The 70,549-nt window shown below is 35.4% G+C and overlaps 6 protein-coding genes, 2 non-coding genes and 1 pseudogene across 12 annotated transcripts; 5 read left to right on the forward strand and 4 right to left on the reverse strand.

Annotated features, from left to right (window-relative positions):
* Nucleotides 1-3,350: 3,350 nt before the first annotated feature.
* Nucleotides 3,351-3,546, reverse strand: LOC133867512 (U2 spliceosomal RNA). The gene has a single exon (XR_009900071.1). It is a non-coding gene; the product is annotated as a U2 spliceosomal RNA (small nuclear RNA).
* A 1,143-nt stretch (nt 3,547-4,689) lies between these two features.
* LOC133866871 (uncharacterized) lies at nt 4,690-6,579 on the reverse strand. The gene is made up of 2 exons (XM_062303526.1): nt 5,610-6,579; nt 4,690-4,980 (listed from the first exon to the last, which is right to left on the reverse strand). Exons 1-2 carry the CDS (start codon nt 6,518-6,520, stop codon nt 4,911-4,913), a joined length of 981 nt encoding a protein of 326 aa, XP_062159510.1. The 5' UTR covers nt 6,521-6,579; the 3' UTR covers nt 4,690-4,910.
* Nucleotides 6,580-15,221: 8,642 nt separating this feature from the next.
* On the forward strand, nt 15,222-18,508 carry LOC133866808 (pentatricopeptide repeat-containing protein At3g26540). 2 transcript variants are annotated; one of them, XM_062303456.1, is made up of 2 exons: nt 15,222-17,506; nt 18,443-18,508. In XM_062303456.1, exon 1 carries the CDS (start codon nt 15,303-15,305, stop codon nt 17,424-17,426), a length of 2,124 nt encoding a protein of 707 aa, XP_062159440.1. In that variant the 5' UTR covers nt 15,222-15,302; the 3' UTR covers nt 17,427-17,506; nt 18,443-18,508. The 2 variants fall into 2 exon arrangements, with proteins under 2 accessions (XP_062159440.1, XP_062159441.1); XM_062303457.1 differs by lacking the exon at nt 18,443-18,508 and adding an exon at nt 17,767-18,161.
* A 329-nt stretch (nt 18,509-18,837) lies between these two features.
* Nucleotides 18,838-18,908, reverse strand: TRNAG-GCC (transfer RNA glycine (anticodon GCC)). The gene has a single exon. It is a non-coding gene; the product is annotated as a tRNA-Gly (tRNA).
* A 93-nt stretch (nt 18,909-19,001) lies between these two features.
* Nucleotides 19,002-21,456, forward strand: LOC133866863 (putative pentatricopeptide repeat-containing protein At1g77010, mitochondrial). The gene has a single exon (XM_062303519.1). The coding sequence runs from the start codon at nt 19,032-19,034 to the stop codon at nt 21,075-21,077; it is 2,046 nt and encodes a 681-aa protein (XP_062159503.1). The 5' UTR covers nt 19,002-19,031; the 3' UTR covers nt 21,078-21,456.
* Nucleotides 21,457-28,286: 6,830 nt separating this feature from the next.
* LOC133866969 (2-oxoisovalerate dehydrogenase subunit alpha 2, mitochondrial-like) lies at nt 28,287-32,905 on the forward strand. Of its 2 annotated transcripts, XM_062303639.1 has the most exons (10): nt 28,510-28,652; nt 29,487-29,552; nt 30,127-30,264; nt 30,550-30,732; nt 31,401-31,558; nt 31,634-31,733; nt 31,817-31,928; nt 32,015-32,154; nt 32,270-32,455; nt 32,547-32,905. In XM_062303639.1, the coding sequence occupies exons 3-10, from the start codon at nt 30,169-30,171 to the stop codon at nt 32,712-32,714; spliced, it is 1,143 nt and encodes a 380-aa protein (XP_062159623.1). In that variant the 5' UTR covers nt 28,510-28,652; nt 29,487-29,552; nt 30,127-30,168; the 3' UTR covers nt 32,715-32,905. The 2 variants fall into 2 exon arrangements, with proteins under 2 accessions (XP_062159622.1, XP_062159623.1); XM_062303638.1 differs by lacking the exon at nt 29,487-29,552 and having other exon boundaries at nt 28,287-28,652.
* A 130-nt stretch (nt 32,906-33,035) lies between these two features.
* Nucleotides 33,036-44,607, forward strand: LOC133866968 (probable serine/threonine-protein kinase PBL8). 3 transcript variants are annotated; one of them, XM_062303635.1, is made up of 10 exons: nt 33,036-33,695; nt 35,873-36,009; nt 37,729-37,826; nt 38,826-39,175; nt 40,596-41,048; nt 41,188-41,348; nt 42,231-42,304; nt 42,411-42,558; nt 42,946-43,095; nt 43,894-44,607. In XM_062303635.1, exons 1-10 carry the CDS (start codon nt 33,518-33,520, stop codon nt 43,969-43,971), a joined length of 1,827 nt encoding a protein of 608 aa, XP_062159619.1. In that variant the 5' UTR covers nt 33,036-33,517; the 3' UTR covers nt 43,972-44,607. The 3 variants fall into 3 exon arrangements, with proteins under 3 accessions (XP_062159619.1, XP_062159620.1, XP_062159621.1); XM_062303636.1 differs by having other exon boundaries at nt 37,729-37,818; nt 38,818-39,175; XM_062303637.1 differs by lacking the exon at nt 43,894-44,607 and having other exon boundaries at nt 42,950-43,089.
* Nucleotides 44,608-46,748: 2,141 nt separating this feature from the next.
* LOC133865892 (putative wall-associated receptor kinase-like 16) lies at nt 46,749-53,606 on the reverse strand. The gene is made up of 3 exons (XM_062302405.1): nt 52,676-53,606; nt 52,244-52,414; nt 46,749-49,094 (listed from the first exon to the last, which is right to left on the reverse strand). The coding sequence occupies exons 1-3, from the start codon at nt 53,568-53,570 to the stop codon at nt 47,869-47,871; spliced, it is 2,292 nt and encodes a 763-aa protein (XP_062158389.1). The 5' UTR covers nt 53,571-53,606; the 3' UTR covers nt 46,749-47,868.
* A 3,979-nt stretch (nt 53,607-57,585) lies between these two features.
* LOC133866046 (UDP-glucose flavonoid 3-O-glucosyltransferase 7-like) lies at nt 57,586-59,117 on the forward strand (annotated as a pseudogene).
* Nucleotides 59,118-70,549: the final 11,432 nt, after the last annotated feature.

Here is a 70,549-nt window from a genome sequence, read left to right on the forward strand (position 1 = left end):
TTTTAAAATGCACACTCCATCCGATTATCTATTCTTAACTCTATATTCTTATTTTATTATTTTTCTCTCTTTCCTACTTTTTATCATTTTACTTTACCAACCAACTCCCAACTAACTTTTTATACCTTTGTCTTTATGTTCATAAAATTATTGAATGACCATTTAAATGGTTGGCTTGAATTAGTGAAGATGACAAAATTTTCAACTGAAAAGATGACATCCTTTTTCTAAAAGAGCTGCATTAATCTCCAGTGGAGTAAATTTTGTTGCATTAAAAGGAAAAATTCTCAAGAAACTGTGACAATAAGCAATACATCACCAGATCAGAAATCGAAATATATATTCAAAATGTATTCCAAAAAGAAATAACAAGCACACAGCCAACTGGCAGAAAATTAACAAATAAACAAACGTAAAACCAATTATATAAACTATAGGGTTAAATACCCTATTGGTACCTAAGTTTTATGTGATTTTAAATTTAGTACCTCAGTTTTGTTTTGTATCATAGGTGGTACCTGAATTAAGGGTAAAAACCCATTTGGTACCTCTGTTAGATTTTCCGTCCGAATTTTAACGTCTTGCCACGTGTCAACCGCTGAGGTTGACACGTGGCACTACATAAAAAAAAATTTTAAAATTAAAAATTGAAATCTTTAAAAAATGATAAAAAATAATAAAATTTTAAAAAATAAAATTAAAAAAAGAAAAAAGAAGAGGGGTGGCTGAGCCACCCCCCTTGGCCACCATGGGGGTGGCCGGCCACCCCCATTTTGGCCAAGGCGGTGGCCCAGCCACCCCCTTGGCTGGTCTGGCCAGTCTAGGGTGGCCGAACCACCCCATAGGGGGTGGTTCGGCCACCCCATGGTAGAAAAAAAGAAAAAAAATTATGCGTTTTGGCCCTTGGGGGTGGCCGAACCACCCCCATGGGCCACGGGGGTGGTTTGGCCACCCCATGGCCCTAGAGGGTGGTTCGACCACTCCCAAGGGCAAACCCTCAATTTTTTTTTTGATGGGTTTTGGCCCTTGGGGGTGGCCGAACCACCCCCTAGGGCCATGGGGGTGGTTCGGCCACCCCCAGACCGGCCGGACTAGGGGTGGCCGATCCACCCCTATGGCCCTAGGGGGTGGTTCAGCCACCCCCAAGGGCCAAAACCCATAATTTTTTTTTCTTTTTTTTCTTTTTTTTTCTACCATGGGGTGGCTCCATGGGGGGTGGTTCGGCCACCCCAGACTGGCCAGACCGGCCAAGGGGGTGGCTGGGCCACCTCCTTGGCCAAAATGGGGGTGGCCAGCCACCCCTATGGTGGCCAAGGGGGGTGGCTCAGCCACCCCTCTTCTTTTTTCCTTTTTAAAATTTTCTTATTTTTAATCATTTTTTAAAGATTTTAATTTTTTTTTTTTTTTTTTTTTTTTTTTTTTTTTTATGTATTGCCATGTGTCAACCTCAGCGGTTGACACGTGGCGAGACGTTAAAATTCAGACGGAAAATCTAACAGAGGTACTAAATGGGTTTTTACCCTTAATTCAGGTACCACCTATGATACAAAACAAAACTGAGGTACTAAATTTAAAATCACGTAAAACTCAGGTACCAATAGGGTATTTAACCCTAAACTATAAACTCCCTTTCAAGTAAAAAAAAAAAAAGTTGTTAATTAAAATGAAAAACAGAGGCAAAGATAGAAAAGCAGAACACCCACTCTGCTTATACTTGCTTGTGTTTCAACCAAAAAAAAAATTGCACCCAGATGGGCATAATCTTTAGCAAATAAACACCCAAGAACTTAAACTATCCTTTGCGTCCTTTTATCCGTTCTTTCTTCCCCGAACTTTCTCAGGAACCAAACGGTCTAATACAACAAAGCAGTGAAGAAAACGAAATAGCAACAAACCTGAAAGAGTGAAAAACAGCACGAGCAATCGAATGAGAGAGCAGCATGCCATTACTAATCCTATCTTGGGGTTCTTCAATCAACCAAGAGCCCCTTCAGACGCAAGGACGCAAAACTTACCTATCTCCTCTCACGACGGTAAACCAATATGAACTAATTCGGTGCATTTTTGTATTCCTTTTCTAAAACCAGGCCAATATTTTTCATACTCAGCTCTCTTTTTCACAAAATTCTCTATGACATACTATCAAACAGATAACAGGCCTCTTTGATCTCTTTGTATCGACCATTTAATATACCATCATTTATTCGCAATGAAACTAAAATTCATACGCAACTTTTCTGTTATTTTCCATCACATTTCCTCAGCAAAGCAAATAAGCATCGAAGTAGTACCCAGAATAAAAATTATATGCTTGTTGGTAAATAGATCAAAAATAAGCCAAAAAAGAAATGGACTAATCTTAAAAAAGAAAACATTTATCACAAAAACTTACATGAGATGCAAACGAACAAAGAGGGGTTGAAACTCCTTTCACCTTCTTCTTCTTCTTCTTCTCAGACTCTTGGCTCTCTCTCCCTCTCTCTCTCTCTGGTGCGACGGGAAGCAGGGGCCGGGAAGGGGATGGGTAATACGGCTAAAAACTAGGTTCACTCTCTGCGACCAACATGATTTTGACAAAACTCAGCTGATTTTGACGATTTCCTCACGAGTCTTGGATGAAAACAGAGAAGAGAGACCATAATGCGAGAGAGAGAGAGAGAGAGAGAGAGAGAGAAGACCTTGAGAGATAGAGAGAAGATGAGGGAAAGAGCAGACCTTGAGAGACAGAGAGACGCAGAGACGAGAGAAGAGAGGGAAAAGGCAAAGGGAAAAGGAGAGAAGAGAGGGAAAAGACGCAGAGACGAGAGAAGAGCGGGAGAGAAGAGAGCGAAAGGAAAAGGCAGAGGGAAAAGGAAAAAAAAAAAAGAGAAAGAAAAAGAAGCAACTTGGCACCGGAAATAACAATAAAAAAAAGATAGATGGGTGAACAGTATAACGCTACAGATAGCGTTGTACTGTTCACCAATGCAGCCTCAATCTATCCTAGTGTGCAGATGGGTAATCCGATGGAGCATCATTTTTTGAGTCCTATTAGCTATTATAGATTCACAATGGGTTATACATAACCCACTGTGAATGCTCTTAAGTACCTTAAGCATTTAAAAAAAAAAAAAAAAAAAAAAAAAAAAACACTAATGGGACAAATCAGCCTAGCCCAGATGTAGCACTACTCTAATCTTGGAGAAAAAGACCATTGGGCCCTCCTGCGGGTTTATACATTCAGCTCAATTAGCCAAGGCCTTTTAGCTATGAATTTCTGAATGCACCTTAACCACCAACATATTCAACATTACTAAAACCTCTCCAAGTAGGAGAGAAGATTGCAAAGTACAAACGTTGACTTGATTTGGGTGGGGTGCGCCAGGCCCGTGCTGCAGTGCAACGCATGGGCGACGCTCGAGCTGCCCAGTAGCGAGCTAGTGTGGTGGGCTCTCCCCCTAAAAAACTAAATTTAATATCATGTGGCCCAATGGGCCACGTATCAGATATTAAACTGATAAGAACAGATACTACACTTGATCTTAGCCAAAAGGCCGAGAAAGATATGCTTGACCCAACCCTTTGTTTTGCTTTACATACTTCTGTTTCGCTTTTCCTTCTTCTCGCTTTCACCATGTGGGACTCCAGACTTGAGAGTCAAGACCAACTACAACGGCTCCCTGAATTTCCTAGCATTGAACCGCGGAGACTTATGCAAAAGTGCCCTTCCCATGAGGGCACATGGATATCCCTTTTGTTTAGAGAGAGAAGCTGTTTGCAAGTAGGCTTGAGGAATAGTTATTTCGGTCATGGTGGCGCAACCAAATAACATAATAGCTATTCTATTCTTAGATCTATTTCTGCGTGCCAAACGTGTCATCGGGTACGTATTTGATCGTTATGATAAATAATGAAGGTTTAATTTGAAAACAATGGTTGATAGTTAGAAATATCTACAAGATAGAATACTCTAGAAATCTAAAAAATCTTAATCCATTGATCGTTCTAAACGTATCTTCAAATTTATCAAAAGCTCTATCCTTTAAAAATGATTAGACAAAAGTGTAGAAGAAAGACAATGGCTTGCTTTGCCTTCTTGATCAGGTAGGTTACCAGAAGGAATGGATTTATTTTCATGTTCATTGTTGTGGATCGGGATCCCATTTCAAATGGGAGGATGTCATGTTAATGTCAATGACGTTAACTCCTCTTCAAACTCTGGCTCTCTCTTTCTCTGTTTTGGTTCAACCAAGCCAAACTGTAAAATCTTTCATACAAAGACCATGAACCCTAACTAGAATCCATCTTCATACAAGGCCATGTCAGCACAACCTGTGAATAAAATCTTCTATTTGCAGGTTCTTCAAACTCTAAAAGGTGCTGTTATTTTTTTTTTTTTTGGAGTTTTATCAAACAAGACCATGTAAAAGCTTTCTTTTCATACAAAGAGAGATTCTCAATCAGACTCTGTGAATAAAATTACTTTGATTTTTAGCAAGAAAATTCTTATGGGTTTTTGGTCATTAATTTTGACAATGGGTTGTTTTCTTTATGGCCGGGTGGGCGTAGCCAAAACAAGTGTCATTGGTTATTTGGTTGGACTCTTTCTTTAGCCAAGAGGACAACAATATGGGGTGGATCTTAAAAATATCAGCCCTAAATAACTATTTGAACTCATCGGAGACAGTGATCAAGAACAAAGGAGCCCTGTAACCAAAACCAACACTCATCGATCTATTCGCTTCACAATATAGGAAACTGAAAAAGGAGAAAAAGATACACACTTTGAAAACCTGTTAAGAATATAATTATACTAAGTTGCAAACTTCTGTTGTGATAATCTTGTATACTCCCTCCACTGTACCTAGACATTATTGCAGTGACAATTACATGAAAATTCATATTGTACTCCTGTTTTTCTTCCATGCAGCTCATTTACTCCGCGTCTGGATTTTGCTTTTCTTGGTGCAAAAAAACGACAAGCAACCACCATTATCATGCCTGCATATTACATTCAAAAACTTAAATGTCAGCTTTTAGGTCTAGTGGTGTCTCGATATGTTATAATATGATCTAATTAAAAAAACCCTTTAACAAATAAATCTCCCCGACAGATATAACTCCTACAGTCCTACTACCTACCTGAGTTTTCAAATTAAACCAAACCCGACAAGCTTTATTAGCTTTGAATGCTTTACCGACTTAATCATCATCCCTGAACCTTATCTATGGTCTGAATTATTGCCAACGGCAAAATCTTCCACATTATAAATTTGTTCATTCGGTGAGCAAATCAGAGCAATGGGTTTGGCCAGAGCAGGATCTAACCGATTGATCACAGTTACAAGTTGTACAAGCAGAACTAATTTGACCCATGTTCTACCATATGACATGGAATTCTCTTGAAAATATTTTCATCTAAACCAGAATTTGCAAAAGCATAAGCAATTGATCAATGAGATATATAAAAACAGGATTCCTCTGCTCTTCTCTAAGATCCAAAATTCAAAGCCTTCGATTGAAGCATTTTTGGGGTCATCTATTCGAAAATCATATTAATTATAGAAATTTATGAGTAGTAGATGTTACTGGAAGATAAATTAGTGTCAAATTTGTGAGTTGTAATATACCTGCTGCTGCTGCTTCTGCTTCTGATGCTGCTGCTTCTGCTGCTGCTGCTGCCACTGCTTTTCATGCTTCCATTGCTACTAGACCCACCACTTTCACTCTCTCCGGATACCGAAAACGTCTTCTTCCACCACTCCTTATCTACACCCTTTACAGATCCATCCGTTACCGGAGGCTTGGGAGAAACTTTTGCACTTGTATTTGTCGCAGACGACGACTCATTTTTCTGCTTATTCTTCCAAGACCCTAAAGACAACGGAAAGCTCATCTTAAGGTAAAGCCCTCCACCATCTATGCCTCCAGTACTTCTTCTCCCCTGTGTTCTCTTATCATTCATCTTCTTACTACTCTCCCTCCTATACAAAGCCCTCTCTTCCGGCACGCTTTCCTGTCGAGCTTGATCAACGAAAGGCTGCTCGACAAGATCCTTCAACGAAAGCTCGTAGCACGCCTCCGGCATGTTCCGCACCATTTCCATGAGCTCCTTCTGGCCTCTGACAATGGCTTGGGTCCTTGACGCTGGAGAGAGGCTACGGTAGTGGTTTGCCCGGTGCTGCGGGCTTCTCGGCGGACTTCTCGGCGGGCTTGTTGTCCACAAAGGCGGCGAACAAATACCGGAGTCATCGGCCGCCTTCACTTCTGGTACAAATCGCACTTCCATGCCATTCCCATTCCAGCTATTATATTTAGCGTAGTTTTGGGCGGTTTTTCGAGCCCGGGAACCATAACTGTCGACATAACTGTCACTTCCTTGTCCTATATGATTCGAGGAACTAGTACGATTTTGTAGTAGTTTTGTGCCAGGATCAAGCATGGCTTTTTCTGGGAGGAAGAAATGGGAGAGGGGGAGAGAGAGAGAAGGGTGTGTGTTTCTGGTTTCTGTGGGAAGAGGTTGGTTGAGGGGCATTATCATCACCGACCCTTATGGTCTTCATGTCATTTTCTTGGCAACCAAGCTTTTAATCAGGCCCTCACAGTCACGGGGGGTGTTTAGGCTCATAAAGTCAAGATGTTCTAGATGAAGCAGATGGAGATGGACGGCCAGCTCTTTCTCAATTATTTTTTTTTTTCTTCCCTTTTTTCCTGTCTTTTGAGGAATGACGAGCTTTGGCTTTTGTCTTCTTTTTATGTGGAAGCAAAAGGCTAGCATGTCCCCCTCCACGTTGCGACTTTTCTGCAAAGCGCAAAATATCTTGTAACGTATCCGACGGGGGTGGTTGCTTAATGCTTAATTAATTGTTAAGCATGGAAAGATAATACAAAAGTTTGTGGGATTTTGGGATCCCATGATGGTTAATTATATTGTCTGATTTTTACTTGCCGCTTTCCAAAACTTTATAGTCAAGCGATAACTTTTTTTGTTTCCAAAAAAATAAATTGACTGGAATTATTACCCCATAGGAAGCATTAAGAAATGAATAAGGTTCCCTTCCATCATTTAGCATATGACTCGGGTAACAATCAGCGTCGGCTCGATAAATTTAGAGACTTAAGGTAACAAGTTATTTTTTTATATTTAAATATTGATTAAATTAAATTTATTTTAATATTTATATTATGTATATTTTTTATTTAATATGTTAATTAGAGCGCTTTCTTTTATTTGTAAAATGTATTTTAAAACTTTTTTTATTTTATAACTTATATTAGATATAGAATGACTTATCACTTTATTTAAAGACATGAAATAAGAAGATTTTTTTTAAAAAAAAAATAAGGAGAAAAATGAAAATAAGTTATATAACGATTGATTTGTAATAGAATATAATGCGAAAAAAAATTGTTGGACGTTGAAGACTCATCGGGGGTGTAATTCTCTCTATTATACACAATGCAAACAATGAAAATTTATATGCTTTGAAGACTTTTCATATTTTTCTAAACATTCAATTCAAATAAACGTTGGAGAAAAAATTATGCACGATGGACTAATTTCATGAATGTAAAAATGAAGCTTTTAAAAATAATAAATAAGTGAGACTTTTTCAGAATTTATTAATTTTTTTTTAGACTTTCAATTTATAATTACTTTTATCATGATTTAGTGCCTTAATTAGAGTCTTAAAATGTGTTTTGTAAAATAACATTTATTGTACAATTATTAAGCGGGAGTCTAAATTAAAGATTTTTTTAAGCCTTAATTTTATTTTTTTTTTAAAAAAAAACATATTTATTATATAATTATTAATTAGAGGCTTATAAACGACCACCTAAATCGGCTAAGACTCTAGCCGCTTATGGTGACAATCAATGGTTGGGTTGCCGTCGCTATTACGAAATCAGGAGTTTATGAGCACTGCCTTTAAGAGGATAACGACACACTGTTAAAACTAGTGGTGGAAAAAGCAAACCCACTGCTATAGGAACCGTACTGATAGTCTGAAAGTAAAGTGCAGTTACTGATTTAGACTTGGTTGAATTAGAAGTGAAGTTCAGCGTGCATGGTCCACCCTGTCTTTGAAGTGGGTTGCTTCATTATTTGATTGTTGTAGCCAATGATATCCAGATGCAACCTGTAGTTTTAGCCAAGAAATAAATATGTACAAGAAAGCCACAAGTGTGAGTCACACTTGAAGCAATGGCTCCAGTTTGGGACTGAATAATTAAAGATGAGTCCACCTAAGCTATTGCTGGATTCGGCCCCATAAAAACATAATAGTAAAAAGTTGGTGAGTAATGATTAATGGGTATGAGTCTCGTCCTCTTTGCTGCACCACCGGCCTCTTCGCTGCACCGCCACACTCAATCTCCCATCACCACCGTCACTATGGGTGTCGGCCACCCTTTGATTACTTTGAGGGTGTTTGAGATATCCCAATTAAAACTTAGAAGTAGTTGAACCATCTCTTTTAGTCACGACTCGGCCACCCCAAATTCCAGTTAAGGATGCCAAGTTATACACAGAGCAACTGTAAGGTGCATGTGTGCGTGGGAGAGCGATTGCTGTACTCCAATAATGGTGGTGATGGAAGACTAGTAGTGGCATTGCACGCGGGTAAAGATAACAATAAAGTTGATAAGGTTGGTGAGGAGCGTAGAAAAGATAAAGTTCTAACTTTTAAATAACTTGATATGATTTTAACAGTTCATTTTAAACGATTGGTTGAGAGTTAAATTTTAAGAGTACTGAAAATGGTGCAATACCTTATCTTGATCCTTTAAGAAACTTTGCAACAAGACATGACATTTGTCTCTTAGGAGGACTCGGAAAAAATCCAAAAACAAAAGCACTAAAATTGATCAATTACATGCTTTTGTAAAGTGGAATCATTCAATTTATCAGTGGATTTCGATCCAATTATTTGTGGGGTTGCGGGGTAAAGATCGTTTTACTGAACGATATCTTTTTTCTTTCTTTTCCAATCATAATAGACTAGGGTTTGGTTTTAATTAGCTTTTATTTAATTTATTTATTGGGTCCCCCGTACCTTTCAACACATCATTTCCTGTATTATTCAAGCTGTCTTTCCTAATTAAACAAAATAAACTGCAAGTTCTGCCAATATTGTATTTTGGAGATATTCATAATAAAATATATCAATAGTTGGGGTATCACCCTCACGGAAACAAGGTTCTATCTATAGATGGATTATTTTATAATTGAAATTTTATTTTGTTTGTTTAATGGTATACATATGATGTAATAACATATTTATTATACGATAACAATACCTTATTAAGAGTTCGTTTGAGTTTGCGATTTAAAAATAACGATTTTAAAAGATGCAATTTGTTTTTAAAATTATGCGTTTTCAAAAAAACATAAATTTCCTTGTGATTTTAAAAAGTAGTCTTTTACGTTTTCGAATTATAATTTTTTAAAAACGCAATTCACAAACGATTCATTTTTTGCATTGGTTTAAAATAGTATTTTTGTCTATGAAATCGCAATCTCAAACTCACCATAAATTTATAAAATCTAATTAAGATCATAAAATAGTTGAATCTTAATCTCATATGCACGGGAATAAATTGTGATATAGGAGTAGTTGATTTATTATTTGGGACCTAACGAATACCAAATAAGGATCAACTTGAAATAGCGATGAGTTATTTATTGGTCTAAATTAAATTTTATAAATTTAAGGGATAAATGCATTATTGGTCTATGTGGTTTACCATAATTATTTTTCACTCCTTATGGTTCAAAAAGTTCATGGGATGTCCTCGTGGTAAGCAAGAATTATAAATCGATCCCTGAAGTCAAATTTTGTTAAAAAATTTGATAGATTTAAATGTCATGTCAGCACCACGTCAAACCAATAAGACAGTGACACGTGTCCATATGGTTTTTTTTTTTTAATGGTGAATATGGTTTTTTTTTTTTCTAAACGAAAGATCGGAATATTTCATTGATCCAAGATCATGAGCATAAAAGCTCTTATTTCACAAAGCATGAAACTTTATAAAATCAAAGCCACATGCTACGAGATTACATAATCATAGATACAAATAAAATTCTTACAATAAAGTGATATCTATGACTTTCATCTTTCGCTAACCCATGTGCACAAATAGTTAAAGAGCAGATCTGCTTCGAGCAAATTAGATCTAAGACAAGGGTAGCCAAATATTCTAAAAATTTATTTAAACCGGCCGTGAGAGATACTTCTCACACCAAACTATCCAGGCCATGAGAGCTAACCTCTTGCACTTGACTAACCTTCATCCCATGGGCAGGTTTAAAGAGAAGAAAATTTTTATTCAATGCAAAAACACAACTAGCAAACAGTAGCAATGACCAGGGAGGAGATGAACGGCATAACAAGGAAGTAAATGGACGGATGCATAACAGAACGGCAAAAATTGCTGATTTAGTCGGAAAATACCTACAAACAAATAATAATAATAATAAAAAACCAAAATGAAAATGGGAGGGTAGGTGCCGTGAGTAGAAAGAGAAAGGAAGAGAATGGAGCATGTCTGTTCACTCTTCCTCTCATATTTTTTTTCTTGATGAATATGTTGACATGTTATTGATTATTATTTTTTAAATAATATAACATTGTGTACATTATATATATATATATATATATATATATATATATCATTAAATGCAGCAATATAAAATTTAAATCATAAAATGATTCTTTCTCATTATACTTGAAAAGAAGGGTATCCTTATCCTTTTGGACAAAAGGCTAACCAATAACCATGATTATTTAATTTGGATACAAAAACTTGCGTGGGGATTTTAATTAAAGGTTCAAAGTATCATACTTAAAGAAGGCTCTTCAAGAGTTCAAATAATATCCATATATTTATTTATAGACATAATTTTTTTATAAATTAATTAATTTGTACGAAAACTCAGACAAATTAACTTTAAAAGCGACATGTGTCCTTTAATCTATTAAAAAAAATGCAAAAAACATATAAAATTAAAAAATATATATATATATGTTTCTCTTATGCAAAAAAAAAAAAAAAAACATACGTCACTAATAAAAATTAATTTGTAATTTATAAGAAATTTATGTCATTTATTTAGCACCCTCATATCTAAAATTCAAGTAACTACGTCAGCCTGATAAAAGATGTGGGGGCAACAATACGTGCAGCGAATATCTTTGAAGTATTTTATGGTGTGGGATGGTCTACAAGAACAAGACCTCCTCTTTCAACTCAAAATTAATTAGATTAGTTTACCATACGTCAAGGAGACCAGCCAGCAGGATTCGAAAAGTCAAGGAGAACAGTGTATCTGTTAGGTGTCAAATTCCTGTCGCATACAGGTGCATGCTCCACATGAAATATATTTATCTAGAAGAGTATGGCCAAAGAAAAGTTGAGATAGATACAAAAATAAAAAAAAAGTCATGATAAATGATAATGCTTGGAGCAATGACCTACAGGTAACGGCTCTTTAGTCCTGGTCAACATCGTGGCAATAAAAATAATAATAATAATAGGAGGAGGAGGAAACAAAAAAAGAAAAAAAAGATTTTCTTTGGAGCAATAATTTAGAATGGATCTTTAGTCCTTGTCCAACATCCTTTTCCATTATAAATTGATAGCCAGATTAGAGTCATTTCTATTGGACATTAATTTTCTAAGAGATCGTAAATGGTCTAGATTTCTTCAAATATTTTATTATTGGGTTTTGTCAAATCCAATCCATATTTTATTGAGTTGTTCAACTACAGGTCTAGCATTAACCATCTTGTAGATTATATATTTAGAGGCAAAATATTCTTTACTTGTCCCGTCTTCTAACATATACTTAGCTTCGAGGGCATGCCAGAAGTCTTTGACCATTAGTTTACTCTTGTATATGTCAAATGAGTAATGCTATTTTTTTACCTCCTATCCATCTTTATCTATATTTTGTTTTTCAAATTTACCATTAAATTTGAAAATGAGATGAATCGAAGATGAATGAGAAATAGATGAGTAGCGTGTCTTTATATCAAATAGAGAGTTGACCATTGCATTGTAGATGTGACATTTACAGATGTAATCGTCGAGTAATGTTACATATCACCCTTATATCCACCTTTTGTCCTCTCGTAATTGATGTGGCTCTTAAAATCACCATTGGATCAAAATCCATTAGTGGTTTATCATAAATTCAATGGTGATTTTAAAAGCTACATCAATTATGAGAGGACAAAAGGTGGACACAAGGGTGATATGTAGCATAACTCGTAATCGTCCTACTTCCGCATCATTCTTGTTCGAGTCTCGACAAGGTTTCATTGTCATATGCAGCCGGTTTGTGTGGTTAACGCATAGGCCGCCTTGAGATCAGGAAGAAGGAAATGCATATTGTTCTGTCATGTTTTGAAAGACAACGAACCTCTCGAGTTTGATGAAGTTACCAACAATGTTCTTTCAGATCGTCGTGCCATAGATACATAAATAACTTCTTAAGATTGTTAGTTCAGAGATCTAAAACAAGAAAAATAAATGATCTTATGGTGCATTAGAAAGTTGCTTTCCTGAAAAAAAATGTTTTTCCTCACCAATTTTGACCAATTGGTGTGCATTAGGTTAAATAAAACACTTCTACACGATACAATAAAGCCCAAAAAACCTCTCAAGTTTAATTGTGTTTTGCACAAAAACGAAATTAAATTAGAATACCTTCAAAGTTTCTATTATAACAAGGAGATAAACAATAATTTTTAGAACTACAGAAGGATTTTGAGAAACATAAAAGAGGAGAAAATATCAGTGTGTTTAAAAACTATTATGAAGTGGGCTATAAATGTGTCAATTTAGGGTTCAGGGTTTTAGGGTTTAGAGTTTATGGTTAGGGTTTTAAGGTTTAGGGGCTGATAGGAGTGTAAATTCGGACTGGTTATAACCGGCCAGAAAACCGAAAAATCGAAAAATCGAGTTGGTACCTAGAGCCCGAGCCGAGTATTGATTTTCAAAAAATTCGGTTATAACCGAATAACCGGCTCAGGGGCTATTAATTTATTAAAAAAAATAATTTACTCCATACCCTTTTTGCTAGTCATTGGACAATAAACTTGGAAGCTTCGGGTTGAGATGGCCAAGTCAAGTCCTCGGTAAATTTCAGGATCCGACAAACTATTTTCAACACAAAATCATACTTATAAAAAGCTGGTGGGTAAACGGTGTGTAGTTTTTGTTTTTTGGATGAATAAATGGTGGGTAATTTAGTGTAAGAAAGAAGAAAATAGCAGAAATTATGATTAATACACGATTTACAATTTTATAATATGAATTCTGTTCTTGTTTGTGTCTGCTCACTGGTGCATCTTCAAACAGAGGAAGTTGAGATGAATTAAAGGTAGAAGAAACAATACACATACACATACAGAAACAGTTTGTAACATCATAGGGATGGACTTGGGTTTTTCTGTCAGGACTATACTATACACCCTCTAGCTTTGTAAGTGCCAAAGTTCTTTGTATTAAGCTGTCGTATTTTTGTGAATTCAGCTATAAGTTTCTGGTTTGATACTTGTGCAAAATTTTCAGTCTTTTTCATTTAGTTTAGTGTTTAAAATCAGCTTCGGGTTTACACTCCTAAAGGCTGAGGGTTTAAGATTTTAGGGTTTAGGGTTGATGATTTAGGGTTTTTTAATGTATGTTCTTTAACAAACATGTATTTTTGAAATAGGATTAGGGTTTAGATTTTGTTTCTAGATTCCTGAGAGCATACATGCCACACAAACCAAACCTTTCTCTCCAATTGTGTTTCTTTTTCTTCTTTTTTTTTTTTTAAAAAAAAAAAAATGAAAAGAAAAAACCAAAATCTATCCAAACAAAAGAAGACCCCTTTTGTCGACATTTGAACCACGAAGCAGTGAAGAAGTATGTAGGTCTTCGCATCTTACAGGAGAGGAAAAACATTTGGCGGATGGCACCGAATGTTGGCGTGTGATGGAGGCAACGGCAGCGCTTAGGAGAGATCGACGGAGGCGCGTGCAGTGGGCTGTCGGTGGCAATTGAAAGGACAGTGGTGTTATGGGTCTGGCGTAGAGTGGAGTTGGGTTGCTTGACAATGGCCATGAAGTGCGAGAGAGTACAAGAAGATAGTAGAAGATTCGAGAAGACCATGAGATGGCACCCGGCCACCACTCGCGTTTTATGTGAAGATGTTATGCGTTTTGCTTTTCAATTAAGTATGCGTTTTATGTTATAGGTTTAGGCGTTTTGGTATCTTGTACAGTATGCGTCCATGCTACGTTTTCTTCTGTAATTTCTGCATTCCAGAAGGAATCAAATGAGCTGTATAATTCTGTTAGAATATTTATAACAGAATCAGGTATTTAGGGTAGGAAGGCAAGAAAATAATATCAGAGTTGAAACGTATCTTGGAGAGTTGAGACTTGCGAAACCATCTTCTTCATTGCATTGCATTTTTTATGCACCACAAACAAGAAGAAATTTGGTAATTTGCTGGCGTTTTTGTTGACCTCGAAGGGTATATTGACAATGTTTTAGTAATTTGAAAGGGAATTGTTCCAATTAAAAGTTTGGAAGACATTATCCATTGATTGGTAGTTTGGAGAGGGCATATAGACTTTTCAAAAAATATTAATATAACGAAGGGGTAAATACAATTCACCTCCCGAAGTTGTCAACCAAACCGAATTTTGATCATGTGCGTGTCACGTGATTTTTTTTAGGCAAATTTGTTCGTTTTGGAGTGGCTGCCCAATCGGGAGCCGCCCCTTAGTATTTTCTTTTTTTTTTTTTTTAAAAAAATACAAATATGTTTGTTTTATTTATTTTTATTAGATTTTTTATATATATATATATTTTAATGGACACGTGTTGGCTTCTTATTGAGTATCTCCAAAATGGTAAAACAATGTCTTTTTTGAGTGGTTAAAATTCCGTTTGGTTTGACAGTCAAACCAGATGGAATGTCTGAATTAAAATTTTTTAAAATTTTGAAAGAATACTTTACAAATTTTTAAACTTTGGTAGTCAAATTGAGAATACTTCGAGGGTGAATTGTATTTAATCTTATAACAAAACTTAAAGAAAATAGTTGTGATTTGGAAAAATTTACATGATAGAAGTTCTTTTAGTAGAATTCCATGTAAGAACAGCTAGATCAGTCGCATCATGCACCGTCAAAGTTGAATAAAAACTGAAGCAATGCGTTAACACTAAAGGGCCAAGACCCACTCAATCTTTCTACCCTCAACTATATAATGTTCCAGCATTTGAATGTTTGAATTTCCAGCCATTTCTTTTTTAACTGTTACATGGGTGTGAGTGCAGCCTCTGTACTCAACCGTCTTCTGAACAGTAGAACCCAGAAGGTCCAAACTCAACCCGGCAGCGCCAAGGCCTTAACCAAAACAATCATCACTCACCTTGAAGCGGGTCGTCTCCGAGAAGCCGTTTCGGTTCTCTTTGCTGCCCCAGTACCACTCTCTTATCCCCTTTACGCGCATCTCTTCCGAATCTGTTCTATAAATCAAGCCATCGTCGAGGTCCGGAAGGTCGAATCCCATTTGGTCACGTTCTCGCCCACGGCGCCGGTCTTTCTCTTGAACCGGGCAATCGAGGCTTATGGCAAATGTGGATGTTTGGTGGATGCAAGGGGGCTGTTTGAGGAAATGCCTCAAAGAGATGGTGGGTCTTGGAATGCTATGATTACAGCGTACGCGCAAGGTGGGTGCCCTGAGAAGGCCTTGTCATTGTTTTCAGAGATGAATAGATCGGGAGTATTTGCGAGTGAGGTCACGTTCGCCAGTGTTCTTGGGTCTTGTGGTGCGGTTTTGGCACTTTTTCTTTTGAGACAAATTCATGGGCTTATTATAAAATATGGGTTTTCTGGGAATGTAATTTTGGAGAGTTCACTTGTTGATGTATATGGGAAATGTCAATTTATTAATGACGCACGCAGAATGTTTGATGAGATCAAGAATCCAACTGCTGTTTCTTGGAATGTGATTGTGAGGCGGTACCTGGAAATGGGTGATGGAAAAGAGGCTGTTTTAATGTTTTTCCGTATGTTTCGGTCCGCTGTTCGGCCTTTGAATTTTACATTCTCTAATGCAGTTATTGCTTGTTCAAGTATATCTGCACTAGAGGAGGGGATGCAAATTCATGCAGTTGCAATTAAAATGGGTTTTGAAAATGATGAGGTTGTTTCAAGCTCTCTTATGGATATGTATGTCAAGTGTGGGAAATTAGAGAATGCTCGTGGGGTATTTGAACAGCCAGGTTCAAAAGATTTGATTTCTTGGACTTCAATTGTGTCGGCGTATGCAATGAGTGGGAAAACTGGGGAGGCAAGGGAGCTTTTCGATCAGATGCCTGAACGCAATGTGATCTCCTGGAATGCTATGTTGGCAGGGTACACCCGTTCCCTCCAATGGGAAGAGGCCTTGAATTTTGTATTTTTGATGCGCAATTCAACTAAGGACATTGACCATGTCACGCTTGGGTTGATACTAAACGTGTGTGCTGCCCTTTCAGATGTCGAAGTGGGAAAACAGGTCCATGCTTTTGTCTACCGAAATGGTTTCCTTTCCAATCTTGTTGTTGGCAATGCCCTTCTTGACATGTACGGTAAATGTGGGAACTTGAGAAGTGCCAGGGTTTGGTTTTATCAAATATGTCAATGGAGGGATAGTGTTTCTTGGAATGCTTTGTTGACCAGCTATGCTCGTCATGGCTTGAGTGAACAAGCTATGACAATTTTCTCAGAGATGCAGTGGGAGACAAGACCAAGTAAGTTTACATTTGGAACTCTTTTGGCAGCTTGTGCAAATACTTTTGCTCTTGAGCATGGCAAACAGATTCATGGATTTATGATTAGACATGGTTATGAGATGGATATTGTGATCAGAGGGGTGTTAGTAGACATGTACTCAAAATGTCGCTGTCTTGAGTATGCTCTCACGGTTTTTAAAGAGACAGCTTCACGGGATCTGATTCTTTGGAACTCCTTAATTTTTGGATGTTGCCACAATCAAAGAGGTAGGGAGATACTTGAATTGTTTGGATTAATGGAGGAGGAAGGTATAAAGCCAGACCATGTCACCTTTCAAGGTATTTTGCTGGCTTGTACATATGAAGGCCTAGTTGAGTTGGGAACGCGGTATTTTAATTCAATGAGCAATGAGTATTGTGTCATGCCTCGGTTGGAGCACTATGAGTGTATGATTGAACTCTATAGTCGGTCTGGGCACATGGATGAGCTTGAGAATTTCGTTAAGAGTATGGCATTTGAACCCACTGTTCCAATGTTAACAAGAGTCTTCCATGCTTGTAGAAAATATGGGTACTTGAGGTTGGGAGAATGGGCTGCTGAACGACTTAGTGAATTGAATCCTTCAATTCCGTTAAAATTCCAGATTATGGATAGAGAGAGATAGTAATTACTGTAATTGCAGATTTAAAGGAGCTGCTCCCGCGTTTTGGGTTCTGAGTCCTAAATTGCAATTTGTAGATAGAGGTAAAGCCATTTGCTTCCATACTTTCTTCAAAGGATGCTGCAGTTCATATATTGGTAAATTTTGTTCAATTTTATTTCCTCGAAAGGTAGCATATGTATTACTAACGAAGATATGAACATACTAAGAGATGAAAACAAAAGAACCAAGTTTCATATAAATCTACAAACTACAAGACACCTTGTACATCCTCTTCTATGACAGTTACATGAACTCTTTCTCTCTCTCTAACTCATAAAAGTTGGCTCACCATGTCGTCCAGCACGGCCACTAAGAGAGAAGATAGAAGAAGAGTGAACCAAGCCCAACACTACTGCCACCTGGCCTTCCTTGGGGATCGGACAGCCAGAAAACCTCCTACACAAGTTACCTCCGTTGATCACTTCCCTTCTTGCACCTGCCATCTCTTCTTCCTCTTTGCTTAATTAGAAGCTCTTCAAAGAATGTCAAATGGCTCGCTCTCTCTATGCTGTATAGAGAAGAACAATAGGATGGTCTGGTGAGAGAGTTTGAGAGTGGAAGAAATGGTTCTTCAACTTGAGTTTGGTTTGTGTGGGTTTTCATGTGTGCTTTGCTTCTTTATATTGAGGCAAGTGTTAAATGATTGCCCTTCATTTTTGCACATATTGCGCCACTTTCTGCTCACAGTTTGTCACTTTATTGAAGCGAATTATGTTTTCAATTTTTTTTTGGGACAGCTAAATACTGAAAATCACTAGTTTTTTCGGAAAAATGTTTTTGGCTAAAATGATTTACGTCAGAAAATATTTTTGAAACAAACAGGTGTGTGTCAGGTTTCTCTAAACTTGATAGAACTTCTACTTTAATCATCATTCTAAGATTTATTTACTTGTCACTTATATGTGCTACCCGATCACTTTTTCATTCTTCTTCTTATTATTATTTTTATTTTAATTTTAAAGTTTTAATGTTTTCAGGGTTTGAAGAAAGTTTATATCAAACAAGACCATAGGCAGTTATTTGGTTTGTTTCCTAGCCAAAAGAAAGATGTGCTGTTTATGCTGGTAGAGCTGTAGCACCTTAAAGCTGCTATAGCCAAAAAGAAAGTCTTCGTTCCTTGTCTGCTCTCTCTTCATAAATGGAGGTTACTTTCATCGTAATATCTAATGATTCATCGTAATATATAATGATCTTAAAGAAATTATGGTTAGATATCAAAATTGGGCCAAGTTTAGTGGAGGCCGATGGATGGCCAAAAAACCCAAAAAAAAAAAAAAACCAAAGTTGTTCCTTCTACCCTTTTAGGCTCTCCCTATTTTCTGTGTATTTATTGTTTTCCTGAGAACAAGAGTCAAAAAGAAATAAAAACAAATGCACCAGCCGGGAATCGAACCCGGGTCTGTACCGTGGCAGGGTACTATTCTACCACTAGACCACTGGTGCTTGATGAAGTTAGACCGCTGAAAGTAAAATATAACTTAAATATACTAAAATTATGCTGCCAATGCCATTGTGCCAACCGTCAACCGTCTATTTTCTAGACCACCACCAGTAGTTTCCTTCCCGATGGAGCTCGATCTGCATTCCCTGTTCCGCCTACTCCAATCCTGTGATACCCACCGTTCGAATCACCAAGGAAGACAGCTCCACCTCCTCTTTCTCAAAAAGGGTCTTCTAAACTCCGGTCTCACGCTCGGAAACCGCCTTCTGCAGATGTACGTGCGGTGCGGCAGCTTGAGTGATGCGTGGAAGCTGTTCGAGGATATGCCTGAGAGAAACTATTTCTCTTGGAATACTATGATAGAGGGGTTCATGAAATCAGGGAATAAGGACAGGTCACTGCAGTTGTTTGGCTCCATGCCCTACAAGAACGAGTTCTCCTGGAGCGTGATGGTTTCGGGGTTTGCAAAAGCCGGCGAGATAGAGGTTGCTCGGAGTTTGTTTAATGATATGCCGAGGAAGAACGGGGTTGCGTTGAGTTCGATGATTCATGGTTATGCTCGAAATGGGTGTGCAAGAGAGGCGGTGAAGCTTTTTAAGGATTTGAGTTCGGACCCTTCTGAAGTATTGCATCGTGATACATTTGTATTGGCGACGGTTGTTAGGGCTTGTAGTGATTTGGCAGCTCTTGATTATGGCAAGCAAATTCATGCACGCATTGTGATTCATGAAGTGGAATTCGACTCGGTTTTGAGTAGTTCTCTGGTTAATATGTATGGAAAGTGTAGTGATCCGGATAGTGCAAATCACGTTCTGAATATGTTGAAGGAACCGGATGACTTCTCTCTATCAGCATTGATTTCAGGCTATGCAAATTGTGGTAGAATGAATGATGCAAGGAGAATATTTGATAGCAAAAGTGATCCATGTGTGGTGTTATGGAATTCAATAATTTCTGGGTGTGTTTATAATAATGAGGAAACTGAAGCATTGGTACTCTTCAATAAGATGCGGAGAGAAGGAGTTCAAGAAGACTCCTCCACAGTTGCAAGTGTTCTGGGCGCCAGCAGCAGCTTAGGCATTCTTGGACATGGTAGACAAATGCATACACATGCCTGTAAAGTTGGGGTAATTGATGATGTTGTCGTTGCTAGTGCTCTAGTTGATGCATACTCCAAGTGTGGAAGCCCTTATGATGCATGCAAATTATTTAGTGAACTCAAAGCCTACGACACAATCTTACTTAATTCTATGATCACAGTATATTCAAATTGTGGAAAAATTGAAGACGCAAAATTGATTTTCAAAACTATGCCAAAAAGAAGCTTGATATCATGGAATTCAATGATAGTTGCTCTTAGTCAAAATGGGTGTCCAGTTGAAGCATTAGATCTATTTTGTGAGATGAATGAGATGGACTTGAGAATGGACATGTTTAGCTTTGCCAGTGTGATCAGTGCATGTGCTAGCATCTCTTCACTTGAACTTGGTGAGCAGGTTTTTGCTAGAGCTACCATCATCGGGCTTGAGTCTGATCAGATTATTTGTACTTCCCTTGTTGATTTCTACTGCAAGTGTGGTTTTGTTGACAATGGAAGAAACATATTTGAGGGGATGATAAAATCTGATGAAATTTCTTGGAATTCAATGTTGATGGGTTATGCTACTAATGGTCATGGAATTGAAGCACTAACTCTGTTCACTGAAATGAGGCAAGCTGGTGTTAGACCCACTGCTATTACATTTACAGCGGTTCTTTCCGCCTGTGATCATTGCGGACTTGTCGAAGACGGAAGGAAATGGTTTTATAGAATGAAATTGGACTATGATATTGATCCAAGGATTGAACACTATTCTTGTATGGTGGATCTTTTTGCCCGTGCTGGTTGCCTTGAGGAAGCAATGAATCTTATAGAACAGATGCCTCTTGAGGCTGATGCAAGCATGTGGTCATCGGTGTTGAGAGGCTGTGTATATCATGGAGATAAGACTCTTGGGAAGAAGGTGGCAGAGAGAATTATTATGCTTGATCCTGAGAACTCAGGCGCTTATGTGCAGTTATCTAGCGTATGTGCCAAATCCGGAGACTGGGAAGGATCAGCACAAATTAGAAATTTGATGAGATATAAGCAAATACAAAAGAATCCTGGTTGCAGTTGGGCTAATTGTTAAACTCAACACGGTTTGATGAGATTTTCTGCGTACAGCCAGCATGCTTCATGCGAGTAGAGCAATTAAAGAAGAATTCATCGCTTGAAACGCAAGACCCATATGAATGAGAAAGCGGAGAAAGTAGTAGCTATTGAATTAGCTTTTTCTCTGACTCTGCTTTAAGGTTATTCATTCACTCATAATCTGGTTCCTCTACTCTACACTTCAGTGATGAATAAATTGTTACTCCAGAGACATGCCATGATATGGAAATGACAAATAAACTTTGTAACACAGTAGGCAAAGAAGGAAAAAGAAAGAATCACGAGGGAGCCTCAAGCTTGTAAATAAGCGGATCACAAATATATTTGATGTGGTTTTCTTACTCACCGCTTTTTCATATATTCAAACAATTCCCAATTGGCTGCTGTAGCAAATGGAACAAGAAGAAGAAGCAGAGCCCAAAGCCAGAATCGTTATGTATACTATCTCATAACCCGCGTTATGAGCATGATTGTTCATTATAATTTAGTTTCAAAATTTATACATATTTTCATTGTACTTTTTATTAGAGGTTAAAAAATGCTTGTAAAAAAAAATTATCACACATCTTTCAATAAAAAACAATAAAGGTTAAGATCCTTAATTTTATTTTCATCCAAAAAAGTAAAATTTTTAAAAATATTTGTTCACTTTGGTGTAGTTTGTAACGAAAGAAGTATAAAAAAAAAAAAAAATAGCAAAAAGAAAATCTAAATTCTAATTATTACGGCATAGGTGTTGTAGTTTTTTCAATGATCAAGATGGTACTGTAATTTTTTTTACAGGACCTAAGCCAAATCCTACAAAATAAAACAAAATTTTTCACTCAACATTTAATGCAATCAAATAAATCATCTCACATATAAATTAAAACATGTTAAAATATTTGTACCATATCAGTAGTTTAAGAAGAAAACCTGTAGATTATGATTATCAAAGCATTAATAAAAAATAAAAATAAAAATAAAAATAGCAGGAGTCTCTAATGTTATTGGTGTGATACATATTATACTTCACTACAAATAAAACTCATATATTTTTGAACGTTTTAAAAAATAATACATAGCAAACTAAACAAAATGCCTGAAAATTGAATAAATCATACAAACGAAAACAAAAATATTCTATAAAACATTCAAATGAACTAAAAAATAAGACACTTAATTTTAGTTTAATCCATATAAATTAAAACATGTTAAAATCTTTGTGCCTGTATGAATAGTTTATAACGAAAAAGAAGTATAAAGAAAAGAAAAAAAAATAGCAAGAAGAAAACATAGTTTAATCTAATTATCAAAGTATTAATAAAAAGTTAGTAGGAATCTATAATATTGTTAGTGTGATACTTATTATATTTAAATACAAATAAAAATCAAGTAATTATAAACATTTAAAAAAATGCTGAACAAACTAAACAAAATATTTTTTTACGAATACAAAATAAAACAAAATCTTTTATTAAACATTCAACGTAATCAAATAAACCCTTACATCATGTTTAATGCTTAATATCTCTTTGGTATTTCAAAAGTATTTTACATTCCTTTTATGCACAACAATCAAATAAATTTTTGCATTGTTTTGCTTCCACAAGCATAAAAATACTTTAAAAAAATTAGCTAAAAATGAAGTAAATCACATAAACGAAAAAAATAAAATTCTGGAAAACATAGGTCTTTATCTTAGTTTAATCCATATACATTAAAACATGTTTAAATCTTTGTTCCCATAGGTACACATGGTTTAAAATGAAAAGTATAAAGAAAAAAAAAATTAAGAAGAATACATAGTTTAATCTAAATATCAAAGCATTAATACAAAATTAGTAGGAATCTTTATGTGATACCTATTATATTTCAATATAAATAAAACACAAATAATTCTGAACATTAGGGAAAAAAATATAAAGAGAAAAATAAGCATTTTTTATGAAATTTATTCCCATAGGTAGACATGGTTGAAAACAGAAAGTATAATGAAAAACAAAATAGCAGAAAAATATCTAGATTCTAATTATAAAAATGCATAAAACGCAAAGTCCTTCAACCTCCACAAAACCAAAAAAAAAAAGAAAAAAGAAAAACGAAAGAAAGAAGCAAAGTCCTCAAAAAAAAATAAAAATAAAAAAATAAAAAAATGATGTACTTCAACACTTTGTTCTTCTGTTGAATGTCGCTGCTGGATATTCTTGATTTCACAATTCAAGATGCTTCAAATCCTAAAGAGAGAGGTATAAATAACTAATATAATAGAGTAATATGACTTTTCAGCTTACTTGTACGGTTTCTTTAAAATTAATGCATACAATACCTAAATGGTCAATTATGGGTAGTTAATTTAGTACGTTCTTAGTTTTAAATTTTGTCTCTCTATAATTTTGGAGAGTCGTAAATTCCAAAACCATAATATTATACGTTAAAATTTTGAACTTAATGATATCTCATATTGGAGAAAAAAAAAATTTGACCACTTAGAATTAATGCATGTTTTAAATTTTAATTTTTTTAAAAAATCTCACAACTTAATGCGGTTATAATGGCACTTAATCCCTTCAAAAAAAATAAAAAATAAATGGCACTTAATGATATAATGCAAACAAATATTTATTTTGGTCTCATGAAGATTAACACCCATGATCTTTTTCATTAAAGCGCGATAAATTTATTAAAATCATGACAAAACTGGTTTAACCTTTAAAATTCATCTATTCTTTTTACTTAAAAAACCGATTCAGTATTTAAAAATTATGGGTTCACGCCACGTGTCATAATTCTCCATTACACAAAGAACATTGCATGAATATATAAATCACATAAAATTTTACTATCAAAAGAACCATAATTTTAGTTTTAATCCGTATAAATTAAAACATGTAAAATGTTCTCATATGTATAGTATAGTTTAAAATGGAAGGAAATGTAAAGAAAAAACAAAATAGCAAGAGAAAATTTTGGATTTTGATTATTAAAGCATTAATAGTGGGATTAATAGTAGGAATCTATGATATTGTTAGTGTGATATGTCCCTATTATATTTAAATAAAAACAAAATTATTATAATTTTGAATATTAAAAAAGAAGAAGAAGAGCATTTCAAATTTAATACTTAATTAATTCTTTAGTGTTTTAAAAGCATTTCTATTTCCTTTTGTGCATAATAATCAAATAAAATTTTGCATTTTTTGGCTTTCAAAATCAGAATAACACTTCCAAAAAATAAGTAAAAATCATATAAATCACATAAGAGAAAAACAAATATCCCCTAAAACATTTAAATGAATTAAAATATAAGACCCTTATTTTTAGTTTAATTCATATAAATTAAAACATGTTAAAATCTATGTTCCCATAGGTGTAGTTTAGAATGAAAATAAGTATGAAGAAGAAAAATAGCAAGAAGAAAACCATGATTTTGATTATCAAAGCATAAAATAGAAAATTAGCAGGATTTTTTTTTTTTTTTTTGTCGATGTGATACCTATTATATTTCAATCTTATATAATTCTGAACATTCGAAAAAAGTAAATGAAGAAAAAAAAAAATGAAGAATTACTCCACCAAAAATTTCACAAACAAAATGAAAACATATTTAGATTTCAACCAAAAATATAAAATACTAAAGAAACACTTGTCTCCAGAAAATAGTCCTACTTGTATCATTAATTGAGAGAGAGAGAGATATTAATTGTATCATTAATAGAGAAAGAGATATATTAAATAGACCGGTTCAATTTTATTTAAAAGACCGGTTTAGTCACCAAAAAGTACGTGTTCATGCCACGTGTCACCATTCTATGCCATTTTAAGGAAAAAAAAATCAGCTTTTATATATATATATATATATATATGATATGATTCGCTTTTAGTCTCTGTTTGAAGATTTATAGAAGAAACAAGCTATATAATACGCAGTGTCGCAGCATTTGCATGTACCCAGTCCCCGCAGAACTTCGCTGTCCTATTACTCTAACATGATAGATCCCTGTTTTATTTTCACTAAAGTCTTTAATTTTTGCCAAAGCCATTCACGCCCAGTTGATAACAATTCTTCTGTTGCTCAGTATACAATAGTAAGTGTTCTCTAAACTGAGGTAAACACTGTCAAAACTCTGTTTCTTGATAACCGGTTTTACTGGTCCCTTACTGGCATTGGTCTAGGTTCCTGCTGGGAACTTGGTGTGATCAATTTGGCACTATAGTTCGAGGTAATTGTGCATTCCCGTTTCTATTTCCTGGGAGTTTTTGCAGCCAATCTTGATGATTGGATTCCTTTTATTGTTGAATGAGTCGCCCCTGTCTAGATTGTAGGGGTTTGCGAGAGGTTTTGGTATGGTCCACTTAACCGAGCGCCCCCTGTTCGGGCAGAGAGCTCCATTGAGAACCTCTCACAATTGTTTGTCCTAAGGACAGTCAATTATTAAGAATCTGAATCTCCAATTATAGAAGATTTCAATCTATCTCAAACATGGGTTAGACAATTATTGAGTGGTGTGGAACCTTGGGCTGACCCCATACTTAAGTGGTTGGGCGAAGTGGGGCTCGGGACCATATGTTCTCTGTGTGTCTCCAAATTATTAACCATGTAAACTTAGATAGCAACGAAACCTGTAGGGTTTTGATAGGATGGTATCATCGATTATGACAACTTGAGGCTTCACTCATGGCTGAATTTGGGGGTCACATTGTGATGTGGATCTTGCACCACTAAAGTGTTGCCATATTTTGATAAGTCTTGATCAATAAAAGTGTGATAAAGAGTGACGCTCAGATGCAAGCTGTTCTGTTTGTACACGTTTGAGTGGAGAAGATTCACTGATTAGAAGGAACATCTAACATTGTACGACAAGGTTTTTGATATTATTCTTGAACCATAAATAAGTAACCAAGATTAATCCAAGATTTATTTGATCCCTTTCGTTTCCAAGTTCATGGTAGCTTCACCTAACTTTACTCTTTAGATTCCCCAGATTTAGCTGTTTCCTATTTCTCAGTGCCAAGAAAGGGAAACATTGCAACTAAATATAGTCAAGGACGTGGAGTTTATGATTATGTCTCTTCATTAATCGATGAGTTTTCAAATACATCTTGCCCTGTGAAAAACCATGACTAAGTTGTGAAATTTGTTACCACATACTACTTGAAAAATAACCCTGTTAACGGGTAATATGTACTTGAATTAATTGATGATAACAAAGAGACCAAAAAGTGAAAGAAAGGGGCGATTGACCAATCCATGAATTGTTTGGGGTGTCTGACCACCCAATTAACTGTTTAGGGACGGTTAGATCATCCAAAGCAAGTTCGGAGCTGGTCAACTACTCAAAAAACTGTTTTGAGAGTGGCTAGTAACCTCTAAAGCAACTGACGGGGTGGATAACCACTTTCATTACCTGTTTTTTAGATGGTTGGCCACCTTTGTTGGCTGCTTTAGGAGTGACCAACCACCTCAAAATAATTGATGAGAATAGTTGACTCCCAAAAAACTACCAACCCCAAAATAGTTATCGTAGTAGTCCGCCAACTTTAAAGCGACTAATGAGGGTGGCCGACCACCCTCAAAAAGTTTTAGGGTGATCAACTACCCCTAAACCAGTCCAAAGGGGCAGCATATCACCTCTAAATAATTCCCAAACTGTGGATAGCATGACCGATCACTCTTTTCTTTTTACCATTTTTTTTTTTTGGGTTCTTTTTACCAAGTATCGATGACTTGGCATATTTTTAGTTTTTCATTACAAATGAGGATTCGGATCTCCAATAATTTTTTTTTTATTATTATTATTATTTGTCTAGATTGTAAGTCCGAATATGTGAGAGACCCTTCATGGAGGCCAACCTGTCCTAACAAGTGGGCGGGCTAATCGAGACTTGCTCAAACAAGTAGACCGTATATAAACTCTTTTACATTTACTACCCGAATAACAAAATATCTAAAAATCTCTATCTTACAAATAAACAATTAAGATTTGAGATATTACAGGAGATCCTAAGCCACGAATTACTTGTATGGCCATTCAATTATATCACTCGTCTTTGAGTGTGCTATTTCGAAAAGAAGGCATTTTATTTAATTACCTTCCCCCATATGCCGTTCATTTGGAGAAGGGAAAATGCCAAGATGGCTTTTCAAGCTTGGTAATGATCGGGCCTGACTTTTCATATTTTAAAGAAGAATAGCCACGTTTATGTATTTTATCATTAATAAATTGCATATATATAAACGATAAGTTTCCAACCTATTCCCTAGCTTACCTCGCATGTCTTAGGGTATAAATGCTACATTAAAACGATCATCAATAAAAATTAATTTGGCTTAGGTGCTAAAAAAAAAAAAAAAAACACAATCATATGTAGTGTAATTTTTTTAACGATTAAAATTTAATTTCAAGTTTTCATGAGAAAAAGAAAAAGAGAGAGAGTCAAACCAGATTTGGACCCGTAAAAAATTTACAAAAAATGTGATGTAATATTTTTTTACGGTATGTAAGCCAAGTCGGACGATAAGAACCCTTTTACATCGAGTCAATAACCATCCAATATAAAGAACTAATTTCTTTTATTCTAATATTATATTTGGATCAAGATTCTTTATATTTTGTAAATAATCTCATGATTTAATTAGTTTTAAATTCTAATAATTATTTTTAATTAAATAATCAAACTTATTCATTCTTAATTTTTATAATTTATTTTCTCATGACGACAAAAGTTAAATTATTTATAAATATAAGAATTGAAAAATAGAGTATATTCTTGCATATATATAGTTATTTAAAAAAAAAAAAAATTAATGAAGAGCGATCGGTTACTTGATCAACCTCGCGTGCACAGCGAGTTTTCTAAGTTTTGCAACTTCCTTCAACGTACGTACAATTAATTATCACAATTAAAGCCCAATTAATTATTACAAATATCGGAATAACATTCAAGTGAAACGGAAATTATAGAAATTATTTAATAATCATAATCAAGATTTATTCTAAAGATCTAATTAAATAACAAAAGAAAATATTAAGTAAAAAAAATAGAGAAAAAGTAAGATCAGAATCAAGTTGACGTGGCACCATCTAGGACTAGGATGAAATGGAAAAAAGTGACGTCCAGCATATCTCCATGATCCCGTCCCCGTCATGCTGGACAGACAAATCCTTAAGCCATGCTATATAGACGTGTGAGCAACGAGAATCGTACTTATCCCAACGCAATCCACTTGTTTCTTTCTTGGGCTCTTTGTCATCAGTACGTACGTTCACTGTGCAAGAACCAGACACCATTTTTCATGGCAATTTCGTCGGTGATGATCAGGTCAAGAACCATTGTCCATCATCTAAGCAGAAAGATGGGTTTCTTGGGAGCTTCCGACAAGAGTTCTTCTTTCGTTCAATATGCTACTTCTTCGGCGATCCCACTTGGTCACAACTGTGGGAGACCGTATGCGTTTTTGGGTAACTCATCGGTTACCCATTTTCCCGTTCCACGTTTCAAATCCACCGAAGCTGAAAGAGAGTTCGACGACTCGCAGTCGCACTGCATCAACGAGGTCGACGATAATCAGGTATGAGGGGGAGTCTCACTTATATGCTCATGCCTCTTTTTTTTTCTTTTTTCTTTTTTCTTTTTAAATGATTTTTTAATTTTCATTATTAGATTTGTATATGTACATAGATATTTGTCCATGTTATTTTTTCCTGCTAGCTAGTGTCTAATTTGTACATCAAGAGTGAAGAGTGTACTAGGATTAAATAAAAGAAAAGGAAAGGAATTTAAATAATGATTACTTATTCATTTGTAATCTTTTTATCTTTCTTTCTCTATTTTTGTCTTCAATCTGGATAGATAATGCTTTCGGAATTTATATTTATATTTTTTTATTTTTTTTGGATGGAAATCTAGGAGGGAAGATTATGTGGATATCATATTGACTTTAATTTAGAGACAATGATGTCGAGAGATAGCACAAATAATCGGGAATTCTCTCTTATTAAATAAAGTTTAATAGTTCGAACATCCCAAATCCGTCCATTAGAACCAAAAACTCATTCATCCAAAACAAGAGGAAAAAAAAAAAAAAAAAAAAAGGCAAGTAGAAATTACATTTATTCCCTTCTAACTATTTACAAATTTGTAATGTTTCCTTAATATTTTAATTTTTGCAATATCCCATCAATCTATCATTGGAATTGCAATGTCTCCATCCCGTGCAGAAATGAACAAAATGACTCTAATAAAAAATTTAGAAAAAAAAGTTTTTAACCTATTTTTATTTTTTTAAAAAAAGTTTGAACATTTTTTTCTAATTTTTATTTTATTTTATTTTTTTATTTATTTTTTTCTTTTATTTATTTTTTAAATTTTTTATCAAAGATATTTTTGTTATTTTGGATTGCAGAAGAGGAACGAACATTGCAAATTCAATGATAAATTGGAGGGACATTGCAAAAACTAAAACTTTAAGGTAGGACGTTGCAAATTTGTCTTCGTTTTTTTATTTCCCAAAGATATAATAATAGAATACTTTTAAAAAAATAAAATTACAATAATAGAAGAAATGTAGCATAGACAAAGCATACTGACATTACAGGCTACAGGCTTTGTGGACCCGTCAATGGCATTTACTATACAACCCACATGAAGAGCCAATAATTTACTCTCAGAAATCCATCCCTAAAGGACCCACGCTTTAGATAACACCATTTTATTTTAGCCAAAGTCCAACCTAGGAATTAAAGCCAATCTTCTAATTTGACTGTCATTATGCATATAGCGGTGACAATTTGTATTTGTGTATCGGATTTAAATCATGTCGAAATATGAGTATAAAATTATATATAGGTCAATCATATCCTGGCTGATTTAATTAAATGGGTCAGACTCTCGACCTTAACCTGTTAATTTCATTTTACATCACGTAAGAGTCCGTTCAAGCAATTATGTGTCAAGTTGTCTATAATAATGTAATGGTACATGTTGCAAGATGGTTCAAGTTCATTATTAATTCATTCTTTGCATAATTACTTTTTATTTCCCAGGCCTTGGATTTTCCTGGAGGGAAGGTCGCATTTACGACTGAAATGAGTTTCATTTCTGAGTCTGCGGATAAGAGGATACCTTGTTATCGAGTTCTTGATGGCCATGGAGAGCCAATTGTGCCCAACAACTTTGTGCAGGTATATCTTAAATTGCTGCAACTAATTCAACAGGGTGAGAAGGCCTCCATATTTAAAGCAGAGTACTACATGCATGTGCTCTGTTTCTGTTTTTGACCTTCTTATTGCAATGTTAAACGTGGTATTTAATATCATTTTTTTAACCTGGTCAAACATGAACAAAAAAACCTAACATTTTCTGAAAATAACAAGCTACATATGGGCCCAACAACGTTAAAATGAAATATCTTGAGGTTTTAAAGTTTGGTTTTAACAGCAGTAAAATAGTTTAATTGTCTTGAATAGGTAGGCAAGGAAGTGGCTTTAAAGATGTATAGTGACATGGTCACCCTTCAAATGATGGATACCGTATTTTACGAAGCACAGAGGCAGGGCAGAATCTCCTTTTACTTGACCACATTGGGGGAAGAAGCACTTAACATTGCATCAGCGGCTGCACTTACTGCAGATGATCTTGTCTTGCCTCAGGTAAACTTGTTGTCTCCCGTTTTTAATTAAATAAATTGGATTAGAGTTGATCTGTATAATCTTATATATACACATGCCTCATCACTATTCAAACCAGACACATGAATAATTTTTGTGAAGCTTAGCACTCATGAACCCTTTATAATCCATTCATTCAATGTTGGCAATCTACCCACCCAATGTGAGGACTAAGTTTATAGGGTGTCACAATCCCTACTCAAATCTCTAACGTCATCGTAAGGGCCCAAGCCATGCAACACCTCAATGCGGCATAGTGTTACTACGTTGCAAGTTGATCTAATACTGTTTGTAATGAGCTAAGAAAAGTGTAAGCCACATTTGCACTATCACTAATAAATGATTAGTCAAGTTACGGTTAAAGTCCTTTAAAATCACTAAAGAAGTGAAGTCTCACATAGTAATTAAGACTTAACCACTGTGTGACTTATCACTCGTGAGCCCCTTTATAATTCATTCATTCCAGTGTGCAATTTATCTTCACAATATGGGATTGGCTTCCGAGGAAAATCATGCATATGGGTTACAATTTATCTGTAGAGAAAAGTGTAGAATTTCAAAAATGCACTTCACATTGCTTTCCTTGATTATTTCTATATATATTGTAGTTTACAAAATGGAAGACTCATAACGGGTTGATGTAATTTCAGTACCGGGAGCCTGGAGTTCTATTGTGGCGTGGATTCACACTGCAAGACTTTGCGAACCAGTGCTTTGGAAACATGGCTGATGCAGGAAAAGCCAGGCAGATGCCTATCCACTATGTCTCTAAGAATCACAACTACTTCGCTGTGTCATCGCCTATTGCGTAAGATATCTTCACCTCATTACCTCATGTTGATGTTTGTCATCACCTAATTGCTGTTTACTGCATGCTTGTCAGTACACAGCTTCCTCAAGCCGTGGGTGTTGCTTATTCTCTTAAAATGGATGGAAAGAAGGCATGTGTGGCCACTTTCTCTGGAGACGGCGGCACTAGCGAGGTGACTGCACAATAATAAACTCTGAAAAAATAGGCTTATGATCAGTCTTCATATCCTCATTAGTGTCTTAACTGACGTTTCAGGGAGATTTCCATGCTGCTTTGAATTTTGCAGCAGTTCTGGACGCCCCTCTCATTTTTATTATTCGTAACAATGGCTGGGCCATCAGTACTCCTATAGAAGAGCAATTTCGAAGTACCCTTCATTACCTCTATTCTATAAATTCCCCATATGTTATTTCAGTTTGTTTCTAGCTTTCTGTAATTATATATGTTTGGTAGGTGATGGTATTGTCGTTAGGGGTCGGGCTTATGGAATCCGCAGCATCCGGGTGGATGGGAATGATGCTCTTGCTGTATATAATGCAGTTCAGACTGCTCGTGAAATGGCTATTAGTGAACAAAGACCAATATTAGTCGAGGTGGGACTAAACTTCAATTCCTTTTGGTGTATATACGTTTGTTTCTCATTGGCTATTATAGTTCACATGTAATTACATAATTGTGATTTTATTTGTTGCTTATTGGAACTTTCAGGCCCTTACATATAGAGTAGGACACCACTCCACATCTGATGATTCCACCAAATATCGTCCATTGAAAGAAATCGAGTACTGGAAAATGGCACGAAACCCTGTAAACAGATTTAGAAAATGGGTAGAAAGGAACGGCTGGTGGAGTGACACAGAGGAGTCTGAGCTTCGAAGCAGCATCAGAAAGCAGGTGACCAATAAATGTTCATATATATGCCTTTTTGTTCAATCTCGCACTAAATTGGACACCCTCTAATAATACAGTTCTTTCTTGCATGCAGCTACTGCAAGCAATTCAAAATGCAGAGAAGACAGAAAAACCTCCACTTGCTGACTTGTTCTCTGATGTCTATGATCATCCACCATCAAACCTTCAAGAGCAAGAGAAACTACTAAGAGAAAACATCAGGAGACATCCGCAAGACTACCCATCTGATGTTCCTGTTTAGAAAATCTTAGCTAAATTAACGAGTTAAAATTCAAAATTGTTCTAAGAATTCCAAAAACAGCATTCCTCCATTTTTATGGATGTAAATTTGGCATCCAATTAAATAGCTCCTTGTAAAGTTTGTGTGAAGCAGAACCCCGGATTCGATCAAGTATTGAAAAACAAACTAAATGATAAAAGTTCACATCATCAGAGAGTGGGATAAAAATGAAGTGTATGGCATTAATCAAAGATGAATGTACAGCTTGATGACATGCTCGTACCATAGAGGATTGACTCTCTATGTCGTGGTACTCTGGGTTGGAAAGATTTTAAAACAATTCGCATACAGTGTCTGCCACGAGATGCGGTTCCCAACCAATTCTAAACGTTGACGTGGCTCAAAAAGACTGGTGGACTGCGTCAGCACGCAGGTCATCACTGTTTCGGTGAGATTGAGGATGTCGGGCCAAACACAAGCAGTCGAAGCGTTGTCGTCAACTGCTGTTGAAGCCGGCAACACTCGCGCCATTAATCCGATCGTTCGAATATCCGAAAGCATATCTTTCATGGGATTCGTATCCTCCGAATGTTCTTTTTATTCCCATCTCTGGGCTTCATGATATATAACGCTCAAGTAAATTTCATTGGGAGAGTACTCCTCTCAATGATTATGCCAATGTCCTTCTACAAATCTTCCTCTAGCAAAAACCCGTTTCTGCTTCCATTCTATAGGCTCCACATTGATCATCATCAGAATAAGGGAACGAGCTATAGTTAGCTTGGTCTACAAGGCCCATAACTCGTGGGTTTTGCTAGGAAACAATGGCCATGGAGAGCCCTGCCCCGCCGTCTAATGTTGTCATCGCATTCGATGCCACCAGGTATTACAGCCAAGATGAACTTAATCTCGCCATTGAAGGCGTGAAACTGGCTGGTGGCATTCTCCGTGGAGGCGACACGCTTCTAATGCTAGGAGTCCTCCATAAGGTCCTGCACCCCTGTAAGTGTTCGATGGATTGTGTCTCTGGAATCGAAGCTGTTGTTTTTCAGGTGCTATAAGTAATGAGCTTACATTGATTCAGTGTTCATTTTATCTGTCTAATGGAGATTGAACGCATTTCGCATAGAATGTCATAAAGCTTGAATAGTTATTGACTGTATTAAGTTAACTAGGACCTAGGACCTAGGACCCTTCCAGCTGACAGATAGGGTCTAATAAGGACAACTGAACTCAAAATAAAATACATAAAAGTGATCTTTTTGGCTGGAGAGCATCCCAGAAGCATGCGAAAAACAAGGGATTTAAGGCCAATCCTGAACGGGTTGAAGTTTCGCCCTGAAACTAACCTTTGTTATGGGCTGGACGTTTGGGCTTTCACCTATCCGTCGGCTCTAGAAATCGACTGAAACTCGTTACATCATAATTATTCTAAATGATACTATACTTACAGTCACTACTAAAGTGAAGAAGAGAAACTCCACGCTAGAGTGCAACTTTCTCTGTTGCATATTACAAAATCATCTGTTATAATGGTTCTTATTAGTTTAAACATATTTGTGTGTAAGATCGGTTCATCTCTAGGTTTCTAGCTTTGATGTAATGTCTGGTGAGAAGTTGGCAGAAACACAACAATTAGAAATATTCCTTGTGTGTAAGATTGTGTGTATGTGCACTCTGAACAGGAGTATAATCTGTGCACACTGAAGTCTTTTGGGCCAAATGAGTGATGTTTACTCAATGTAAGGCTATCCTTCAAATTGAAGAAAAACTTCTGATATGAAAATTGATTTTTATAAACCAAAAATACTTGTAGTCTGAATTGGAGTGATCTTATTTCTCATAATTGTTAAAGTATGATTAAATGATTAAATTTACATCTTCCTATTAGCTTAAGCTTTTAGGACAAGTAATGATTCAACATGGTATCAGAGCCAGAGGTTTTGAGTTTGAACCTTGACTCCGTCAATTCACCTCCTCATTTAATTAAAATATTTCACGTGTTGGGCCTCACCTATTAAAATGAAGTTTGAGTCCACGCGTAAGGGAGATTGTTAAAGTATGATTAAATAATTAAATTTACATATTCTTATCAGCTCAAACTTTTGGAATAAATGGTAATTCAACAATAATGATTTACTGACCCATTCGAAATGCTTATGCAAAGCTCTAATAGTGTACACTTTTGGGCAACTATATAGTTGATTCACATCTCTTTTCATAGCTGCGGCTGCGATCTCCTTTTCCTATCCAAAACACTTCCTTTCTAGGATAGTGAGATCTCCTGGTGCACTTAAATCTTTTATTGCTCAAGTCCTAGTGAAGTTCCTGACCTAGCAGATCATAATATGATTTGGGGAATCAATGGTTGAGATATACTTTTGTGCTTATTAATTTCAAAAACAAAAGTTCATGAGGGTAAACTTCTTTTCTCTCATAAACTTTGGGTAATGCTTCATTTGCATATTTATGGTTCGTTTGAGATATGAGAAGTATTGTCATCTTCTGGTATCCCTTTATCTGTATATTTAGTTTAGTCCTCTATGAGATAGTTTCCCTCCCTATTTCAAACTCAAAAGAATTTGGAAACAGCACATCACCATTTGTCTTACAGCAACCCAAGTAGTTTCTTGGTGATCCCTATGGTTTCTCATGGACACTTTGGGAGTTTTAGTATGATTGCTTTTTGGCTCTATAGACTACCCTATCTTGTAAGAATATCACCAAATTAATCAGCAAAGGCTTAGCAAACTAATAGAAATATTCAAGGACAGAATGCAGGTCAACAGGTCAGGAAACATGGTAAGCTCTATTCTTCCTACATCTTTAATTCATAAATCTGTGGGGATGTTTTCTTTTCCGACTTGCTTTTTTTCCATGGCTTATCCAAATTCTTCCTTGCTTTCTGATTTCTTGCCTTAGGAAGCTGGCAAGACTGTAAGACATTATTTGATGATTTTTTTTTATTAGACTGTTAGCTTTGTGTTCAACACTGGCCTATTATATATATATATATATACATGTTCATTGCTATTAGCTGGTGGATAAAAGCATGACCTAAAACTATCAAAAGAAAAAATTAACAGCTAATATTTGCTTGTTATATTGGTCCTCTACTTACAGTGTAAGTCTCTCTTTCTTTCCTTCCTTTTTTATCATTTTTTTTTGGCTTGGCATAGTGGGTTACCAACTCAGAGCTTGCCCTGAGTCTTTGACTGGAACGAGTATTCGTGCAATGGAGGAAGAAGTTTCAAAGAAAGTTGATTTGTATGTGAATATGCTCCAGAAAAGTGCTGAGAAGTGTGAAGATCAAGGGGTAATATATATTGTAAATAGTTCATATAAAGATCTCATTATTCTCTATATGGAAAGAAGATGCGTAACTATGAATATTGCAAGCATAATACTTTAGTAAAGTTATTATTTTAGGAGGACTGATTGCTCTTAATGGGGACTGACCTTTAACTTTTTGTGTACATTAATCCCCAGCCCCCTTGGTGTAATAAGTTGCTTAGGTTGGCATATTTATGATACTCTAAACTCGGAATGATACCATACACTCTAAACTTGATATTAATTCCATCCTGGCTGACATGGCAATAGATTATCTTGTCTAGATCAGGTGCTAAGCTCATATCATCAATGCTAAGCTCAGATCAGGCAAAAATGCATGCAATGGTATGATTATTCAATGGCTTCTCAATTGCATGTAGAGATTAATGTTCACATTGTAGACTTCTAAACCATACAGACTGAGTAGGTTGAACTTTTGAACCTACAATCTGTCAAATGTTTAATTAGTACCAGGAATCTTTCTATATGTGTTATTGCATCTATTGAAACAAGGAACATACCTTAGAATTTTAGGATTTTGACGTCGTTCCACATTAAGTTCATGAAAAAAAAAACTTGTTGGATATTTTGAGTATAAATTAGGAGAAACAAATCAATATCTTAGGAAGAGAATTGGGGGGGGGGGGGGGGGGGGGGGACACAGGGAGAGATGAAATAATACTACATTAGAAAAGGTTCTAGAAACCTCTTGATTTCGAATACATCTCCTTTTAACTCCATTTGATTGTTTTTGTAAATAACTGTTAGGAAGGCATTGGTCAGTCAAGAGATTTGAGGAATTAACAAGATAAATTTAACTTTCTTTCTTTCTTTTCATTTTCTTAAAGTTAGGGCTTTTGTGCTTCCAATAGTGGTCATAGATACATGGGAAGGGGTGGAAGGCAATTTAGCTATATGTTGTAAAAGCATTGCACAATTCATAGTACCTTTTGTAACATATTGCAACATTCAAAATCTTTCTTTTTATTGGTGTCATAATTAGGGCCCTCAACATATTTTGGTTTGCCCTCTCCCTAAGGATAGATAGTCTTCTTGGGTAAGGCCAGAATTTTTTTTCCATCCTGGGTAGGCAGTAGTAGCGTGGCCGAGCTAGCTTAGATGCCAACGTCATATAACATTCGAAATCCATGTCATAAAAAAAAAGTATGCGATGGCTTCGAATTTTCTACCTATTATAACATTGCTTTTTTACGTGACAATTATGCTTGGATCAATATTTCAAAATTAGATTTATTACTACAGATAACTTTTCATTTCGTCAAATCTCTAGTATCAATTATTTTGGTATTCATCAGAAAGAAATAAAATTTTATTTGGAGAAGAAATACTCAAATTAATATATCTCAAAGAAAGGCCCTCAAAATCCTATTGATTTTGGACTTATTTGCTTGAAATCCCCCGTTGATTTTTTTAGAACATGTTGAACTCTTCAGATATCCTTAATGAAGAGATCCAATCACATAGGAGGAAACTGAGGAAAAAAATCGGAAGCTTTTAAGCCTTTAATGCGTATAGCTTCTTTCTGTGTTGTAACAGTTGATATTTAACTTTGTAACTGAAACTGTTTGTGTACCTAAACCTATTTTCACTATGTGATCGAGTGCTCTTGAGTAAGGATATTGTTTTCTCTCCTTTAGTTTTTGCCCTTTTCTTCATCTTACTATTTTCATTTGATGTTCAGGTCAGAATTGAAGTCCAAATTACTGCTGGCTTTCCCATTAAGCAGGTTATTGTACAAGAAGTAGCAGCCTGTAAAGCAAGTTGGGTTATACTCGAGAGGTATCTGATTTCGCTTATGTATATCACTTAACTTAGATAATCCTTGAGAGTTGGCTTTTGTGGAGTATTCATTTGCTACTGTTTTTCTTTCATTCTTCAGCCCAATTTGCTGCTGCATTAATGATCTTTGAAGTAGTTGAATTTGCAGTTTGATATGTATACTATTCCACAGTGGATCTTCATAGTGTATATTATTTCTCTTTTAATTTTTCAATGAAAAAAGGGAAATCTTTTTTTAAAGCCTTAAATGCTGTAGGATGGTGACAAGATTTATGCTTCGCTTTCTTGTTTGTGATGTAGAAAAATTGGGATAGTTTAGTTGAGTTTTGCGTATCATTATGTGATCCCTACAATTTTTTATTTTTTTTGGATAAGTTCCCTACAATGTCTGAGGGTATCCTTTTTTTTTTTTTTTTTTTTTTTTTTTTTTTTTTTTCTGATAACCGGGGTATCCGGATCATTAAACTTAGATACAAACAAGGTGATAATCCTTCCCAAAGAAAAGTTTGAAGTATCAGAACTGCTCAGAATTTGATGGAGACGTCACTGTCGAAAACTCCTAAGTGGTTTTTCTTCCAAATATCCTGAACGTGGTTCTATTGAAAGTCCTCTATACTAATGTCTAAATCATGCAACTCTTTCTCTAGGCTGCATACATGGACCTTATTCATTTGGCCGCCTTGACGAATAACTACAATTTCTTTTTTGTTATGACCTTTTTAGTGATTGAAGTCCATTACTCTCAGAGTAGATGCCTAACTTCAGATTTCGTGTTCTAGCTCTTTACACATTATACACTTAATTGCTTTGTTTTGCTGGTTTCGTATATTTGAACTTGCTTTCCTTATCAATGCATGACATGCAGACACTATACAGTAAGCAGAGAAAAGTATGAATGCTGCATAAATATTCAGGAAAATGTGTATGGTTGTTGATTTTCTTCTGTTCACTCTTTTTGTATGCCCATTGGCTTCAATACTAACTCACTAACCTTGACAGGCACCTTAGACGGGATTTAACGTTTTACCTTAAACAGATATCTTGCAAGATTGCGTTAATACAAGATAGCTTTTCTGTGGATGTTTTGAAACTTCATAGTACAGTTGATACAGATGATATAGAACACAAGCCGTTCTATACCCTGTCCAAGCCTGTTCCGCTATCAAATGGTCAAGGTAGCGAAAATATGGAAGTGTCTGTTATGTCCTGCGGAAGCTACCCCTTTTCCTACAGTTCTCAGGAAAACTCTATAATGTTTAAGAGCAACTTGATTCCTTCATCTTCATACAGGTCACAAGAGCATAAATCCTCACTGGATATTCGGCCTTCCAATAAACAAAAAGAATCAGGTCAGAGAGCCTTTCATATTATTGTATGAACATATGCATAATCCAGTATACATTTTAATTTCATATATGTGACCCTTCTGATTTTAAGCATTTCTCGTACATTTTAATATCCTTTGGAGTGATCACTTGGCAATCAGATGTAGATTGTTCAATCAGGGTGTGTTAGAAGCAAATGTTTTTATATGCTTTCATCTAGGACTAAGAACAAGGTTCAGTCACCGTACTTATTTGAAATCAGTATTTCATTTATTCATCAAATTTATCTAAAAGATGATGAGGTGGGTGTAGTCCTTTTTTCTGCACAAAATAGCTTCTGAGCCACTCCGAAGTATGATTGACTGAATTAATTAAACTTCAACAAATGAATCCACTTGAGAAATGTAGAAATCAGAATAGATCTGTGAATATGATGAACATGTTTATATAGAAAGCTTAATCAGCAGCCTAGCTCTTGAGGGGTGAGTAGGAAGACTGCCTCATAAAGTAATTATGGCAGTATAATTGGAAAATATTTCCTCCAACACTCAAAATCTAGAGTTATCTGTGTAATCTGGAGAAAAAGTGTCACTAAAGTGATAATAAGGGCACATTGGTGACAACGTCTAACACAAATATGAGGTATCCAACATGGTGACCTGAAAACAAGTTGGATTGCAACAAAAGTGTCAATGCCTGGAATGAAAAATACTAATAAGTTATACCAGTAACGAAAAATTAAGAGTATATTTTGCTTTGATGTATTATTAAACCCTTATTGAGGTATTCAATGAAGTGAAGTCAATATGCTACAATCAGCAGATCTGTTTTTTGGTTGGAATAAATGCACCAGCATTGCATTAGGTAAAAGTCAAATGCATTATCTCCAAAAAACAATCAATTAACATATTTATAGATCTTTCTATAGAGTAAAAAGTAAATATTCGAATTTAAGTTTTACTGGTAAATGTTACTATGATATATGGATTCCAAATAACCAGAATGCACCACATTTTTACCAAACAAACTGGACTTTAGCCAATACGAAGACCTACATCAGTCAGTTCTATCCAGAGTCAGGTGCAACAGCTTTAGTTAAACTTCTTTAACTTGTTAATCTTTGGGACCAAAGTTTATGAAAATTTATCACTATAGAGCTGCAATAAAGATGTGCGCAATTTTTTGTTCGCTGGATCATTGCAGATAACATTTGCTCATGGCATTGTGGTTCTGCCAACGAAAATGAAAACACTGTGATGATCCTGATGTTAAGAGTACTGTTAAGTTTCCCGCTTTTTTAAATCTCACTATATTGGTAGCAGTTAATTGAAGTTACTAGTGATTTAAATTTGATAGTATTTAGTTCATGGAGAAAGAGATGTCACTGCTACTTTTCTTGGAGCAGTTGCCTTGCTACAATAACGAGTATGTTTCTGAATTCCAGGTATACACACCCAAGGAGAAAATAGATATACCAGTGCTTCTCAAATTGTCCAAAAGCAACGTAAAAATGTCTTCCATCAAGGATCCTTGGACGCCCCTATTCTCTGTGCTGCTTGTGGGACAAGGACTGACTTGTATCTCAAGGATTCTATGAGATTTAGTTTCTCTCAGATTCAGCTTGCAACAAATGAATTTTCAGAGAAGAACTTATTAGGAGAAGGTGGATATGGACATGTATATATGGGTGAACTTAAAGATGGACAGCTCATTGCAGCGAAGGTACGTAAAGAAGAAAGTCAACAAGGGTTTGCTGAGTTTCATTCCGAGGTATATGTCTTAAATTTTGCACGGCATAAGAACATTGTGATGCTGTTGGGTTATTGTTGCAAGGAAAACCAAAATATTTTGGTGTACGAGTATATCTGCAATAAGTCTCTTGATTGGCACTTGTTCGGTAAGTAACTATTGGGCTAGCTTGCCTATATCAGTTTCATCTCTAGCTTCCTTAGCTGAATACATATCAATATAAACATTTAATTGGCTTTTTGTTATTGTTGTTATATTTTCCTTCTACGATGGGGGCATTTTCGTAGATAAACAAGCAAGTGTTCTTGAGTGGCACCAAAGATTTGCTATTGCCATCGGAATTGCAAAAGGATTGCGTTTTCTTCATGAAGAATGCCGTGGAGGTCCTATAATTCACAGGGACTTGCGACCAAGCAATATACTGCTCACACACGAATTTGTTCCCATGGTAAATTAATATGCTTTATTCTCTTATCCAGACTTGTTTCCTTTTGGGGAATTGGATCAAAACCATACAATTAATTTTCTATCTCATTTCATCTCAATAAATGGGTTCCCCAAGAATTTGGTCAGTAGAGCCAGTGGCATAAATGAATAGGAACTTCCTATAAGAATCTGGTGGGCTTTGGTGCCTTGGCAGATCTGCACTGGAAATCTTGAGCCATCTATTGTTGTCCCTGTGCCCATGAATAATGGCTGGGGGTATTCATTGTCTTGTGCTTAATATTTCCTTCTTTAGTATGGGAATCTAGCTTTTCAGCACATAGAACATCTCTCGCTAATGGATTTCATCCTTGATGAACTTCTTGAGGTAGCAAGAGTGATTTCTAATTGGTTGGCTTAGACAAAACGAAAGACTATACCCAATAATATCACTTTGTGCACTTTCTTCAGTCATAAGTTAATCTCCTTTACATTGCCAGTTACAAGCTTTACGAAATGCCTTCTCTCCCTTCTCCTCCATGTGAGAACTGTTTTCATTCCTATCGAGAGACCTTCTTCCGCCTAGTGAGTGCTGCCCAGGGAGGAGTGAAGATCCCCACCTCCTCCCCCCCCTCCTTCCCTTCTTCTTCCCTCACTCTCTTTTTCTTTTTGTTTTGGAAGCCAGATTTGTTGCTCATCCGCCTCCTCCTCCTTCTTCCCTCACTCTCCTCTTTTTTTGTTCTTGTTTCAATAATTATGTCTGAGCCATATATCCACTCTTTTGTTACATGATTTGTGATGGAACAAATTGCTATGCTTTGCATAATGTCATAATATAGCAATAAAGACTCATTTTTTGGCAATAAAGGATCATTGCAGTTAATGGAATGATTTCCTCTATAAACAGCTAGCTGACTTTGGCCTTGCCAAATGGAAAACAAGCGACGATCCTGTATATACACGGATACTTGGCACATTAGGGTGAGGACTTGTATAAGCTTTCCACTATTTTGCAGGACCAAACATGAAAGTCTTATCCCTAATTTTTCTATACAAACAATCACAAGTAGGTTTTTGGTTCATGTAGCTACCTTGCACCAGAGTATGCAGAGGATGGTATTGTTTCTGTTCGAACAGATGTCTATTCATTTGGCATTGTTCTGTTACAACTGATATCCGGACGCAAAGCATTCAATGTAGATAAAGAAGAGCAACAACAACCTCTGCGACAATGGGTATGTTTGAAACGAATTAGAGATTTCATTTACATTCTACTCGATCAAAAAACATGGTATCACTTTTTAATTTTTTATAAGTAACAAGGCCAACCTCGACATTTGAAAAAGTGTGCATGTGTTTTCAAAACCTTCTTATATGAAGGTGGGAAAAGTTTTCTAAAAATGTGTTTATATTTTATTTCCTGAAGAGCGTTTCGTGTTTTGTTTTGAAAAGAGGGCTAGTGGTAGAAGCCACATCGAAAAACTTATTTTGATAACTATTGTTTGGAAAGTGTTTTTCAGTGTTTTAAAAGTGAAAAGAATTTTGCAAAACTTTTCCAAACAGGGATCTTATTTTCTTTCTTCCAATCTGAATAATCTTTATATGTTCTATAACAATTTTAGGCAGAACCACTGATTCAAAGGCTTGCATTACATGAGCTCATTGATCGTCGTCTTGAAGAGTTATATGACACTTATGAGTTGTACATCATGGCTAAAACCGCTTACTTATGTGTGCAAAGAAGCGCTGAAATGCGGCCATCAATGGGAGAGGTAACTGGACTTTGATGTTTGTTGACTATTATTGATGCCTGAAGTTTTTATGGTTGATCAATTTCCTTAACTTTGAATTGTGAGCATATATGGCATTCATTTAACTTCAGTCACAACGAGCCAATATATTAAACAACCTTAGAATGCCAAGACAGGAATAGTCACGAACTCCCCCACCTTTGGAGGAAGCCCTCAGCGATGAAGAACATCTATTAGGGTGTGTATGTTACTCATTCGGAACATGGACTTGGACAAAAGAAAAGAACCAATTTTTTCAGTTTCATTGTCAAAAATGTTATAGGGGTGTGGTCCTGACTTTTCCCTCGCATGTGTCATGTGTATTATGGCTTTGGCTCCTTAAAGTCGAAGGGGCAGCACAAATTAGTGGTCAAATCAGTGGTACACATCCCTTGTCCAATAGTATTCTCATAGAAAATAGAAGAAAAAAATAGTAGTCACTCCTGCTCAATACTCTTTCCTATATTATTCACTCAAATAATTCAAAAGCCAAAACTTAAAAAAGAAAAAAAAAAGGTGGGGGGAAACCAACGAACAAATCCCCATGATTTATATGCTGGATTACATAAACCGGAGCAGTACAAAAACTTGAGAGAAGTATACCAGCAATGGGATTTCCTTTCTGTGCAACTGCACTTGGATTCTGACTTTCCCTTCTTGTCAATAATTAGATATACCACAGTATGACAAGGCACGCTCATGTCTTGAACTAAAAATGTTTAATTACTGTTTTTGTTTCTCTTTCTGTTGCTTTTGCATTCTGATAGATTCTTACCGCAGGTTGTACGCCTTCTTGATGTGGGAAATGATCATTTCCAGAACTTAAGAGCGCAGGTTGTACCTCAATATACAAAGTGAAGAAGAAGATGAAACTTTATTTTCATGTTACAGATGGCATTGCTTTTTCTGTTTTTCCTATTGGTGCTCTTAGCTTTTTATACTTTTTCTATTTTTCTTGTTTTTATGGGTCACTGTCTCGGTTTCTCCTGATTTTGGACAAAGGAGACCGAGACTGCTTATATAGATTTGAACGTTGAATATAGCAAAGCATGGCTTGGACAAATGGTAAGTTTCTCTGTTTTATGCCTTATCTAAGATTCTAAGAATAAGTTTGTGGGTTATCTGTTGTTTCCCCGAACTGTGCAGCTCTTTGGTGTGCTAGTTAGTTTAGTTTTCTTTCTAGTTTCTGGTTTTGGGAGACTTGTGGCTGGTCTCCCCTTTGTATTTTTTATTTTTCGTTTCTATAAACTGTTTATTCATCCAAAAAAGAAGAATAAATGTCCTTTTTATCTAATAGGAGGATCTGAAATCAGCAACTTTCACCCCTTTTTTGGAGTAATCAAAATTGTATAGCTCATTTAGTCACCAATGAGATACGTGAATATTCTACAGCACAGAATCTAATATGCTTTCTATGACTTTCAATTGTTGCATTGCATTACTAGATTCTTCACTCAGTTAGATCATACAAGAAATTTACAGCTTCCTCCGCCACCATACTTGTATCTCACATTTATCCCACTTTGTTAATATAACACTCCCAAGCAACCCTTGGATCAGCAAAAAATGGCTGATTCACCGTGCCACATTAACAAAGTGAGATAAAAGTATGGTGTATAGCATTTTTTCTTGTTATATACTTGCACACGTGAGTCAATAGGAATAATGTGCCTACTTGAGGGCACCTATTGATTATAAACATGGGAATGGGTACAAATGCAGACTTAGGACAGGAGCAAAGAAAGTGTTCAACCTTGAGAGTTTAAAAGATTTGGGGCATATAGGTGGTGAAAAAGAGAGGTTGTACTATGTAGTAAAGCTGTGTTATTAACGAAAACTTTTCACAAAAAGTTACACCTAGAATCAGAATTATCTATATAGTTGACAGATCAGACTGGAATTTTTTCTTTTTTCTTTTTCTTTGGATATGTCTTTTTGCTTTGTGCAAGTCATATAAAATTCTTACATGAAATAGCTAGAGTTTGTTCTCTTGATAACCCATAGCTGTCTCTTTGGCCGTTAGCTCCTAACATGATCTGCATAATAGACTCTATTTTGCACCATTTTTAGACCTACCAGATTCACTAATATGATTGCATATATTCTTCAAATTTCAATAGCATTAGAAGAACGCATTAAGATTTGATGAGAGTTGTAATTTGAAGTCCTTTTTCTTTATGGGACAGAAGCCCTGCGTCCGACTCTTCTATGGATCGGATAAGGCCAAGGCAACTATTTTTTTAGCATCAATACACGATTCAAGATTAATCCTGGCATGCCCAAACTTGGAGTTGTGTAGTAACTCCAAGTGGACAGTATTCAGTTACAATTTATCTTAAAAGCTTAAGCTAATAAGAAATATTGAATTTTATCATTAAATTAATACTTTAACACTTCTCCTCATGTATTGGACTAGAACTCAAGATCTCGGTTCTAATACCACGTTAAATCACCTCTCAAAAGCTTAAACTAATAGAAAACTGTAAATTTTATATTCATTTAATACTTTAATAGATAGGATAACGCGAACGGTTCAATGCTCGGTTCTGGACGCCCATGATTTGATTAGTTGATGAATACACAAGCCAGTGTCAAATAGGCATCTTTAATTTGGACCAATTTAAACAACAGTGCCCACCACAACATGGAATCTACGGGAGAATTATTAGGGTTTTGGCTTACTCCATACAATAAAAGCAGGCATGAACTATATCAAATTTTAAGTGTTGGATTAGCTTTTCCTTTCTCCCACTACCAATAAATGTCACGTTTTAACAGTAACAAAGCTGATAAGCTAGCTCCATTCTCTTTGTGAATCGAAAGTTGGTGAAGCTTCAACTACTTTATTTGCAATTAACTCGGCCTATGATTTTAAATTAGAAAACATTTTTCTAGAAGGTGATTCATTGCCAGTTGTGCTCTCTAACACAATCATCTCACCACATATTGGAAGATATTCTCTTTAATTTAAGATATCCTTAGCTTGCTAGCTAAAGCTTTATAGCTGGTCGGCATGTAAGGTTCATAGGAGCACTAACTTACGCACTCATAACTTAGTAAGATGGGTCATTTTTATTTAACTCGCAATTTGCTCACATAACCTGTATAATTAAATTACATTTTTATCCTTAAAACCCCAAGTATATAACCATATTTTTTTTATTAATAACTAATTTTGATGCTTAGTGAGAGGCTTTATCATGTTATTTGTTGAAATTTAATCTATTTTTTTATTATTATGTTTGTTTATTTAGATGAATTTTATTAGACTGTAATCTTATCTCGATTGGATATGTACTAAGAAGTTGAGTAATGTTTATTAATTATGGTTATTGATATCAATTATCAAATTGATTTTGCCATTAATTTAGTTGTGAATGTATATAATTGATATAGTCTATGCTTAGAAGATATGAAATTGAGCTAATAATCAAGTCATATCAAGTATTCGTATCAAATCAACCCATGTATGTTAAACATATTGAAACGGGTCGTATTCGTGTCAAACTAACATGATTTATTTATTAAACGAATTGTGAGTGTCATGTAGCACCCATTTAGTTAAACACATCGGGTTAGAATTGAGAAATTTGATACGATTAATTAAATGAATCGTGTTTGTGTCATCTATATAATCTTGTACCCATAACTTGATGCATCCCGTACTCAACAAAACAAGAATTGGCACCCCTTATCCCAGCAGTGGTTGACCTACAGCACCCTCTCACTCAAAAGGCATGTTTTTGCTTTGTTGGGATGCTTAAATGAGAGATCACATCATTCTTTGTGGACCAACCAAATCATATGTATCTCTTAAGCTCATTTCCCTCTGTAGGCCTTAGCATCCAGCCAGTGGACAGGAAAAGTGTACTACAAAATTGGAAGCCACAAAGAAGTTGGACATAATCATAAGAGGGCAATTGAACGAATTACATATATATACACACACGACTGTAGAGGGCCTCTTTTTGGTTAGGAGGCCAACGTTGGTGAATCTGTAATCAAGGGGATTTTTCTGGGGAGGTATATCTGTTGGAGGGCCTCCGTGAACCTCACAACGTGAATTTTTGTTTTCTCTTATCATTCCTGATGCAACTGAAAGCAAATAATGTCAACTGAATAAGAAGATGCTAAGCTCAGGGAAACTAAAGTTTCTTCAAAAGATGTAGTAATAAAATAACTGGATCTCGAGAACCACAAACGTTTTGTTTGAACTTTGTTTGAACTTCTTGGAGCTTCCGTTAAACATGCTCGCCCGGACCCCTAGCTAGCAACCAAAATAGCAAACGAGGCTCTCGGATCTCCTATTTGATGTAGCTCGTGGACCTATTGCGAATGAGGTACTGAGCGACCTTCTTGTGAACTTCATCCGGACCAAAACCGAACGAGTGTCTCGGCAGCTTCTTCATAAGCACCCTCATCCGGACAGTCAGCAACCGAGGCACCAAACGAGGTCCCCGGTTCCTCACCATCTTGATGGATTTTTAACTCATAGCCAAGTACAAACTACCCAAACCAAATTTTATTTACATTAAATTGTTTTGGACGCCGAATTGGGTAACATAAAACCTAACACATAAACCAAATTAAGCCATACATATCTCCATAAGTATACGTATTAAAGAGAAAAGGGGGGGATCTGAACAGTATGTTCTAGTCCACAACATGTTTCAAAATAATAGGCTAAAGAGATATATCAATTATTGATTTCATCGAGAGATGCAAATATAGAACCGTGGTCCGTGGACTTACTAATCATCTGCCATCATCCACTGGTTTTAGTTCCTGGTTCATCATGCTATCGTACCTAATTGTTGTATCGGTAGAAGAAGAAGCAATGCCAACATCAATGCTGAAAGAGTGTGTAGGGCCATTATTGCAATTATTGAGCAAGTACTCAGTCTCTTCCATGTAGAGATCAGCCTTTCCCCATGGATGCTTCCCCATAATTGTCAATCCCTCCAACTCCATTGCGACTTCTTTCATAGAAGGCCTATCTTCCCCTCTTACCCTTAAGCACCTTTTTGCAAGATTAGCAACTTCCTTTAGTTCTTCAATATTACCCTCATTCACAATGTGATCCTCAAGAATTTGAAGTAGGCGATCCTCTTTTATTGCAGAAATAAAGAACTTTGCTAAATTTCTATCACTTTCAGGCCTATTGAAAGAGAGTGCCTCCTTTCCCGTTAATAGCTCTGCTATAACAACGCCAAAACTATAGACATCGCTTTTTTCTGTTAGTTGGCTAGTATGGAAGTATTCGGGATCCAAGTACCCGAAAGTTCCTTGCACCAAAGTGGTTAATTGTGTTTGATCAAGAGGTACTAGCTTCGAAGCTCCAAAGTCAGACACTTTTGCCATGTAGTTAACATCTAAAAGTATATTTGTAGTTTTCACATCCCTATGTATAATTGGCATAGAAGTTGAAGAGTGTAAGTATGCAAGTGCTCCTGCAGTTTCTGCTGCTATCTTCAGACGCTTTTCCCATGAAAGTGAGGATGATAGGCTTTTATTATGAATGTGGTCAGAAAGAGTCCCGTTTGTGATGAATTCATAAACTAGCAAGGGCACTTCTGTTTCTAGACAACAACCTAATAGCTTGACCACATTCCTATGATTAATTTGAGTAAGCACAATCACCTCGTTTATGAATTGCTCAATCTGGCTCTGATCACTGATTTTGGACTTTTTAATGGCAACTACTTTGTTATCTGGCAACACTCCTTTATAAACAGTTCCATAGCCTCCTTGGCCAAGAACTCTACTCTTGTCGTAGTTGTTGGTGGCCTTTTTAAGCTCTTCTGCGCTAAAGATTTTATCCGTCTCCACAGACCCTCTATGACTCGAGAGTTGTTGTTGTAACATTAATCCACCATTTTGTTTGAAGAATTTTTCCTTGAGCTTGAGAAGTTTTCTTCTTTTCAGTGCCCAAGATATCCAAGAACCTGTCACGACAAGTGCTAAGAGGCTTATGCTGATACCTGCACGTACATGTTCAAATATGCATTTAGATCAATGGAAACAAAATATGTGACATTTGTTTTACAATGAATCTAGTGAAGCCGCATAAGCATACATCTAACATGATCAGCAAACAATTTGATTCATGTCGAATTTTATACATCATAGTAAAACATACGTAGTTTATGAAATAGAAGTGCATCAAAGCAGATGTGGTGAAGGTGAAGTTGAACCAAGCTTTGATGATGTAGGACAGCTCGAGCAAAAGTAATACGGCTAGAGTATCCTGAATAGGATGGCTGCAGTATCTTGAACCCGAGTAATACAGCTAGAATATCCTGAGTAATCTGGCTAGAATATTTTTTGATTTGTCAACTATTTTCCTTTGTGGTCAAGTATTAGCATTTTCATATTTTGCTTCTTTGTTTTATTTCCATTTGTAGGAGGATTTTATTACTTTTAGTAGCCGTAGGGTTTTATTATAAGTTTGGAATAGTTGTATGAGAATAAAGAGTTTTTGCCATTAATAAGAATTCAGTTTTCTCCTTCAACGTGTTTGTTGAGTTTGTGAATTGAGAACACAACTTCTCTTTTACGGTTTATCGTGGTTTATTGCTTTCGCTACGTCATTTGAGGTGTCTTTTCTTTCTAATTGAAACCTTAATGTTTCTTTGTTACTTGAGAAGAAGCTAAGAATTTTGATTTTAAGCTTTTTCTTCCAAGAAAAAGCTTAGAATGCTACGGACGATTAATATAATTTTTGCTTTCTAAGTGTCTTTTTTTTCTTTCTTTCTTCTTCTTCTTCTTCTTCTTCTTCTTCTTCTTTTTTTTTTTTTTTTTTTTTTTTCTTTTTTTTTTTTTTCACATCAATGAAATGAAGCCTTTATTAAACAAAATGGCCAAGGGCCAGGAAATTGAGAAGGGCAAAAGAATGGGTGGATTATTTTTGGAGATCATCATTTTGTTCTCATTTCAACCATCAATTCCTCTTCCTCCTCTTGAGGAATTCACATAAATGTCCATTTCTACGCTCTCACTTGTCTTATTGGGTCGCGGCTAAATCTAAATTATACTACATTCCATCTACCCCTCTATGCCCAATCGGTTTGTAGTGAGAAAATTCTCCTACACTTAAAAATAAAATAAAGAGAAAATTACAGTTTAGCCTTCCAAATTATCACTTATTTTGCGTCTAACTCCACAAATTGCCAACACTCCAACTCTGGCCCCCAAACTACCAAAACCTTTGAAAAATGCCCAATTTGGTGAAATATCTCCATATTACCCATGGCACATGTCATTTTTCAATTAAAAAAAAATATTTTCTTTTAAAAAAACTAAAAAAAAAACTTAATTTTTTTTTTCAAAAAAAAAAAGGAAAATGGGGTGGCTACCCCCCTCCCCAGGTAGCCACCCCCAAAACACCATATTTTCTATTTTTTAAAAAAATAAAAAATTTAATTTTTTTAGTTTTTTTTTTTTAATTGAAAAATGACACGGGATAGGGGTTATATGAGGATATTTTGCCAAATTTGGCATTTTTCAAAGGTTTTGGTAGTTTTGGGATCCAAAGTCGGAGTGTTGACAGTTTGTGAGGTTAAATGCAAAACAAATGGTAATTTGAGAGGCTAAAATGATATTTTCCCTAAAATAAAAGACCTCAAGCTTAGCATTGCTGGCATCACATATACTTTAAACTTGCAAAAGGGTATTCTAATTTTTTTTTTTTTTTTAAAGAAAAAAAAAACTCAAGCTAATGGCTTATTTGGATGTTCGATTTTTTGAAAAATTGTGAATACCGAGAAAATTTATTTTTTGAAATTATATTTGAATGGTTTAAAAAATTTGAGACAAAATTAAAAAAAAAATGAATAAAATCTAAATAAAATTTAAATTCTAAAAAATAATTTTTAAAAAATATTTCACAAAATAAAATCACCCAAACATGCCAGGGAAGTTTCTAGATGTTGAACTCATTGCTGTCGTCTTTTTTAGTTGACGACTTTGTGGGGTTTGATATTTATCCATCCCGATGGATTCCACATTTACATCAAGGGCGCGCAAGGACGAGCCTACGGTAGATTGCATCTCCACCACAAATATATCTAGCTAATTAGCCTCTCTGATTGGCCTTTACAATGTCAACAGCTTTGAACCAAACCATACTTCCACGCCAACAGTATGGACGAAGACTTGGTCTTATTAATAGACTGATTGAATTTTGGTGCATGTTAAGAGAGAGGGGAGGGCTCTTCAAAAAAAGAGAGAGGGGGGAGGGGATGTGAATTAAACCTGTTTCAACTAGTACTCTAAAATAGAGTTAAATATATATATATATATATATATATATATTTTGTTTCTTGTGGTTTAAAAATTTTATTTTATTTTTTTTTAGTTTATTTTATTTTTTATTTTTTATTTTTTATAGGTGATATATATGTTATGGAAAAAGACAAAGATGGTACATCCATCTATTTTTCCGTTCAAAATTGATGGATTTCCCCATCAGCGATACGGGACACCATTAAAATTGCAACACGTGGCCTCCATATATATATATATATTTTAATTTTTTTAATTTTAAGTCTTTTTTTTAAAAATAAAATAAAATAAAATTGTAGGCCAGTTTTGTGGGTGGCTCGGCTACTCCAATTGGCCTGGGGATGGTTTCGGCCACCCCCATTTTGGCCATTGAGCCACCCCCAAAATTGGCCTTGGGAGTGGCTCAACCACCCCTTGGCCAAAATGGGGGTGGCCGGCCACCCCTACAATTTTTAATGATGCAACGTGTCGCTGACGTGAAAATCCATCAGTTTTGGACAGAAAAATTGACGGAGATACCATCTCTATCTTTTCTCATAGTACATGCATCACCTATAAAAAAAATGAAAATTGATAGAGCAAAAAATAAAGCTTTTAAACCATAAGGGTGTAAGGTATTTAACCCTCTAAAATATTGTGAAACCTATATGCTTGAGAAAAAGTGAACTACATAAATCCCTTCTTTTAAATTGTCTAAATTTTTATGAAATTTGAACAACCTAATAACACCGGCTTTGATCAAATCCCATATATAGGGGAATGGGATACTTGATGGAATACTTGAATAAATTATCAAGAAAAACTAAATAAATAAATAAATAAATAATGAAAAGTCTTAAGTACTTACCCAATGCAATACTGGTAACCCTAGATTGGTTCACTTTAGCACGGCAACTTGTTGTTCCGCTCCCATCGTCTTCGTACCCTTTTAGACAAGAACAATTGAAACCCCCAGGGAAGTTGTTGCATATTTGAGTAACATTATTGCAGCTCTCTGGATTTTTGCACTCATCAATATCTGAAACACAGTACAGCTCGTCACAAGGTAGCGATACTAAGTAATTCTATAGATTACTCTTGTATCATTTTTGTATCAATAGTATGACTTTTAAAATTACTATTTAATTAAAATTTAATAATAATCAATCAAAATCTCAATATGGTTTTAAAAGTCACATCATTTTTTAAAAAACACAAAAATAACAAAAGAATAACTTATGGTATTACTATACTACGTACATCCTTTATGCTCATTTAACAACGAAAGGTATTTAATTACCTGTGCAACCATCAGGGAGGTATGGGTTCCCCTGAAAACCTTTGGAGCAATTGCAACGATAACCAGGACCGTTGATGGAGTTGTTACAATAACTATACTCCGCCTTGCATGCATAGCTTGACCTGTTTTTCTGAGCATTTTCGCATGTCTGATTTCCTACTGCCCAATCAAGCACCAGGGGAACAGTCTTTTTATTCTGCAATTGTTGAAGATCCAAGGAGGAAAAGTTGTATGCTTCTGCTTCCACTAGAAAAGCAAAACCACATGGGTTGAAGCTGCGTACTGCGGAGTGGTTATAGTAGCTATTAACAGTAATACTAAAATTCATTAATCCTTCGGGGATAGGAGTCTGGGAACAGCCAAGGCCAGAGCAAGACCCGTTAACCACACTGTTAATGCGGCCACAGTATCCATCAAGTCCAGTCTTGTATTTTTGTACCCCTGAACCGTGAAACATATCATAAAAAAAACCTTCAATGTACGCAAAAGTGTCGCAACCGACGACAATGAACTTGTTCCTCGTATATGAGACGGTGAAATCTCGCAAGTTGAACCAGGCATCGAGGCTGTTGACAAGGAAGCCCAACTCGTTGTAGCAATCACGAGCTATGAAGTTGGAGACTCGGAGTTCACCATCCAATAATGATATGTTGAGGACAAGTACATTACTAGTATTACTGCTCAGAAACGGTTTTGGAGTCCCGGACGAGTAGTTACATGCGATGAGAAAAGATGGATCAAGGTAACAGCCCTCACTTGTTCCAAATGGGTAAGGGATGGTAAGATTTCCACATGTGTTGTTGCAACTCCAACCGGGTTGAGATGCGGCTGTTGCTGCTAAAATTAAGGCCCCAAGTAACAATTTTTGTTGCAAAAGCATTCCATGCAAAGCCATGGCTTGCCTTTTTTGTGTCTCTCTTCTTTTGTATAATTTAGTGCTTGAATGACCTCCTTTTTATGGAAGGCAAGTAGCTCTTTAATGAGAGTCGTCGGTCTTTATTTCTTTTTTCTTTATTTCCTGGGCGAGACTCAGTCATGGATGGATAATTATTTTCAGACTAATTAACTTGGTATAGAATTAAAGAATAGTCTTTTTCTTGTTTTTGAGCGAAAAGTCTTCTAAAGTCATATTTGGACCAACAGAATAATCCTTGGCGACCACTTGTAATTTTCTATTTTTTTTTATCGGTGCTGTTTTTGTTTGTATTAATTTTTTGTTTTTAGAAAAGTAGCGTGATGTGATGTGATGTGCTGTAACACATATGACTCAGTCAATAGCCGTGCATGTGACGGTCTGGCGGCTGCTAGATGGTAAACAAACTCCATCATACTTGCTTAGAAGAACATGAAAAAATTAAAAAATTAAATATCTTTTTGCCCTTAACAATTTTTTTTTTTTTTTTTTTTTTTTTTTTTTTTTTTAAATTAATAGCTTTTTAATTATTATTTTTTTTCACTCGGATTCATAATTGAAAATTGACAGAAGTACTATTTTCAATTTCCTATGTATAAAAGGCAAGCACTTGTACATATGGCGAGACCAAGTCCTGGAGATCAGGAACTAGTAAAGAAATTATTAAGGCTTTTAAAAGGATAAATCGTTTTACTTAACTCGATCTTGTCCTCTACTTTGTGTCTATATATGTGGAACCATGCGTATATAATTAGTTGTTAGTGTTAGCATATATTATCATTAAAGATCGTTGCTTCTGGTCTTGCTTCAAAAAAAAAAAAAAAGTCATCGAGGCTAGGGAGAAATATATTAATATTTTTTTTTTTTCAGATGGTGATCTTCACCCTCCATTCCAAGAAGGCAATTTTCTAGCCATACACTGATACACTACGCGTTTCTAATTTGAGGTAAACCCAGAGCATACTTAAACTACAGTTATTTGGGTAGACTTTTTTTTTTTTTAGTTGAGTAGATTATATGCTTATATACGAGGCACACATCAACTTCAATCACCTTCATAGTTTATTAATAGAGATATAGAAATTGACAATAAGTGTGTATGTATTGGTGTTAGTTGTCATGTCCCTTTCTAGTTTCTACATTTCTTATTGACAATACGCGTAAACTTAGGACCACAAAACCCCTGAAGAGAGAACAATTCAAATTTGGATAAGACTTGAATAAAAAATTAGAGAGAAAACAAAAAAAATGAGTTTATAATTGACTAAAATATTTTGAGATTGTGTTCCCGAATTTTTTTTCTAAAATTTGGTCTCCAAATAATATATAACAATCGCATGTGATGATGACACATTTTTCAAAATAATAGATTATATGGAACTGTGACTCATCATTTGATGACTAAATTTTGGAGAAAGATTTTGGAAAGTGTAGCATTTCTCATTTTGAAAACTTTTCATCTTCTTATCATTTTTTTTTTCGTTTTATTTTGAATTTTGGACTTGTGTAGTATAATTTATATCTTTTTAACGTTTGGAATAACTTATATATTATTAACATTGAATGTTAAAGCAATCCATGTCTATTGCAAATGATCTAATTGGAAGTTGAGATCAAAATTTATTGTTGTCCCTTTAAATTTTGATTGAAATTTTGACTGCTCAATGCTTATCACAAGGCCTAAAAAATTCATACAACGTAATTAAATATTATTATTATTTTCATTCTCTCAATTATTCTCAAGAATAGAATATTTAAAGTTGAAGAATGTGTTTTATTTAATAATGTCTTTAATTTTATTTGTTTGCTTTATTGTTATGCTCATTGAATCATAGATAAAAAAAAAAAAAATAATATAAAGGTGTTTTTTGTGAGCATTGATTACTATGAATATTTAAAGGTTGCATCAATCATTCACTTTTTTTTTTCTCGGTTTTACATATTTTTGGTGTTGTACTAAATTTTTAAAACAAGCCAAAAAAACTAAAAATTGGTCAAAATTATTTTTAAAAGCTTTTAAAATAGGTCTATTACCTATTTGTTGATAGCGAATAATAACCGTACGCAATAACCGCAATAAACTTGTGGATGCATATAGTAAAAAAAAATTATGCAGATATCTAAAAGTGGTATCTGCATTTTGTGGGTGCAGATATCGCTAGGCGGTTATTGAGCATAGATATATGAGTGTAAAATGATTGAGTCTCACATTGAAAATATATATATATATATATATATATATATATATATATAAAATAAAAAAGAAGAAAAAGAAAAAGTATGAGCTGTTAATATAGCACAATTAGGCCTAAACCCATATGCTTAATTTTTTTGGTTGAGTAGTGTCTCAACATGAGTTCACTAAAAAGACTCTCAAAAGTATCAATATCTCTAACAAACCCACCGCTACTTCTGACCTTCCCCCTTCTCAACGCCGATTCTGAATTCTAGCCTAAGGAGAAGTGGGGGAAGAGGAGAGGATCTCATGACATCTATTCCAACATGAATCAAAGCAATTACAAGTGGCCCCGTTTGTTTTCTAATGAGCCCATAATATAACATGTTGAGACACCACACAACCCGAAGGTAGTGAATTTCGGGTCTTAGTCTTTCTTCTTTAGGTTATCCGTTGCTAAAATCTTTATTTTTTTTTTCTTTTTAAAAGAAAAACATTAACAAACAAATCAAACACAAAACAATTTTCATATTTATATTATATTAAAATACGAGCAATTCTATAAGGAAGACTAGAGTTTAGCCTCTTTATGTCATCTCAAATGTTATATGTCTTTTAAAATCACACTTTGATCAAAATCTAATAATGATTATCTCAAATTTAGTAGAGATTTTAAAACTACATGACATTTGAGATGACGCAAAGATAACTCTAATCCTCCTTATAAAATTACACTTAAATATATATATATATATATATATATATATATATATATATATATATATATATATATATATATATATATATATATATATATATATATATTTAAATAAATACAGAAAACAACTCACAAAAGGCATTAACAAATAGACCCAATTGATATTTTGTTTTCCAGCTTTGGTCGTTCATTTCGAGCGGAGCAAGCAGACCTTTTTTGCTTGCTCACTTTTTCTATGCAAAAGCTGAAAAGTAGCAATTTTCTATTTAAAATCTCTGAAAGTGTTTAACTTAAAGCATAATTGCGCGAAAGCACATGCCTCTTACTCTTTTGGATTCAATATCGGAAACAAATTCCTGTCAAGATAACATATGTTTTCATTGAAAAATAAAAGCATAATTAATTTATCATACGATGACTATGTTAGCGCATATTTCCCTCAAAATTCCGAAATCCAAGCTTCTATGTTTCTATTATGAATAATGCTATATATAAAACTTTTATATTTCTTTTTAAACTTTCAAAAGTGATGTAGCTAGATTTTAATAAATCATCGTGCATTAAAATTTAATAGTAATCAATATTAAATTTAAGGGATAACTTTACAAAAAAAGTATTAAACTATCGTACATTTTCAATTAAGAGTATTGAAGTAGCAAAACTATCGATTAAGTGTATGTATTTATCAAAATCGTGCACTGTTAAGTATTTCGTCAGCTTCTGCTGTTAATTCATGACGGAAGTAGAATCAGGTGACTTCCATGTGATTCTTTTAAGTTGATTTACCCGTTTTGCCCCTCACCCACAGTCGACCACTCACTTCAGTTGACCCAATCTACTTCCAAAAACTTCAACTCAAAGCCTACTTCATTTCTACCTCGCCACTCTCAAGCTTCAACATTACCAACTCACACCGGCTCTCAGTACTTCCAACAAAGAGCTTGAGCCACAGTGTGTAACAAAGCACCCAACTGATGGGTGGCCTAAAATCAATCGCTGTTGAACCCATCCCCCATGCACGATTCCTTTTCCTTTAATCCGTTCTTCGAACCCCTCCGGCAGTGCTGCTCCAACAGACTCTGCTCCGAAAAGTGCTCTAAGAAATGGCATGCCACAAAGCTCAAGCCCCAATATCAATTCCTGGAACTGAGCTTTCTGTAACTTCCACTCACTTCCCAATGCACTAATAAATTACCGAGCCGGCCTTGAAACCTCCTAGCCATCCAACCCATTTCTCTTCTAAAGTAGACACTGGTGGCTCTACTAGAATTGGTCCTGAAATAAGCATGGGCTTCTCAAACTGGCTATTTGATATAGTTATTTGTCAACACGGAGCATCAACCTTTGTCTGCCAATTAATTTCCCCTTTCCAAATGCAGCAACTAGCTTGGTACTTGTGTACCATAAACAGTATTGCAGTTTGCAGCTTCGAGTAACACTAAAGCGGCACTACTGTTTTTCCTTGGTCTGAACAATATTAAAGCAACTTAGTACGTAACATATTTCTTGACAACAAGCTGTGGAGAAATATTAAAGCATGTTTCAGCTTCGAGTCCTAACTATCTCGCTGATCAACTCTAGTCTTAAACCTTTTCAGCATGAAGAAACAATGCTCTTAGATTAAGGCACGTGCGCACACCACTATTGACCTTACTGTGCGTACGTTTAATTGGGACAATGCCAAAGACATCTTGCTGCTGGAGACCCTTCCAACCACGTACATAGCCCGTGAAGAGAGGCTGTCACCATCAACGCCATAGGGATAGTGAATGGCTCCAGCTTCACCTGTTTTTCTTCCCATACTTGGCCCCAGGCCACATGATCCCAGCCATAGACATGGCCAAGCTATTTGCTTCGCAAGGTTTGAAAATAAGCATAATCACCACTCCTCTCCATGCCTCCTTGGTCTCCAAAACAATCGAAAAAAGCAAAACTTTGGGGTTGAAACTGGATGTTCTAATCATCGAATTCCCTTCTGTCCAGGTTGGTTTGCCCAAAGGATGCGAGAGCTACAACATGGTTACTTCACTTGATTTGCGGCAGAAATTCATGAAGGCTGCCGCCATGCTGAAGAACCCACTTAGAAAACTTCTTCAAGAACATCGCCCTGATTGCCTTGTGGCCAGCGCGTTGTTCCCGTGGACTACCGATCTTGCTGAGAAATTCGGCATACCAAGGCTTATTTTCCATGCCACCAGTTTTTTCTCTGCATCTACCTCAGAATGTCTTATGCTATACGAACCCCACAAAATATTCCATCATCAGATTCAGAGCTATTTATCATCCCCAACTTCCCTGATGAGATCAAGTTGACAAGAAAGCAGCTGCCAGATTTATTTACACAAAACGTTGAAACGGGTTCTATGAAATTGTTGAAACAAGCTGTAGAAGCAGAGCTGACAAGTTATAGGGCTATTTTTAACAGCTTCTATGAGCTTGAGCCGGCTTATGCAGATTATTACAGGAAGGTCCTTGGAAGGAAGGCATGGCATATAGGCCCAGTTTCACTTTGCAATAAGGAGACTGAGATAAAGTACAAAGGGGAAAGGAAGCCTCCATTCACGGCCATGAGTGTTTGGATATTGCTCTGATGGCTGTTATCTCAAAGCTGAACATAATACATCTTCCTTTCTGATAAACTTTTGCACATCGATCCTTGATCAGACGATGTTAAGGGCAGCTCTGGAGACCACATGCAAGGCCAGCATGGCCCCGTGGAGTTGTAGTCTTTCCTCTGTTAAGAGTCCCACATTGCCAAGGTATACTTGGGTTGTGGGCTTTATAAGCCTTGAGCAAATCTCTTCGCTTAAGACGTCTTTTGAGAGTGAGTAAGGCCTATGAATTTTTACATGGTATCAGAGCTTTAGGGCCTTGGACAATGTTGGGTCTTCCCTCCCGTTGTACACGTGTTTGGACAATAGTGCCACACGTGAGAGGGCGTGTTAAGAGTCCCACATTGTCAAGGTATACTTGGGTTGTAGGCTTTATAAGCCTTGAGCCAACCTCTTCCCTTAAGGTACCTTTTGTAGAAGAATAAGGCTCAATAGACTTTATCATCGTCTATTTTAGGAAGCTAAAACAGGGTGTAACAGAGTGAACCCATTCTCGGCTTGTTAATTTCTTTCATATCACTGATGTAGCATTGGTTTGTGTATATATATTCTTCCAACTCCTCAGTGCCAAACCGGTCACTCGGATTCTCTCTCCGGTCACAAAATGGATCCGTTTCTCACAATTACGGCTATTTCGGTTCTGCTCGGCACTTTAATCGCGGTCGCCTTCTTTGGGAAGTCTCACAAAATGAAGCCTCCTCAGCCCAAGATCTCACTCCAATTCCGCCACTGGATTTCCGAACCGAAAGACGAATTTTCAAAACCGCTGATATTTATAATTTCCTTCACTTCTTCCTTGTTCCGGTCGATGTAGTTGGGTGGAGTCGAGTCCCATGAGTGAGTGCCGGAAATGGTGCATGGAAAGTGGGGCCGCATTTTTGCGTTTTGTACTTTATGTGTATTTTAGTGGTTTCTTTAGGGGTAAAATGGGTAGAACACCTTAAGAAAATCAGGCGAAAGCCACGTGACTCCCACTTTTATCGTAAATTAACGGTAGAGGCCGACGGAATATCTAACATTGCACGGTTTTGATAAATACATATACTCGATGACAATTTTGCTACTTTGGTACTCTTAATTGAAAACGTGTGATAATTTTATACACTTATTTGAAGTTATCCCAAAATTTAATAATAATTTTAAAAACCACACGAGAGGATAAAAAAGGGATAGAAACCTTGCATATCGCATCTTTCTATTATTGTAGGTTTTTTTTTTTAATTTATTTTTTAAGTATATCCAACAAAATTCCTAAAATTCCCCCTCTTTATTTTTTATTTTTAAAAAAAAATGAAAGAGAAAACAAAATTATTAAAGGAATTATACGTTAGTTAGGATTTAATGGAATTTGCAAATTACTTATGTCAGAATCTTTGAAATTTTTTTATATTTTTTTTTTGAAAAAAAAAACATTTATATTTTAAGAATTTTGATAGAATTTAACAGAAAATCATAACAGATAAGTGAAATTAAAAAAAAAATTAAAAGATGAATACACTAAATTGACATTTTTTAAAGTTTAACTGTTTAAGGATATGATTACAAAAGTGACGATAAATCAGTAGTGATAAGTGGAGTTTTCTCTAAATATAAAGAACTTAAGTTGTACTTGACTTTATAAATGAGAAATGATTTTTAATAAATTGTTATACAACTATTACGTAACTGAGATGGTATAACAGTAAAAATTAACCGTTAAAAAACTTATAAAAAATAAAAAACTAAATTTTCGTTTTACGTAAATCCAATTATATAATAATATATCAATTCACTAAATATAAATTCTCTTTATAAATAGTTCCACAAGAAAAAGACCACTACCAGCAATGTGCCAGTATATACAACTGATAGCGGCCAATCTCACGCGCAATTACCAGCAGTACTGTTCAAAGAGGCCTCGTACGTAGCCGGGTGTAGTGGGTGTAGGTCACTTGGTTGAAGTTGAACCACGTATTATTAACTCTTCCTATTTTTCTTTCTTTATTTATTGTTATTCATTTTATCAATTACTAATCACTTTATCTTATGCATTGAAATATCATGATAAATTGAAACATCCATATGCTTAATTAAGAAAAACAAAAACAACCATTGTTGTTGTTGTTGTTTTTTTTTTTGTTTTTTTTGTTTTTTGTTTTTTTTTTATTATTATTATCTAATCTCATTTTTGTCCTAATTCCTAAAAGCTCATTCTAACCCTATTCTCTATTTCTATTTTAAATTGGTATAAAATTTTCTAAAATTTACATGCATTGGTTTATCTATTCTCAATCTAAACTAAGATTGAGCTATAATGCTTCTTGAAATTTTAGAAGCAAATTGTAGCTCACACTAACAGTTTTTTCTTCATTTTTTTTTTCTTTCCCTTGAATAAAGTTTCTCTCTTTGGATAATTAAATATTTTTAAAGAAAAATATTTAAATAATACAAAAAAGTGTAAATAATCGAATGTAATTTTTTTTTTTGAAAATTATTAATTAAAATAAAAAATAATTTCATTAATTCAAACTTAGATAAAAGAAAAATTAAAAGTGTACCCATAGTTAGAGAAGTACAAGCGATGCGGTTATTAACTGCTAATAACTACTAACTGAGAATAACCGTAACCAGATAACTGGATAATTGGATACTCCAGTTGCGGTTGCGGATTATAGGGTTTTAAAAAACAAGTTAATAACCGGGTATCCGATATATATATATATATATCATGAAAACACCTCATGTTTATTGGCATGTTTTGCATTATGAATACTTCATGGAAATCACTATAGGAGATATTGATGGAATGGTTTTAGGAGGGACCCCATAGCTTTAACAAGGAAATATAACCAAAATTACATAACCAAAACAAGGGTACAGGGGTAATCTATTTGTCAATTTGGTTGAGCTTGCCAAGCCCATTACAAGTACAACGAGCACATATGAATATCTGAGCCTGGTCCTTCTGTGCCGCATTTACCCTCAAGGTCAAATCTGCTTTCCAGATGTTAGGGAAAATATAAGTTTATTAAAGCCCATCAAAATCATTTGGGCCCAACCGGTTCAACCGACCCGACCACCCGACACGGGTAGTTGACCCGGATATGTCATAACACCTGAGTCCACGAACTTCTCGGGATTACCCGAGATTTAAGGGACACGTCGCACGATACATAAGTAGATCGTGCGCCCGAAGTTTCTTCAACAATATGTCACCCATAAAGGATCGTGCGCCCGAGATAGGCGGTCATGGGACCCGAAATGTCTGTGCGCCCGAGGCCACGTCCTCATCAACTACCGATCCCCGCACAAACCGGGAACAATCCTAACTGCTCCTCAATCTCTATAAATACCAGAGTCTCTTCAGATATTAAGGTAGACTCTATACTTCTAAAAATTACTTTGCTCATCATTTAATATTTTCTGACTTAGGCATCGGAGGGGGATTGTCGGCACCCTCCGACGCAGTGTTTATTATTCTGCAGATCATAAATAACAAGGCGAATCTTTAGGCAAATCATCATCCGACGCATCACCATGCTGAAAACGGTATCAACAGTTTGGCGCCGTCTGTGGGAACGGCAAATTGTTTCTTGCAAGAAAAAAAAAATTCAGAATGGTGACAACACGATCAGACAATTCTTGTCTCTAAAATCATGGCTATGACTGGCTGAACATGCCTGCTTCCCCAAATTGTTCATCATCCGTGGCAAATATCTGCTGATCTATTGTAGATTTGCACAGATTTACGTTTATGCATCTCAATTTTGCATCCAATCACGCCAAATCGGTGTTGGACTTTCCCAGATATGTAGATGTACTATCATCCAGATCTACATAAATCTGAGTTCACAAACAACTGATCTGCATCCAGCTATATCGGACGTGCTTTAACGCGCATCAAACCAGTGTTGGACCTTACCGTATATACCAGAGTAGATCTATGATCAACTTATTCGGTGATGTCCAATCCACGATAACTCACATCAGATCCGTGTTTTCTCATGGGAAAAAATATATAGAGTGACAACTTTGAGGCTAGATCGTGTTCGTACAATTCTTGCAACACTTGTTGATGTAGATCTAGGTTTATCCAGCCAAAAAAAAAAAGAGAAAAAGTTCCATATCTGCACACACACGTGATGACATCATGTGGCTTTAAATTTTTGTCGGCAAGAACTTGGAACAACGATGAGCTGCTGGAGACCGAAAAGGTGTCGCCATGATGCGTCACTCACGGTCCAGAGATTCCATGCCATTTTCGCCGGATTTCCAGATAAGTTAACCATTTGCTTTGTGATTTACAACACCTGATAATTGCTTAAAAGTACATATTTTTTCTATTAAAATAAGTATTATCATATTATGTTTTATTCTAATTCTTGCATTTTATATTTAATTGTGGAATATTGTTTAATTATTAAAGTTGAGCTTAAATTGGTATTAATGCAATGAATTGTTATTTTGTAGAAGACCAAAAGAAAAGACGATAAATAAAAGAAGGAAAAGAAGAAAGGAAATCAAAGAAATAAAAGATGGAAAGAAAGAATGAATGTCATACCTGGCAGCACCTATTCATTCCATAACAAGAGACACATGCATATTTTTATTTTTTTAAGTGGCCCGCATCTCCTTCCATACTTGGAGAACCGAATAGACGATGGATTTCTTTCCAAAAGAGAATGCAGTATCAAAGATATTATTTCATTTCCACACTTAGGTTGCGGTGCAATTAACGCAAGAAATTCAAATTCTTTCCAGATTAGAAGCACCGAAAAAAACCTAGCAAGCTCTATAAATACCATGTTTTGCTCTAGCAAAAGAAGAAAAAAAAAGAAGAGAAGAGCAAAGGAGCACAGAAGAGCATAGCGGCGCAGAGTTTGAATTTTTATTTTCTTTGTTTTTAATTTATCTTTAGTACTTTGATTATGGAATTTATTTTCATAAACATGAGTGGCTAAACCTCTAGTTAGGGCTAGAGGTGAAGCCTAGTATTTTTATTATGTGTTCTTGAGACTATATTATTTGTTTTTCATAGATGAATGATTAAATTTTGGGGATGATTTTTATTTGAGAGTAATTTAATGGGACAAGTTTATTTTGATTCCTTATGATTTTTGTTTATATCAAATGCTTACTTTGTTTGATTTGATATGATTCGAAAATATATGGAATGTTTAATTTATTGTTTCATGTTTTTGAAATCAAATTCTCAATCAACCATGTTTGATCTATTTTATATTTTTTTTATGTCTCATGAATACATAATAAAATACTAGGTGGATCCTTGAAACCCTAGTCTTTTCCAATATTATCTTTCAAATCAAATTTATTTATTTTAGTTTCGTAGTTTACTTTTTAATTTAAATTATATTTATCTGCTTCACTTTCGAGTGGAAACCAAAAGCAAGATTCCTATTTTTTTTTTAATTTTTTTTTCTTTCCTGCATAATAATAAAAATTATTCTCTCGTGTCTAATCATTCCTTGTGGATTGACCTCGGATTTACCGTGATTTATTACTTGCGAAAACCTACACTTGGGTTTGCACCCTTTGTGGTCCAACAAGTTTTTGGCGCCGTTGCCGGGGAATGCATTTAAGACACTGAGTTTAATTATTATTATTTTTAATTTTATTTTGTTTTTTTAAAAATAAAAAATAAAAATTTATTGTGTTTTATTTTTTTTTTAACAGGTACCAACTTTCTAATCAATACAGCTGAGAAATTCAAGGAAGGTTTATTTCTGGAAAAGTGCGAAATCATCATAAATTCTCCAAGTGATATTGTTCTACTTTGTAGCGTATTGAACTAATTTTTTGTGCATGAGTGTTTGGCAACGCGATTACACAAAAAGGCTTAGTAAAGTAGAAATTGATATTTTCCCTATAGAGTTGCATAATTCTGAGTTAGAGTTTCTTAACGACTCTATAGATATGGCTGATGATGAAGGGAGTAACCATGAAGATGAATTTGAAAACCAAGCTGACCAACCTGTTAGAAACCTTAGAGACTATTTGCAACCCGCTAGGTCAAGTACCCCTTCCTGCGTGGCAGTCCCCGCCAATACAGGAAATTTTGACATTAAACCTGGGGTAGTCCAATTGCTGCCTAAGTTTCGTGGGCTTGATTCTGAAAATCCTTACATGCATCTCAAGGAATTTGATATGGTTTGTGCTATGCATCTTAGTAATCTTGATGATGTTGTTAAACTGACATTGTTTCCATTCTCTTTGACAGAAAAAGCCAGGTATTGGTTACACACCCTAAGGGCCAGAACAATAGGGACATGGCAAGAGATGACCAGAGAATTTTGAAAAAGTTTTTCCCAACTCACAAGACCAATACCTTGAGAAGGAGCATCATGAATTTTGCCATGAAAGAAAATGAAACATTTTTTCAATGCTGGGAACGGTTTAAAGAACTTTTATTGTCATGCCCACATCATGGGTATGAAACATGGCGGGTGATTAGTTTTTTTTATGATGGTTTGACTTCCAACATGAGGCAATTTGTAGAGATGATGTGTAATGGTGAATTTATGAACAAAGCACCCGATGAAGCTTGGGATTATTTTGATCTTTTGGCCGAAAATGCTCAAGTCTGGGACACCGCAGAAAGGACTGATAAGGCAAAACCTGAACCCAATTCTAGGGGAGGCTTATATCACATTAAAGCAGATGAGGATATGAGTGCTCGTATTGCTACATTGACAAGGAAGGTGGAGGCCATAGAGCTAAGCAAAGTGGGTGTGACTAAGAGTTCCAAACCAATTGAGATTAGCTGCGAGATTTGTGAGGCTAATGTGCATTTAACCAAGGATTGTCCCACAATCCCTGCGTTCAAAGAGGTGTTGCATGAACAGGCCAATGCGGCCAATGCATATCAAAGACCATTCAGTTCACTCTATTCTGAGACATATAATCCTAACTGGCGGAATCACCCGAATTTTAGTTGGAGAAATGGTCAATCTGCAAATGAATTTCAAGGATCTTCTTCTCATGTTCCTTATGTGCCACCACATAAGCAGACCTTGGAGGAAACATTGCAAGCCTTTATACAAAGCCAATCTCAGATCAACCAAGATACCAGGCAAGATATTCAAGAGTTGAAAAATGCAGTTGGCAGAATTGAGTCTCAGTTGAATGTGAGAGAGAAAGGAAAGTTTCCAGCCCAACCTGAACCTAACCCAAGGACTCGAGCTGGGGTAAATGAAGTCAGCAATACTCAAGTGGAACATGCCAAGTCTGTCACTATCCTTAGGAGTGGAAAGGTGGTTAATAAAGAGGTCCCAACAAAAGTTTCACCACCTAAGGGAGATTTAGAAACCAAGGAAGATGACAAGCCTAGTGAGGGTGGAGATGTTATGGAGAAAGTGTATGAGCCTGTTGCCCCATTTCCTCAAAGATTGCTTGCACCTAAAAAGGGAACAGAAAATCAAGATATTTTGGAAGTGTTCAAGCAAGTGAAAATAAACATTCCTTTGTTGGATGCCATCAAACAAATTCCTTCATATGCAAAATTTTTGAAAGATCTGTGCACGGTAAAACGAAAGCTTTTTGTTCATAAGAAGGCATTTTTAACAAAGCAGGTAAGTGCTATAATTCAGCAGAAAATTCCTTTGAAGCAGAAAGACCCTGGATCACCAACTATCCCATGCATCATTGGCAATTCTAAGATTGATAAAGCATTAATGGATTTAGGAGCAGGTGTAAATCTACTACCCTACACAGTTTATGAGCAGTTGGGCCTTGGAGAGTTGAAACCGACCAAAGTTGTTCTTCAGCTTGCCGACCGATCTGTTGTTATACCAAGAGGGGTAGTAGAGGATGTTTTGGTGCAAGTGGATAAATTTTACTTTCCTGTTGATTTCATTGTTTTAGATACAAAGCCTGTTTCACATTCTAGCATTGATGTTCCTGTCATTTTGGGACGACCATTTTTGGCTACTTCTAACGCTTTGATTAATTGCAGGAATGGAATCATGAAGCTTGCATTTGGAAATATGACCGTTGAGTTGAACATCTTCAACAATTGTAAGCAACCTGTCATTGATGATGACGAGGAGATTCATGAGGTGGACATGATCCAAACCTTGGTAGAAGATAAGTTTTCTCACTCAATGTTTTCTGATCCTATAGAGGCATGTTTACTAAATCCCATGAGTGATGATATAGAATTGGAAAAAGCTCATGTTATTCTAGATGTTGATCCAGTGATGGACACTAATGGATGTAACTCATGTTTTGAGGACTTGCATGCACCCATTAAAACTCATCCATCAAGTGTCAAAGCACCCAAAATTGAAAACTTAAAAAATGGTAATGTTTCTAAAGAAAAATATTTGAAACCATTTTATGAAGATTTGGAGCCGATAGATGAGTCTAGTGATTTTGAGGATCCTGTTTATCGAGATCTGCTAAACACATGAACTCAATTTTGTCATTATAATCGAAATGTCTGTGTCGTAGTTTAGGTTGTTTTTGTTTTGTTTTGTGTGTTTTGTTTTTCTAATTTTTGCAGGCAATAAGTTTGGTTTATTTTCATCACTTCAAGGTACTCTTCCTAATCTCTACTTCTTTATTTTAATTTGTTACATTAGAGACAATGTAAGTTTTAGGTTGGGGGGAGGAGCTTGATGCTTGATTATTGTCGTTGTTTTTGTGTTGTTTTGTTTATTTTATATATTTTCTCAAAAAAAAAAAAAAATTTGTGTTTTTCTGTTTGGTGTCTTGCGTGTTTTCTTTTTAGTCTCAATTTTGTTTAAAAAAAAAAAAAAAATCTTGTGTCTTCAGCATAAATTTTTGTTCAAGTTTCATTATGCTACTCCTGCTAAAGAATTTCATTGTTTTCATGCTCAATTCATTGCACATGCACTCAGCCCCATAAACACGTCTCTTAGTTAAGGATAGAAGTGACTTAGAAATTCTTGAGGATAAAAAATGTGGAGATTTTTAACCCTTGTGAGTTTTGGGCCAATCATTCTGTGGAGAGGGTAAATTTTCATGGAATCTTATTTCTTTTGGATGCGCAGATATTATTCCGTAGTTAGTCTCATTGTTCTCTCTCTTGGCTGAGTGCTAAAAATTGATTTTTTATGTTACACTTGAATTTGAGAACTCATGAATATTGAAGAATTATGCAAATCCTTGAGAGATGAGATTAGGCCATCTTTTTATATGTTGAGCCTAAAATTTCTTTTCTTGATATATTGTCGCTAGTTACCCCATTGAGCCTTATGATTAGCCTCTCTTTCTTAAACCCCTTTCCAAAATGTTCCAAGAATGTGGTCAATTAACTTATTCCAATGAGGTGGCGTGTGATTCAAAAAAAAAAAAGGATAAAAAAAAAGAAAAAGAAAAAAGAAAAAAAAATTGGGGTTGATGTTCAAGGACAAAAGGTATATTTCGAAGAAGGAATAGTGCTTATTGGAGGAAAATATGGAAAAAGAAATTGATTGAAATGTTAGAAGATGATGAAGTTCCAATTATTCTTGAAAACATTTCTCACTTTTACCATTACCTTTTTGTTAGTTATTTCCCTTCTCTTAACCCTACATTACGTCCTAATGAAAGTCCTTATTTGATCTCAAGGAATGCATGGTTCAGAAATTTTCATGACTAACCAATGAGTGTGGTATAAATTATTTTCAGCAGCCTTTCATGAGACTACTTGTTCTTTCTTGATTAAGCGGTTTTCATATGATCCATATGTGAGATATTTGATTTTTGCTTACATTATTCCACTCACATATATTTGAGAGTGTTACACCTAATTCAGAGTGATTTCAATTGTTGAGTGTTAACACCGGTAAGGCTTGAATCAAAACATAATTATTTTGATAGAATTTCAAGGTCATGCAAATCTGAAATTGAGAGTGTGTTTATGTTGGCTGAAAATTCCACTCACATTGAGTTATGAGAGCATCTGAAAATTCTTTGATCGTTGTCAGTATTATGAATTTGGACTGTTTTTTTTTTTTTTGTGTTAATTGAAAAAAAAAAAAAAATCTCTTTTCTTGAGTCTCTGCTTGTAATGCGTGTGAACTCGCTTGAATTGCTAGAGACTAGCAATAAGCTGATTGGGGGGGTGTGATAATTGCTTAAAAGTACATATTTTTTCTATTAAAATAAGCATTATCATATTATGTTTTATTCTAATTCTTGCATTTTATATTTAATTGTGGAATATTGTTTAATTATTAAAGTTGAGCTTAAATTGTTATTAATGCAATGAATTGTTATTTTGTAGAAGACCAAAAGAAAAGACGATAAATAAAAGAAGGAAAAGAAGAAAGGAAATCAAAGAAATAAAAGATGGAAAGAAAGAATGAATGTCATACCTGGCAGCACCTATTCATTCCATAACAAGAGACACATGCATATTTTTATTTTTTTAAGTGGCGCGCATCTCCTTCCATACTTGGAGAACCGAATAGAAGATGGATTTCTTTCCAAAAGAGAATGCAGTATCAAAGATATTATTTCCTTTCCACACTTAGGTTGCGGTGCAATTAACGCAAGAAATTCAAATTCTTTCCAGATTAGAAGCACCGAAAAAAACCTAGCAAGCTCTATAAATACCATGTTTTGCTCTAGCAAAAGAAAAAAAAAAAGAAGAAGAGAAGAGCAAAGGAGCACAGAAGAGCATAGCGGCGCAGAGTTTGAATTTTTATTTTCTTTGTTTTTAATTTATCTTTAGTACTTTGATTATGGAATTTATTTTCATAAACATGAGTGGCTAAACCTCTAGCTAGGGCTAGAGGTGAAGCCTAGTATTTTTATTATGTGTTCTTGAGACTATATTATTTGTTTTTCATAGATGAATGATTAAATTTTGGGGATGATTTTTTTTTAGAGTAATTTAATGGGACAAGTTTATTTTGATTCCTTATGATTTTTGTTTATATCAAATGCTTACTTTGTTTGATTTGATATGATTCGAAAATATATGGAATGCTTAATTTATTGTTTCATGTTTTTGAAATCAAATTCTCAATCAACCATGTTTGATCTATTTTATATTTTTTTTATGTCTCATGAATACATAATAAAATACTAGGTGGATCCTTTAAACCCTAGTCTTTTCCAATATTATCTTTCAAATCAAATTTATTTATTTTAGTTTCGTAGTTTACTTTTTAATTTAAATTATATTTATCTGCTCCACTTTCGAGTGGAAACCAAAAGCAAAATTCCTATTTTTTTTTTAATTTTTTTTTCTTTCCTGCATAATAATAAAAATTATTCTCCCGTGTCTAATCATTCCTTGTGGATTGACCTCGGACTTACCGTGATTTATTACTTGCGAAAACCTATACTTGGGTTTGCACCCTTTGTGGTCCAACAAGTCCAATTATGTTTTATAAACATAGCCTACGTAGATGCTTTGCTATTTCCTTCTTTTTAAGATAAAGACAAAAAGTACATACCAAAAACAAAAAGAGAGTTGACCAAGTCCTCTTCAACAATGGACAAA

This window comes from Alnus glutinosa, chromosome 4 (genome assembly GCF_958979055.1).
Source record: "Alnus glutinosa chromosome 4, dhAlnGlut1.1, whole genome shotgun sequence".
In the NCBI taxonomy this organism is placed as follows: domain Eukaryota; kingdom Viridiplantae; phylum Streptophyta; class Magnoliopsida; order Fagales; family Betulaceae; genus Alnus; species Alnus glutinosa.

Excerpts from the sequence above, each read along its gene's own strand:
- LOC133866871 (XM_062303526.1), bottom strand. The coding sequence starts at position 6,520 with ATGATAATGCCCCTCAACCAACCTCTTCCCACAGAAACCAGAAACACA. Across the intron at positions 4,981-5,609 it reads AGCAGAAGCAGCAGCAGCAG|GCATGATAATGGTGGTTGCT; the intron begins GTATATTACAAC and ends TGTAATATGCAG.
- LOC133866808 (XM_062303456.1), top strand. The coding sequence starts at position 15,303 with ATGGGTGTGAGTGCAGCCTCTGTACTCAACCGTCTTCTGAACAGTAGA.
- LOC133866863 (XM_062303519.1), top strand. The coding sequence starts at position 19,032 with ATGGAGCTCGATCTGCATTCCCTGTTCCGCCTACTCCAATCCTGTGAT.
- LOC133866969 (XM_062303638.1), top strand. The coding sequence starts at position 28,377 with ATGGCAATTTCGTCGGTGATGATCAGGTCAAGAACCATTGTCCATCAT. Across the intron at positions 31,734-31,816 it reads GAGACGGCGGCACTAGCGAG|GGAGATTTCCATGCTGCTTT; the intron begins GTGACTGCACAA and ends CTGACGTTTCAG. Across the intron at positions 32,456-32,546 it reads GAAGCAGCATCAGAAAGCAG|CTACTGCAAGCAATTCAAAA; the intron begins GTGACCAATAAA and ends TCTTGCATGCAG.
- LOC133866968 (XM_062303635.1), top strand. The coding sequence starts at position 33,518 with ATGGCCATGGAGAGCCCTGCCCCGCCGTCTAATGTTGTCATCGCATTC. Across the intron at positions 33,696-35,872 it reads CCATAAGGTCCTGCACCCCT|TGGGTTACCAACTCAGAGCT; the intron begins GTAAGTGTTCGA and ends GGCTTGGCATAG. Across the intron at positions 41,049-41,187 it reads TCTTGATTGGCACTTGTTCG|ATAAACAAGCAAGTGTTCTT; the intron begins GTAAGTAACTAT and ends GCATTTTCGTAG.
- LOC133865892 (XM_062302405.1), bottom strand. The coding sequence starts at position 53,570 with ATGGCTTTGCATGGAATGCTTTTGCAACAAAAATTGTTACTTGGGGCC. Across the intron at positions 52,415-52,675 it reads CCTCCCTGATGGTTGCACAG|ATATTGATGAGTGCAAAAAT; the intron begins GTAATTAAATAC and ends ACTGTGTTTCAG. Across the intron at positions 49,095-52,243 it reads GGTTACCAGTATTGCATTGG|GTATCAGCATAAGCCTCTTA; the intron begins GTAAGTACTTAA and ends ATGTACGTGCAG.